General features: G+C 37.9%; 3 protein-coding genes across 12 annotated transcripts; all 3 read right to left on the bottom strand.

Moving 5' to 3' along the window:
* Window positions 1-14248: 14248 nt before the first annotated feature.
* On the bottom strand, window positions 14249-31827 carry LOC107709843 (dual specificity testis-specific protein kinase 2-like). Of its 10 annotated transcripts, none has more exons than XM_016514474.1 (11): window positions 31759-31827; window positions 31170-31415; window positions 30615-30720; window positions 22182-22375; window positions 20979-21100; window positions 19797-19845; window positions 18810-18959; window positions 15850-16017; window positions 15657-15740; window positions 15446-15532; window positions 14249-15312 (listed from the first exon to the last, which is right to left on the bottom strand). In XM_016514474.1, the coding sequence occupies exons 3-11, from the start codon at window positions 30643-30645 to the stop codon at window positions 15211-15213; spliced, it is 987 nt and encodes a 328-aa protein (XP_016369960.1). In that variant the 5' UTR covers window positions 30646-30720; window positions 31170-31415; window positions 31759-31827; the 3' UTR covers window positions 14249-15210. The 10 variants fall into 10 exon arrangements, with proteins under 10 accessions (XP_016369960.1, XP_016369961.1, XP_016369959.1 ...); XM_016514475.1 differs by lacking the exon at window positions 31759-31827 and adding an exon at window positions 30987-31021 and having other exon boundaries at window positions 31170-31637; XM_016514473.1 differs by lacking the exon at window positions 31759-31827 and adding an exon at window positions 31503-31637.
* Window positions 31828-32459: 632 nt separating this feature from the next.
* LOC107709844 (beta-1,3-galactosyltransferase 1-like) lies at window positions 32460-34548 on the bottom strand. Its single transcript, XM_016514482.1, has one exon. The coding sequence runs from the start codon at window positions 34273-34275 to the stop codon at window positions 33295-33297; it is 981 nt and encodes a 326-aa protein (XP_016369968.1). The 5' UTR covers window positions 34276-34548; the 3' UTR covers window positions 32460-33294.
* A 450-nt stretch (window positions 34549-34998) lies between these two features.
* On the bottom strand, window positions 34999-69650 carry LOC107709842 (tenascin-like). Its single transcript, XM_016514470.1, has 24 exons — window positions 69424-69650; window positions 60666-61217; window positions 58658-59110; window positions 55128-55871; window positions 54450-54848; window positions 53420-53683; window positions 53216-53331; window positions 52380-52533; window positions 50321-50587; window positions 49953-50138; window positions 48650-48739; window positions 47588-47851; window positions 45095-45370; window positions 42279-42401; window positions 41219-41362; window positions 40253-40372; window positions 40014-40157; window positions 38962-39092; window positions 38667-38799; window positions 38418-38569; window positions 38086-38182; window positions 37802-37963; window positions 36414-36577; window positions 34999-36327 (listed from the first exon to the last, which is right to left on the bottom strand). The coding sequence occupies exons 2-24, from the start codon at window positions 61138-61140 to the stop codon at window positions 36217-36219; spliced, it is 5169 nt and encodes a 1722-aa protein (XP_016369956.1). The 5' UTR covers window positions 61141-61217; window positions 69424-69650; the 3' UTR covers window positions 34999-36216.
* Between the last annotated feature and the right edge of the window lie 2439 nt (window positions 69651-72089).

Below are 72089 nucleotides of genomic sequence, written 5' to 3'. Positions count from 1 at the left end.
CAGTAGGTGGCATCATTGAATAATTGAATCAAGAATTTATCCAATCCTATAAAAAACACTGATTCATTCAAGAACAAAACAATACTGTCTATGAAGGAGTCATTAGCTGTGTCTTATTTCGAAAGGCTGTGCCCTCTGGAGGTTGCATTCGTCAACTGCATGTCATCAAGGCAGTCTCATTTCAAAAAAGCAACACAACAAGTGACTTTCTTTATGAGTGACTCATTGAATCATTTACCCGACTGATTTGTTCACACTGCTGTTGCTTGAGGATGAAATTTAAAGCTGAGTTAAAGGATGTTCACCTAAAAATTCTATCATTAATTACATTAATTATCATGTCGTTCCAAACCTGTAAGACCTTAGTTCATCTTCAGAACACAAATTAAGATATTTTGATGAAATCCAAAAGATTTCTGACCCTACATAGACAGCAACACAACTACCACGTTCAAGGCCCAGAAAGGTAGTAAAAGACATTGTTAAAATAGTTAATGTGACATCAGTGGTTCAGCCTTAAAGGTCACATATTTTACACCTTTCTGGAGTTTTATTTTAAGTCTTGATGTCCTTAAGAATATATATTTGCGATATAAGTACCAAAAACCATCTCAATATATTTTTACAGCTCCTCTCTCAGGAGCTCTGCTGAGAACAGGTCGATTTTGGCCTGTCTAATTAATATTCATGAGCCTCTCTTCTGATTGGCCTGTTGTTTTCTGAGTGACGCACGGCCAGGCCAACCACAGGTAACTAGGGTCAGCCGACGTCACAGCGCTAGCTGGAGGCAGCAAAACAAAGAGGAAACTGGAGGTGGCCCATTCAAACCAGCGCAGATTCGGCTACATAAGGAGCTTAAAATATCATCTTGTGATGTTGGGTGCCAGAATCGACGTAATACAGCCTCAAATTAGAAATTTGATCGCATATCTGCTGCCACTGCCAGACAAAAAACCAACGACAGCTGTGGTTAAACGCGATAAAACGAGCAGACTGGACAGAAACGATCGTCAAAAATGCTCGCGTTTGCAGCGCACACTTCTTATCAGAAAAGGTTCAATAAAGTATTGTCTTTTGTTGTTATGGGCGCGTCTACAGATTTCTTGCCATATGTCTATGCATCTCACGACTATGTCGTGTATGAAATAATGTCTGTGTGCATGTGTGTAAAACAACAAACTGACGATTTATATATAATCATTTGTAATTGTATATACATTGCGGTGATTAATTGTGGCTGGAGCAATAATGTAGCTGTAAAAATAGTTGCCTGCTGAAACTGAAATGTATATACTTCTTCATCATGACTAGATAGACACGGTGAGTTTGTCTTTACTATACATGTTAGATGTGATCCACCTCATAGTAACAATCCTGTCAGATCGTCCATCCTTTGAGTGAGAGTGTAATGTTACAGGTCGGCTGATCTGGTTTGTGGTTGAAGTTAACCTTTTCGATATGTTTCCGTGTTGTTGTTGCTCAGCAATGTCTTGGACGCAATGTTATCTGGGGGTTTGGCAAAAGAAGAGTGGGACGGTGGGCAGTGCTCGGGGTGGTGACTGAAGCGGTGACTGTGTAGTTCTGACGTCAACTTTTTACGGAAGTCACAACGGTTCGTGAAAAATCACAGCTACTTTATGCAGGCTGTGTGCATTTTACTGTGGACTGACTGTTTTGAAACTTATATGGTAGTTAAATAGCCCCTAGACCTCAGTTATTGTGAAAAAAGCCAGGAAATTTCAGTTTTGACAATATGGGAACTTTAAATTTATGAAGATATGAGAATACTTTTTGTTGACACTGGCAAACACTAAAACAGCCAAGTTGTAAAATGAGCATACTTTGTTTTCAGTCGCGTCAGATTAAATAGACCAGTCTATGGATTATACACACGTTGATTACCAAAAATAATTTCAAGTCGTACCTCAGTTTAACTCGTACCAATGTGCTTGCACTTGCAATTGTATGGGGCAATATTTTCACCACAGTCTTCCTTTGAAAGTACATTATTGAAAGCAGTGTAAATGATTTGGCTCCTAGTGGCAGCAAAAGAAATTGCAAAACCAGTGACGTTTTCCGACAGGCTACCCCAAATGTATACCATCTTTTTTTTGACTGACAAACAATCACACGTAGGCTGCTGTCAGATTCTTTTATGCTGTTTACAGACTCAGGAGCTTCGGGCTGTCACCGAGACGGAGTGTTATTTCTCAGGACATCTGTGTCAATGATATTTGTCAGGTTGTAGTGACATTTTATGCATGATATTCTAAAATAATCACAGCTTCAGTGTTTTATCCCAAACACCATTTGTATTATTTGAGATGTCTGCATAAACAATTGTTTTGTTGTTGTTTTACTAATATGGATTGCACAGCAAGTGGTTCAGTTATTAACCTAGTTAATCAGAAAAATAGCAAATCAGACTTCTATTTGACTCGCCCTCCTAAGGTTTGCTGGTTTATCCATGATGCACTTCTTTTTCGTCATCAACTGATGCTATCATGCTACTGATTGGCCTAATTTAGCTAATCAGACTACAGTAATTGCTCTCAATTTCAAGAGGCTGTCTTCTCATTTATTTGTGGATGGCGTCTCAACATTAAAAAGTCTCCTCAGCATGTTGTGTTCCTCTGAGCATTAACCATTTCAAATGTAGGTCTACAAACTCCACAATAAATGTGTTGTCAAGGCCTGCTGCTTACTAGAGGTGAAAATATGTGCTGATGGCAACTATAGGAGTGAATCATTAATGGATGAGAACTGCTGAATAGAAGCACACCTGTGGCATCTGCACGGTATGTTACATAAGTGGCATTTGAACTAAATAACACAGGTTGTACTATTTTGTGTTCCCGCAGCGCATGTAGTTGTTTTTAAAACGGTCGTTCAGCTAGTTGAGTAACACGTTTTTTGACGTGGCCTCATGCTAAAACACGTGTATCAGCCTGAGGGAGAACACTGAAACACTAGGCTTGACCAGCAGGGACATCAGGTTTATTGTCATCGCTTTACACTCTTGCGTTTGTCTCAGTGGGAGAGCCACGTCTCTCCACATCAGGCCCTGAGCGAGTGTGAGCGACCCAGACGGAGGGATGGCAAATGCTGAGAGTGTTTTATTGTAGTTTTATAGCTGAGAATGGCTATGTCAGTAGCTGACTGTCTAAAAATGAAAGTTTACTAAAACTCTAATGATTTGAAAGAGTGTCGGGCAGTTTTTAGTAGAAGGCTGAAAATCTATTATTTAGATATGGACATGTTCCAAGAAAACTTTACTAGCGAAGCTAAGCTTCGTTAGCTTTGGTTATTCAGGAATAAAAAATGGCCTTCTCATTCAAAGCCATTTTAGCCACTTAAACACTGTATTGTTTGGCCTTATTGATTTTCTTACACTAATATAACAGTAAAAAGATCAAAATCTGAAGGTGTATACAATATAAACATAATTTTAAGTACAGTTTTCAACTGTGTATTTATAAGAAATAATATGTGTAAACATTTTTCTGACAAAGGTCTTTTAAAAGTCTGTGGTCAGGAATTTTTTTTTTTTTTTAATGAAAACAATTAATACTTTTCATTAAGCAAGGATGCATTAAAACACGCCATAATTGGTCCATTATGTACAATGCTTGCATGTTATTGGTCAAACTACTTTTCGATCATTACCTTCAGCAAGCATGAAAACAAAGCCAAAACAAATCCTGGCCAGGACCCGTCCTGGGAAAATGGCACGTATGGTCACCCTACATTAAACCAAAAATCTAAAGAAACAGTAAAGACATTTATAATGTAAAAAAGATTATATTTTCTTTTGAACTTTCTATTCATCAAAGAGTCCTGAAAAAAGTCAGTTTCCACAAAAATAATAAGAATGACTGTTTTCTACAATGATATTAAGAATATTTTTTCTTGGCATGTTAAAATGATTTGAATAGAATAGCTGATGGAAAGTCAGATTTGTCATCACAGGAATAAATTAAATTTAAATTTTAGGGAAGAGAGGGGCGGGGTCAGCAGAGCTCATTAGCATTTAAAGCAACATGGACTAGAACGGCTTGCTGAAAACGGAGCTGATTTTGACAGGGTAAAAAAGGTGTTTTTTACACTACCATTGAGAAATTTTAACCAAATTATGTTATAGACTTTTCATTAAGACCCTAAAGAATCATATCAACTTGTGGAAAATGGGCATCCGATGACCCCTTTAACATAGAAAACTGGTATTTAAAATTGTAATAATGTTTCACAATATTGCTGTTTTTTTAATAAGTTTAGCCTGAGCATAAGAGACTTGTTTCAAAATTAAAAAAAAAAAATCTTACAACCCCAAACTTTTGAACAGTAAGATACAGTATTAAACAAATGCTCAGTTTCTTTTAAAAAATGCTTTACTACTGGCGTCCTTTATCCATAAAATGACTAATAGTACTAAAATTTAAGAATTCAATACAATATGTATTAAATTAATTCAAAATCTCTCTTGAGAGATTCAAGTAGTGCAGCCAACCCACTTTTTAGTATACACATTGCCTTTGTGTCTGAAAGTGTAGCTGACTTTGTCACAGTTGCGTTTGCTAGTGGCAGGCGTTTCTCTGAATGTCAAGATGAGAGAGGCCTGGAGATCTCGACCCAGACATGCCCTGTCAAAAAGGGTGAAAGCCTGCACCCGTCTGTACGAATACAAGTCCAATATTCACCCAGACAGCGTGCCCTTTCTCAAAAGGTAGGTCTATTCTTTCTATCTCTTTCTGTCTCTCACTCCTTCCTGCTCTCTAGTTTCTCATGTCTTATCAACATAATCTGCGCAGTGGACCTCTGTGGTGTTGATAAGACTTTTAAGCAATTAGAAGATGATCCATCTTAGTCCATCAAAGCTGTCCAGCAGTAATGAATGCTTGTTCATTAGTGCAATCAGATTTTTCCCCCCTCATAATATCATAGATGAAGGGTAAACTGATATCAGGCTCAAAGTGCTTCAGATTTGCATTTACATTAAATGGGTTGTGGCGTAATAGAAGACCTAATTTTTGTTTTTGACAGTCTACATGAACACTCTGCTTCTCAAAGAACCTAATTTGAGTCCTCAAGGAACGATGGCATCAGGAGAGAAGACGCAGCGTGTGCTCACATCTGTAGCAGCAGATTTCTTTTCTAGCCACAGGTGACTGCAACTACTGCCTGAGCTGGATTGTCAAACTTGGTGCTTTAATTAGCAGATAGGAAGATGAGGTGTTTGGTGCTGCCATAAAATCTATAGGGTTCTATAGTGATTCTTTATAGTAGGGTTCTATAAAATCTATAGTGTATGTTTTTTCATATTAGGACATTAATAAAGCATGAGAGTGACTGTGGTTATTTCAAAGATAATAGGACCCCGGGACAGAAACTCTCCCGCTTTTCTGCTGAAAGGTCAATGCACAGCATCGTAAAGACATTATGAAAAGGATGTCTGCACTTTATTGGCTGGCTGAGCTTCATGAGTCATTCGGTTTGTGACGCATTGTTTCATTCCTTGGAGGACTCTGAGCTTTTGGTGGCAGCTGGTATTTTATTTCAGAGATTTCATTTGAAGTGTAATGGAACCTCATCGATTTCAGGGTTACTTTCTCATGACGTAGTTCACTGAAGCTGTTTATTAGAGCACATGTATTCTTCACGGTTATGTGTCTGCTAATATACTCCATTCTGAGCTTTCTCATTCAGTCCTATCGGTCTCTTTTGATATTGCTCAGTATTTTGTCCTGTCTTTAAAGCAACTGTCTGTAGTTTTGTGTATTTCTGCTACTTTGGAGTCCTCTACAGTTATAATTGTCGGAATTACAGTGGATAGCTGTACATGTACATTTGATGCTGCTGTAAAACAATCCGCCATTTTTGTGGAATTTCACCAACCTTCACAATTTTATTTCTCATTTTATTTTTTATTTTATTTTATTTTAGTGCTGTCAAACGATTAATCGCGATTAATCGCATCCGAAATAAAAGCTTTTGTTTACAAAATATATGTTTGTGTATTGTGTATATTTTATTATGTATATATGCACACACATACAGCATATATTTTGAAAATATTTACATGTATATATCTATATTTATATCATATATTTAATATATAAACGTAACATATTTTTCTTAAATATATACATGCATGTGTGTGTATTTATATATACATAATATATTTGTGTGTACTGTATATATTTATTATGTAAACAAAAATTTTTATTTTGGATGTGATTAATTGTTTGACAGCACTACTTTATTTTATTTTATTTTATTGTTTTATTTCATTTGTTTTCTTTTTTAATTGATTTAATTTTGTCATTTTATTTTATTTTATTAGATTTTTAATTTAATTAAATTTGTTGTTTTATTTCATTTTTTTTATCAGGAGCTACCATCCATTATATTCCCCATGTCTTTGTTTTCTCTTGGCCTCTGTTTCTGTGTTGTTGCTTGTGTTTTATATTTCAGTCTCCTTGCTGATGAAAGGCTCTCATATCTGTTCTGCTTTACAGCTCATTTATCTCTAAACACACACATTCACTCCAGCAAATACGGCCACTATTAATTCCACCTCCCTTTCTCTATCCACCTCATTGCCCATCAGTCTGTGTGCATGAGAGCTGAACGTATAGCTCATGTTACCTCAATCTTGTCTTTAATTTATCATCTTTGCATTGTTCTCATCTTCTCACATTCACTCCTTTTGCCATCCTTCACTTCATCTCACCCTTCTCCTGATCTTCTGCCCTGAGGTTGAGTTTCTTCATCATCGCTTTTGTCGTTTACACCACTCCCTTCTATTTTCATTATCCATCCCACCTTGCTCACTTTCTGCTCACCTAGAAGCAACAAAATTACTCACAAGCACACAGTATATAGATACAGTCCTCAGTATAGAGCAGACACTGCCATATTAGAAGTATTCTCCTTTATGCAGCTGGTTTAATTGCCTACGTTATTCTTTATCTGATTCCATTAGTTTTCGCTTTTTGCGATCACAATAAAACACAACATGAAGAATAACACTATATATTATGGGAATGTGCATAAGTGCAAACCGCTGCAACTGAATCATCAAAAATACTTTTCATGTTTGGTGAACATTAAGAATTTGACATTAAACAGATCATTGGGCATTACACATTATTAATATTATGCATAATTACATAAAACGGAACATTAAATATTAATGATGTTAATCAAAAATGCCACCTTCACTTCCTTTTACAGCCATCAGAGTTGACCTACTTAGTGATGAACGTATACTGTCTTACCCAATGTCAGACAATCTTGATTTTTTCATTCTTTCTCTCTCTCTCTCTCTTTTTTTTTTGGTATATAATATACTCTGCAATACAAAGAGGTTCAATCCATTAACATTAATTAATGTAGTAATCAACATTATTAAAAGCTTTAAAAATTGTTCATTGTTAATTCATTAATGTTCATTTCTACATTTAGTAATACGTCATTAATATTTTAAATTTGTGAATGAACATGACTTAAGATGACAATAATTTATATAACTAGGGTAATAACACACACACACATATATATAATTATATAATTTCACAATATTACTGTGTATTCTGTTACTCTATTTTTGATCATATAAATGGTATGAGACAACTTTCAAAATCATTGTAAAAATTGACCTCACAGTTAAACGGTAATGTTAGTGTATATTAAGAAGGAAAGAAAAATGTGTAACTAATCTAAAAAATAAATGTAATTATTTAAAAAGATTTTGGTGTTAGAAGCGTGACTGCAACAATGTTAGCCTTATCAGTGCTCTCCTGTGAGGCTTAGACTATCAATGTTAAGACAGATTACTGTCCCACTCTCTCTGGAGGGCAGTGCTTATTTTAGCACCAGCCTTGGCCTAATGCATCCTCACCCTATAAACAAGAGCATTCAGTCAAAGAGTCTTGATTCTGTGTCGATCTATTTCTGCGTCCTTCCTCCAACCCTCCTTCATCTTGACCTGGCAGGTTTTCTTTGCATAAACGCCAGCGCTCCGCTCCGTTCCTGCATCTCTGTCTATTTCCTTATCATTGACCCAGATTCCTGCTCTCTTTCTCCTCACACTGTTAGATTAGTATTGATCACAGGGCTACAAATAACTGCATGCTTGCTTGTTCAAAGCTTTTCTGGGACAAGGTTGCATTGCATAATTAGTGTTTATGCATGTTGGGATGTCATTAAAAAGATGTATGTTTATATGAAATTTGTGTAGTGTGGAGTATATAATAATAATAAAGGCAAATTTTTTCAAGATCCGACACCAGTTTCTCCCTAAATCATTACGAAGTACTAAACCACTTTGTTCATGTTTTATTTCAAGTCCAGTCCAGTTACCTGTAGTCATCAGATAACAACTGGCCTTATCATTGAGACCAGCATATTATGCTGTGACTTGCCAGCTTTCATCGTGCTATTGGCAAATCTGTAAATCGTCTGTCATTTCAGCACTTCAATTGCAGAAAACAACAATAATGCACAGCACCATTTACACCCACATAAAGCGCCAACCCTTCCCGGAAAACAAATTACTGTTCGCTGAGGTCCAGTGATGCACCGAAACCTTCACTTTAAAATGTGGTCAGCAAATTAGAGGTCAATTTTAAGTGAACAAATTAATCTTTTCCCAGGGGCTTGAGAATACAAATTGCACAATTTGTTAAGTAGGGATGATGTTTTCTGAACAGAAGACCATTGGAAAGCAAAATGTATTCCTAATGGAAATGGAAACTGGGTTATACTGATGCTAGTCTCGCTCGCCAGGCTTCTGACTACAGAATGAGATCTCATCCATATGCAGCTTATTCTGGCCAGTGTTCGCCCTCTTAGACAGGAAGAGAGACTTCTGTTCTGATTAACATGTTAAGCGACCAACCATGTTTTTTTTTTGTTTTGTTTTTTACATGTGTTGTGTTTAAGGACAGGTTTATTTTAAACAGGTGTGTCATAATCAACATGGAATACATGGGGAAAATGTCAAAAATGTGTAATTAATAATTATATTAACTAATATAAAAAAATAAGATGTTGCAGAGTGAACAGATCTTCAGAATTTTTTTTACAACAAATAGTTTTTTTTTCTTTTTAATCCAGTTATTTGTTAACTTTTAAACACTGAAAACATTGGTTTTCAGGTAAAATGGTAAAAAAAAAAAAATAGTATGACTCCTGAACATTGCTTTTTTTCTGTGAAATATGCCTTGTAATATGTGACACTGGACCACAAAACCAGTCATAAGTAGCACGGGTATATTTGTAGCAATAGCCAACAATACATTGTATGGGTCAAAATTATAAATTTTTCTTTTATGTAGTGTAAAAAACACCTTTTTTACCCTGTCAAAATCAGCTCTGTTTTCAGCAAGCCATTTCTAGTCCATGTTGCTTTAAATGCTAATGTGCTCTGCTCACCCCGCCCCTCTCTCCCGTGGGGTGACGAGCAGAGTCAGCAGACTGTGTAAACTTCAGTCGCGAAACTGGCTAACTAATGCTGGGTACACACTAAAAGATTTTTAAAATCTCATTTTCGTGTCAATCCATGTTCATATTTACCGCAAACAATGCGGTAAAGTTACTTTAATTCAGCGTTTGCAGCACAGCAAAAATAGACTCGGTGTGGAAACAATCTCTGCACTGCTGCAGACACACCGCTCCTGGAACGCACTGCCAGACCGCAACCATGTGCAGTGTGCACGATTTATTAATCCGTTAATTTTCCGAGCGCTGAAAAAATACGCACCACATTTGCACTGCAAACGGAGTAATGTGAACCTGGCATTATGTGTGTGCGCTGCGAGTGTGCATGAGCGCACGGTCTCCAGGAGAGCGCGCATGGAGCGTAGCGATAGTTCTGGCAGGCCATGTTAGTCAAGCTCGCATCAGCTGACACTCATAAGGTCCCTTCAGTCATTATTCAGCAGCTATCGCTTCGCTCAGGAACTAATCACCCACCTCCATCCCCAGCTCCTCCTCTCGTCCAGTCAGGATTTGGCAGTGAATATATATCATTGAGTCAGACCACTGAATCATGTTGATAAAATAATCACGTAGAACACTAATGGTATCTGCTACATTTATCATTGATGTTGGTTCTGTTCTGTGACGACTGCTATATTCATTATTACATCCAACAACAAAACACCTCAATCGCTTAATCAGAGACATTCTTGTCTTCCCCTGCACCGGATTGACACAATGGCGGACTGATGACAGCTCACTCAGGGCGGGTCTACGATGGATGTGTACACACACTTCCAACACACATTTATGTTCAAACAACTTGTAAAGTGAATTTCGCATCGCAATGTTTTGATTTTTTTTGCACCCTCAGATTCCAGATTTTCAAATAGCTGTATCTCATCCAAATATAGCCAAATATTATACATCATTTCAGATGATGTATAAATCTCAATTTCGAAAAATTGACCCTTATGCCTGGTTTTGTGGTCCAGGGTCACATCAATGATTTGCAGCCATTGATGATGTATAAATCTCAATTTCAAAAAATTGACCCTTATGCCTGGTTTCATTAAAATTTAGATTTCATTAAAATTTTAAATAACTCTTTTAATATATATTATATGTAAGTTATTCCTATGATGGCAAAGATTTTCAGCAGCCATAGATGATGTATAAATCTCAATTTCCAAAAATTGACCCTTATGCCTGGTTTTGTGGACCAGGGTCACATCAATGATTTGATGTTTACTACACTTTATAGCTGCTGTAAACATGTCTCATCATGATAAAAATGGATTTAGAAAACCTTTTTATTTCATGTTCTTATTAGCCTAATGGATTACACTTACTTAAAATAAATATTTAGCAAAATATTTTTTAATCCAAAATTGCTATCAAATTAAAGCCATATGTCTAAATAAGATATGTTCCAAATCTGAAGGTGATATAAAAAATTGAGGTTCCTGTGAGATTTTATTTAGGGCGTTATACCACAAAAACAGCCACCGGGTGCCAGTCAAACTCCATTGAATTTTTTTAATGCATTTTTCTGTCACAAATGTCTAATTTTCTCTGTCAATGTTACGCGCATCACAAAATTTCCAACGATATGTATTTTGTCAAGATTATAAAAAGTTTTGATTCTAAAAGACCATAATACATTTTGTAATATGACACTTGACACCGCCTACTAAGGGGGAGGAGACTGCCAAAAGATTTTAAAGCACCATTTCCATGGTAAAGCAATGTCCGGTTTAACAATGGTTTTCACAGTATGAATTTTGAGGTTTTAAGCTTTCAAATGATATATAATTTCTGATGCTTACTAAAATATGTGATGGGGAAAAAAGACCACAAAAAAAGAGCCCCAATGGGCCCACAGGTGGGCCAGTGACACTTAAGTGGTTTTAAACATTTATTTATTTATTGCTCACCAAAAAAGATCTGTGACTCAAAACCTTGATCTGAGCCATGAGTTTTGTGATCCGTTGCACCCCTACTCTCTTGACTTGTTATTTGAAGAAAAAATACAATCACTGAGGTTTTCAATCATGCTGATTTGTTCACTGTGAAGTTCAGCCGATATCTTTTTTATTCTGGCTAATTAATTCATTTTGGTTGACCAAACTCTGAAGAATGCCTGCCCGAAAGGCTACCAGGGATCTTGAAATCTTGCGAGCCCTTATGCACAAACTGTTATTGTTAATAATAATAGTTGAATTGGTGCGAGATCTGTGCTGTTAACACAGTTTTCTGTCTCAGGTAAAGGTGAACCAGTAACCAGAGCGTTACATTGATCATACTCCTGCTTCCAGTGTATTCAGCCCCACAGAGACTCTACCGGAAATTAATGTACTGTAGCTGTGGATGAAAAGAGTCTGCTAGACCAGGTGTTTTCAAACCGGGCTCCTGGGGACGAGACGGTTCTATTTTACAGTAAGAAAATAGTATAGTCCAAAATATAAAGCAAATCGAGCAAGGCTATACTCTGATCCATGTACACTACCTATCAAAGTTTTTTTTCTTTTCTTTTTTTTGAAAGAAGTCTCTTATGTTCATCAAGACTAAAAATTAAACAAGATTAAAAATACAGTAGAAACAGTAAATTTGTAAAATGTCATTCAAATTTAAAAATAACTATTTTAATACAGTATATATTAGATGTAAGTTATTCCTATGATGGCAAAGATTTTCAGCAGCCATTCTTTAGTGTCACATGATCATTCAGAATTTTTTTTTTTTTTGACTATTTCAATATTGTTTATATTTTTGCAGAAAGCATAATTTTTTCAGGATTGTTTGATTAATTGTTCAAAAGAACCGCATTTATTTATTTATTTTAATGAAAGAAAAAAAAATATTCTGTGCCACTAAAACGAGTTTTAACACCGCAATACAATGGTAACCTGCTGTATTTCAGTGCAGGTAAGTGTAAATCATACAAGACACTGCCATCTAATGGACAGATTGCGTCACTACTGTTTTCGGCAATAAGGTTGCAGAGCCTGATTTATAAATATGTCTGCAGTTTTGAACAAATTTAGCATTTTTTCATCTCTTTCTTCTTCTTTTTTATGGAGCCTCATAAGTGTCTGATTTGGAACACTCTACAATGGTAGCAAAATTGTGTGCCGCACAAATAGTGCTTTAAATAGCTTGAATTAATTTTTTCCCCCACAGAGCTTGTTGCAGTGCATTATGGGATTGTGTTCTGTGTAAAAGGAACAGTATGCAATATGCATCTCTTTATCTAGACTCACTGTTTTCTGGATGATGTTGTTTTTGTTCAGGATGGTTCTGTGTGTAATGGTCACATAGTAGTAGATTCAGCCAACAGCTTGGCAGAAAAACAGGCAGAGTTTTTTATATATATATATATATATATATATATATATATATATATATATATAAAAGAAATTGACTTCATCCAAATCTAATCTTATATTGTTAATATTAATATTCCAGTTACCTATTACCATACGCTATGTTAAAAACATTAAATTGTGGACTTTTGCTCTCTTACTGCTATAAAGCTTGATAAAACGTGAAGCTAATAATACATCAGCTGCTCAACAGGTGCCTTTGATCTGTACAGTAACAGACTTGCTTTGCAAAGCTCACCGCCAGAAACCAGAAGAAAAGCCAGTGTTTAATTATTCATTCACATCTACTCAGTGTTTTGGTACAGCTGGAAACAAACAGGCCGTTGTATAAACACTAAGAGCACCAGTTAAATTGTTCCATTTTGTTTTCCAGGTCAAGCAAAGACAAATCAAGGGGTGTATAAAATCGATCCCTGAGGGAAAACAAGCAATGATACGACATTCAAACAGTGATTTCTAAAAGAACTTAAGAATGTGTTTGAAGCCATTTCCATTATAAAGTCTGTTCAGACTCTAAGGTTTGTTTAATCTGATGTAGATAAAGTCCAGGGCAGTTTTAAACGTGTCACCTTTCGCCTGAGTTATTAATTCAATAGCCCAGGATCACATAAAGAGAATAATCCCATGATACACTGTTTGTCATTCATGATTATTCAAATAATTTGCATTGAGTGGTTTGATAGCAGGTGCCACAAAGAAGCCCGACTCTTAAGAGTCCACACAGTAGACAAAGTTGCCAGGTAACCAGACATGAAAGTAAGCGCATTTTGATATGATAGTTACACAAATGTTTCTTATCATACGTCAACTTCTATCACGCAGAAGCAGTTTATAAAATCCTGATGCTAATGGTGCAGTTCCTGTACAAAGAACAGTAGATTTTCGATGGCTTTATTTGAAAAATACACACCATTCACTTCGCTTCCTTTTCTCTATTTATATCATGATGTACTGTATTACAAAAACACTACAAACCACAGGAGGATTCAGACTACACAGACATCAGGCTTGTTTCAGAGATATGAGGTTAGCGTGACATAGTTCTCACCAAAAGATTCCCAAGAACTCAAGCGTCCTCTTTGAGGCACAGAATGTAGATGAGTTAACTTGAACGATGTTCAACATGCAATTCACTAGAGCCTAACGAAACTGAAATAACATCTAAGCAGAACTTACATATAAATATTAAAAACAAATACAAATCAATAGTGCCAAGTTACGCATTTGAAATTAGAGAGGAATATTGATTTCAGTATTACAGAGTGTTCGTTTTTGCTCAAGTTGCACACATTTTCAGAATACTACAGCAGGATGGTCTTAAACATTTAATCTCACATTTCTTATTCAGTTACAGCCAATAATATGTCCAGAGAAACTGTTTGGTGTCACTGTTTATTGGAGTCGGACTGGTGCCATCTGGCGCTTCTGATACATAGTGAGTACTGAAATTCACAACACATGGCAAACAAGTAAACTAAAATGGACAAAAAGTGTTAAAACATGAAACATTTAAGCGTTTGAATGCTGAAAAGAAGAACTGTTTTCACAAACACTCGGCACAATCCACAATGGGAACACTGCAGAAGCAACATCGAGGCCATTGCAGGCAGGAAACGGGCCTCATCCTGCGGTGGTCTTATGGAGAATTTCCAAAGATCAGCAGCTCAGCTCAGTGGAGGCAAAACCACAAGTGATGAGTTGAGTGCTTGCTCCTGTATAAATTGCTTTTCAAATAACGAAAAGTACACTCATTTTTCAAATATGTGGCTTTTCAAAAAAGTCAGCAATACAAATGCACTTTTTTCCTATTTGGGCAGTTGGTACCAAAATAAATTAATTTCTCTTGTACAAATGTAATCAAGTTATCGATATACTGAAGCCTATGAAAATATTATTTGGTTATTTAAAACTTGTGACCCCCAAGTTAGTCCTTTTCTCAATGGTTATCTGAAGCCTCAAAACCTATTTTAGGGTTGTTTTTCCAATATAAAATGATTCATATACAAAACAAGAATAACAATAGGTTTGAAAATCTGTAGCTTTGAAATAATGACAACAGCTAAACACTTTAGCTGGAACCTGATACAATATTTATCTTGGCATACTATTACTATATATTGCACAGTATATATTATGTACAGCTGTGCGGAGTTGAACTGTAGGCCATCTAGTTACTTCATAATAAATAGCGACCTTTTCCTTGATTTGCTCTTTCAATGCAAACAGCCCAGAGAGAAATCTGCAGTTCTGCTGCATTTGTCAGTGTGCTTAAGTCTATGTACAGAACTCCAGCTGCTTGTGTCCATTCGCAGGGCTGATGGGATACCAGAGGATGTGCCGCAGATCAGCCTGTGGTGAGATCATTATGAGGGGCCTCCAAAGTCTCAGCGATTTCACCCAACTCGTCTTGAAGCTCTGAGAAAGAGGGTCTTCGGAAAGCCTCTATCTGCATGAGAAGCAACAACAGTCAATGGTAACACTTTACTTCCTTTTTCAAAGGATTTGTTAGTTTTTAGGCATAACTGACAGAGGAAATGTGTGTCCATTTGATATACACGAAAGGTAACAAGGTCACTTACCAGACAGCAGCTGGCTGCCAACTCTAAAAGACGCTGAGGACACTCACTGACCATTTTCCCAAATGCTGAAACGTCCAGGCCGTAGTCCTGCAACACACACAATCATAAATGTGTAGGTGGACAGTAGGTTTTTTTTGTTTTGTAAAAAATTGATACTGGATGTAATATTTTCTGGCATTTCCAAAGCGTCAATAATTCTATTTCTGATCACCTGTGTTCTTGGAAGGATTTCTGGGTCTGCTGGGATCCTAGCCAGAATTTCACACAAAACAATTCCAAAAGAGAACACATCCACCTAGCGTTAAATAAAGCAAAATCTGAAGGTGAGAACTAGAAAATGCTTTAGAACATCACGTACATAAGACCAACATTTCACATCTTGCTCTGTATTTTTGAGCCATTACCTTGCGGTCGTAGGGCTCCCCGCGCAGCATCTCAGGGGCCATCCAGAAAGCAGAGCCTACAAGTGAAAGCTTTCTGTCCTTTGCAGGAAGTTCAACCACCTCTCGAGCCAAACCAAAATCAGTAACCAGAGCTTCTCTGCCTCTCGCTGTCACCCTTATTAGACAATTCTTTTGGAGACACAAACACACAAAGATGTTTTGATGCAAAATGAGTATTTTTAGTCTCTTTGTACTATTACTAGTGGTTTATTCTCACTCTTGGGACTATAAAATATAATGCAGTAAAATATAATAAAGTAAAAAAGTAATATTGTGAAATATTATTCCAGCCATTACTCCATTCTTCAGTGTCACATGATCTTTCAGAAATCATTCCAATATGCTTATTTGCAGCTCAAAAATATTTCTAATTTATTAAAGTATTAATTTATTTTTAAAAAAAATCTAATTGATCTCAAAACTTTTAAACTGTACTGTATATACGCTTCATTTTCGCTAATAAATAATTGCATGTTATGAATTAATCTTTCTTTCTTTTTAAATAATGTCATATAATTCATTAAAAATATACCAGATACAGACATGCAAAAAAACCACTACTTGTGCCTTGGGTTACAAAATTATTTGAAGTGAATGTGCTGTCCTCTGCCAAATGGCGGCGCCAAAAACCAGCAGAACGTTTCTAAACTCATTATAATCTCCCACAAAAACTCTTACATAGCATTTCCGAAATCTGAACTTGTCTAGTACCAAATAACCTTCATATGGCAGACATTAATATTACAGTTTCCAAATGAACACAAACCAAATTCAAAGTTTGAAGCTGTGCGGACTGACTTGTTTGTGGACTTTTTGTGTGAATGTAAACTGGAATTAATAAGCATCTAAATGCAATACAGATAAAGAAAAATACAATACAAGCATAAATAAGATGCATGTTTGCAGTTTTGTGGTTTAGTATCTGTAGCATGTCTGTAATGTTCTTCTGAGACGATGTGCCTGGCGGCTGAAGCAGAACACCCAGGCTCAAATGAAAGACGTTTTTCATCATCACCGTCTCCATTTAATGAATTATTCAGCTGACCCTGTACCTTGCCAAAGGGTCCGGACCGCCTACAATTCCTCTCCTCCATCTCTAGCACTCCAGGGGTACCAATATGCAATGTTATACCTCGCTTCCAGTTTGAATGTCTCTAGTGATGATGTGTCATGGCTAAAAACATTACCATGTAGTCTGAAAACTCAGTTTAAAGGAAAATGATTGACGGTGTAATAAAAATGGCCTGTTATTTTAGAAGAAAGGCAAATGAGGAAACATTGAGGCTGACCAGAGCAGGGGGAATCCAGGTACAACCGAGACGTTACATAAGACCAGTGGGACTCTTGGAGCAGAAAGTGCTGATGGATACAACAGTGAGTTCTGCATCTGGACTGAATTAGAAACCTCAGCTAAGCCTCCATCCCAAAAACTGACCTATGATTATAGGACTAAGAAACTCTAAGCACAGCCCCGAGTCTAGAAGTCTCCAAATTTAGAACTTAGTAACTCATGCATATGCCAAGTGTTGCAACACCCTCTGGCTATGCAGCTAATGGGTGGGTTTGAAAGAAAGGCACTGAGGTTGTTTGATTCAACATAAAATCAACAACAAAAAACCATACAATTATAATAATTTAATTCTAGTAATTATATATAATTATTATAATGATAAGGAAATATTGTGTAAAAAAAATAAAATAAAATAAATTGTTAAAAAATCAAGTGCTTGGATAAAAATACGATACTGGTATATGTTCATAATTTTGCACTTAGAAAAGTTAGAGCTGCTGTTGTCCAGGGTTATGATAGTTAAATAAAACTAAAATCTAATTAAAACCATAAACAACATTTTCATTACTTAATTAGTAAAATATGTATTTGTTTGCCAAAGCACCATTGTACTAAAATACTGAAATAAAAATTTACAAGAACACTAAAACTAAAATTAAAATAAAAACAAAAAATAAAAAAATGATTCAAAATATTAACAAAACTTATAATAGTATCTCAATGACACTAAAATAATACTGTTGTTGAAAAAAAAATTTTTTTTTAATATATATATATGAATCTTTTTTTTTTCATATAGAACATTTTTAGACAGTTGATTTCATATAGATAAACATACAATAAATGTTTTAATCGGACCATAGAAGATCATATTTAGATCTTGTAGTTCTGTGACATTTTATGCTATTCAGCATGTGAACCCTTTCACCCCCTCTTAATTAATGTTCCAAATGCAAGTACTTAAAAACACCAGTTTCAGGGAACCAGTCTTGTGGGCTAATTTTCATTTTTGGGTGAACTAACCCTTTAATAGCTTCTATTTTCTGACACAACTTCCCATAGTCATACCAACTTCTGCCAACTTGCAGTGCAGTGGAAACCAATCGATGGTCCTACTAACCAAAGTGCTAGACGTCACGATTGTGTACATTGTGTGGCTGGCATTTTTGTTTGGCCATTGTTCATATCTGAATGGCTGACAAATAGGCAGTGGCACAGAGACGAGGCCTGGCTAAAAACTAAAAGGGGGGGTATAGGATCTGCGAGCCTATACACTGTTTGTGCATTTTCAAATGAGATGGGAAGGGTTAGGGAGAGTGTGTGTATGTGACAGAGAGAGAAAGACTGAGTGGGAGAGTTTATTACCATTACAATGGACTAGCCTTGTTGCCTCGCCCCTCACCCCAGGTTTGGTGAGCACTTGTGTGAATCCTGGCAACCAATGACACTCTCACGCAAACATCTATGGCTGTATTTCTCAGGGGAGAATTCCATGTAAAGACTAGACAGCCATTCTCTAATATCTGATGATTACTCAGAGGAACTGTATATAAACCATTTCACACTGCACTTCTCAAAGCATCACTCAGTTGGTCACTAAAGACGTGTGTTATTGAGAGTCCTGCTGTACCTTAGAGTTCAGATCTCTGTGGTAGATGTTCTTGTAGTGGAGGTAAATCATCCCTCTGGTGATGTCAGAGGCCAGCTCTACTTTCTCTCTCCAGCATAGAGGCACATCTTTCCTGGCCAACAGCTCCTCTAAACATCCTCCACTAACATACTGTACAGACAAACAGTCCGTAAGGGAATGAAACAAATATACACTTTTATTGCTCTTGATATGTGCAGGGCTCAGCAATAAGGATCTCTCTGGGGCAAATATAACAACATAAAAAACACTTTACAATAAGGTCCCATTTGTTAACATTAGTAAATGCGTTCATGTATATTAAAGAATTTATGAATCTTTGTTAATGCTACTAAAAAAACTGCTCATTGTTTGTTCAAGTTAGTTCATAGTGTATTAACTAATGTTAGCTACAACTTTTGATTTAGGCTAATATTAATAAATTCTGTAGAAGTTTTATTTATTGTTAGTTAATGTTAACAAATGAAACCTTACTGTAAAATAAAATAAAATAAATAATAATAATAATCCTGGTAAAGGCTCATAATTGTTCGCTCCATGGCAGATGAAACACAGAGCTGTTGTTGGCAACATTTTTAAATGTATTACTCATTTCTGCTACTGATTTTAGGGAGCTGATTTCTTATATAATGTTGTATTATGTAACTAATATACATGAAAATACAGCATATGTTTCAATTTAATTTCATTGTGTATGTCTTTATAAAATGTGCACATGTAATTATTTATTGGTAGTAAATTTTTTATCTTTTGCTAAATATAAAATATATTTTCTGACACATAAAACATTTTAAAAGAAAAGCAGAAAAATTCTTATTGTTGAGCCCATCAAGTGTACAGTTTCAAAGCATCACATCTATATGATATTTCAAAAATCTAACTGTACAATTGTACAGTCTAATGCATAAAATAAACTCAAACTGCGAAACAAACTTTTTAGTTTTGAGGCTGAGAAAACAGAGATCTCACCTCCAGAATTGGGTACAACTTGTCCTCTTTGACACAAATACCCAGATACCTGGAAAAAGAGATGTGGGAGGTTATGAGCCGTTCCCTAAATCTGCCTTGTCAAGTAGGTTCAGCCTAAATACAGTCCAAAGCCCCTGTCATTTGTCAAATGCCCAACAATTGAGCAGAAACTGAAAATTAGGTCAATTTGATGTTAAAACGATGTTCAGGTTTTCACTTGATGTTTTTAGTAACATATTAGAAAACCATGAATTAGTTAAGCAGTAAATGTAATATGTCAGTGTGTCATGGTGACCTCATGCGGTTTCCGTCACATTCAGCAGTTCTGTTCATGGGTTAACATGACTGTCATCTGTACTGAGGTGATGACAGCTGGCAGTAACTGGAAAGCTGTGTTAAATTAACACTGCACAGGCAGTTTTGAATATGGCTTTGTCCTTCCGCAACGCACTGGAAAAAGCCATTCTGAGATTGCTAAGACAAACACGCGTCATAGTGCAAGATTAACAGCAGTTTAAGAGCGCTGTGCTGGACAGAGCTTAGTGTGACTTGTAACCTGTACAAACAGTCTTGTATGTATCTAGCATGTACATCTCTACAGGGGTTTGGAAACACCTACTACTCATTCTTCATTATTACTGTTTAACTGTTTTAGAATACTAACAAGGGCAAAAACCTCTAAAATAACACAAAAGGAAGTTTGGAAATGACCAAAAAAACAATTAAAACCATCTTATATTTTAGCTTCTTCAAAGAAGCCTCTATTTGTCTAGATTGCAGCACTGCACACTCTTCATGAGCTTCATGAGGTGCATCCTGGGATACATTTTAAACACCAGCAGACAATTCTGTGATCAAATTCATTAATTTGATCAAAACAAAACAAAAAACTCATTGCAAAACTTAAAGCAAAATGCCGCCGATTAAAAGGTTTTGAAGATAACAAAAAATCAGTCTGGTGTATCCAAACATTTGACTGGTGGTGTAACTACATAGCATACTGTACAAATAAACCTTCATGAGAATGGAAAGTGTAAATAATAGGCCTGAACATCTATTAGGCATTTAGATAATGGAGTTACATGAGAAACGTATTAAATAATAAACATATATGATGAATAAAAAATAAATAAGAGTTACAGTTTATGACGAGTTATTAATTAACATTAATAAGTGGCTTACCTCACTATGTTGGGGTGTGAGAGTTTTTGCAGAAGGCTGATTTCTCGTACAATGCTGTCTTGATCAACATCATTCTTATAGATCTTTACTACCATCACCTTCCGTGTGGTATTGTGTATTACCTGAAAATAAATGAAATAAAATGAAAAACAGAATAGGGAATGAATCTTCAAGTGGTATTAAAACATTTGGTCATACTTTATTTTAAGGTCCAGTTCTCGCTATTAACAAACCATTAACAATAAACACCCAATTTGCTGCTGCTTATTAATAGTTAGTAAGGTAGCTGTTAAATTAAGGTATTAGGTAGGATTAGGGATGTAGAATATTGTCATGTAGAATATGTGCTTTGTAATATTTGAAAATCTGGAATCTGAGGGTGCAAAAAAAAATCTAAATATTGAGAAAATCGCCTTTAAAGTTGTCCAAATGAAGTTCTTAGCAATGCATATTACCAATCAAAAATTAAGTTTTGATATATTTACAGTAAGAAATGTACAAAATATCTTCATGGAACATGATCTTTACTTAATATCCTAATGATTTTTGGCATAAAAGAAAAATCTATAATTTTGACCCATACAATGTATTTTTGGCTATTGCTACAAATATACCCCAGCGACTTAAGACTGGTTTTGTGGTCCAGGGTCACATATGTTAATAACAGGCATGCTAATAACCAACTAGTTAATAGTGAGAATTGGTTCTTATTCTAAAGTGGTGCCAAACATTCCTTTCTCTCTCTAAAGTACAATCACAGCGAAAAACACTTCCATGTTAATATACAGGAAGGGACAGAACTGCTGGGACGGTTGAGCTGTGCAATCATCGGTTATGTAATTTACACAGCAGGGACTCATCAGGAACCCATTAATGGCTATAGTGTACTCCGGCACGGGGGCCACCTCAAACTGGGCTTAGCTGTAAAATATGTCCTAATTAGTAGGACTACAATACCGCACTGTATGAGTGCCATTAAGATACACACACACATACAACACACACTGAGAGACTTTCATTTACTTTCATTTTACACTGCTTTATTTGTTGTGGGAACATTTTTCAACAGCCAATGTGTTAAAGCACCAAGGAGACAAATCTGTCAAAAATTTCTTAGCACTTACTGTACATATATTATTTACTGCATATTTAGATATCACTTACAGATTCATGTCATCAGATTCAAGATATTTTAACTGTTACCTTGTAAACCTTTGAGAAGAAGCCACTGCCAATCAGCTCATGTGTGAAGTTCTCCCAGAATTCTAGCTTGCGGACGGCTGTGCGTAGCTTCTGCCAGCGGTCCACATGGCAGTATGTATCAGAAGACTCTCGATACAGCGTCGGGCTGGTGGGCTCAGACGAAACGTCCACCTCACACATCCTGGAGATCTCTGCTGAGAACCCACCACACAAACACAGTGTTGAGAAAAGCACCAAAGCTTTCCCGAGAAGTGTTTTCAAACAACTCCGAGGGAGAATGGGATGTTAAAAAGTTTTACAATTACAGAAAAACACTTTCATAATCTTTTAAATCAAATAATTCTTTGTAAAAACCCTCAGAAATTATTTAGCCAGCACAAAGCTTTAAAAATTAGTAGCTGGTTTCTGAAGGCAGCAGCGTTTATAGATGAAAGTGAAGCTCGGGTTTGAAGCTCACAAGTACTCGATTAGCTCAATGAGTAGGAAGGCTCTCGTCTGCCACGGCAGGGTATAAAAGATGTCTTAAAATAGTCGTGGACAGCATGCAGAGGAGGACAGATTCAACTGTTCTTGATCGAAACAGAAATGAGACATCAACAACTTACAAACAATTAAGACAAAAGGTGAAGACTGCAGTTTACTGTTGGGTTTATTGAGACATATTGTACAGATGCATTTAAAAAGGTAGTTTGTGGAAAAAGTTAAATTCTGTCATTATTTGCCTTCACGTCATTCCAAACTTCAAAGAATCCTGAAAAATATAACAATTTCCACAAAAATATTAAGCAGCACAACTGTATTTTTTCAGCACTGATAATAATAGATAATAATATTCATATTTAAATATTTACTACTCTTTATGTAAATATTTATGTTTATCTTTTGATCCAAGATGTACTATTTGTATTGCTACTGGTGTTTTGTTAGATACTGGACATATTTCAACTACTGCCCGAGTGCTAATGTTTCTCAGAATTAGTCAGTAACACTACGAGATGTTCTTTTCTAGACACTGTGTTTTTGTAATTTAAGATGTGATATTTCAATATTGAAAACCACACATCTATATTTAACTGCAACATTTGACAGGTCACGATGACCTAGCCTGATCTGCCCTATAGTCATTAGAAGAACAACATATGACATAATGGAATAAAGTCTATTTGAATGTATATATGCAAGGAAACAGGAACAGCAAAATAATATATATATATATATATATATATATTTCCTTGTGCTTATTTCTTTACTCTTTCTTCTCCTTTTTGCTTCTTTTGCAGTTCGGTTTGCTTTCGGTACAGCAGGGGGGAAAAACTAAACATAAAATTGCTTCTTTTTAAAAAAAAAATAAGCAGTGGTTTACTGAGCAAATAGCTCTTTCTTTAAATAAATTAAATAATAATTAAAAATTAACTAGGGATAAAAATCTACCCCAGCTTATGCTCTAAACTATAGTGAGCCCCTTTACATTACTATAGGGTTACAATTAACAACAGAGCCCAAACTTAAATTTAATTACTATGTATTTTTAAATATAATAATCAACACTCAACTTAAAAATTGTATGCAATCATGTAAATTGCACATAATGCAGTTTTTAAATTAACTTCTAAATTACTAAATTTCTATTTGTTGTTGAAATATATTCATTTTCACAGTGGCTGTCATAACTTGTTTCATAACAGATTTATTTAAACACATCAAATAATTAAGACATCACTAACAGGTAAAGTAAAATATAATAAGTATATAGTCTAATATTTCACAAAATGCTCTTCTCTAGACTTAATTTCTGTAGCCAATTAATGAGCTGTGGACACTGATGACTTGCCTGATGTAAATAAATGCTACGCGATTTTTGTTTTTGCATTTTTTTTTGCGGTTGCATTTTGTTTTGACATCTTTCCGTGGTTGAAACACTGATTGTGTGATTACATGAGGCATGATGAGATGTTTATTCATGTTTATTTGTGCAGCCGTTTAAGCTGAGGCGTTTAGCGATCTGTCACGCCTCACCAAAGAGCGTCAAAACGGCATTTATTGTTTGAATTTCCTGAAAAAAACTGACATAATTTGAAAGATGAGACTTTGTTTCTTATCAAAAGTAACAATATGTGGAAGTTTCCAATGAAGCTCAATTTGTGCAGTGGTTAAAACAATGCTGTATCTGTTCATTACACATGCGAACATTTTCGGTACGAATACATAGGCCTATACCGTTACAAAATGCAGCCGTTACCCCGGAAACCCTGTAAACAAAGCAGCTGCACTACTTTCTGTCGTGTTTAAATGATTTAAACAGCCATTCAGATTTGTGTATTTGCTATGATGTTCATCACAGCGCCAATTTTATTTATTACAGTATAAAATTTCAAAATCTGTAATTTTTTAACTAAATTGCAATATCGTGATAATACCGAATACCGTGCTAAAAGCATTAGCAATTAATCGCAACATGAAAATTTGATACCGGCATATCCCTACACACCACTATAAAATAGATCTTAATTTTGTTTAGAGTTTAATTCTTTTATTGTATTAATAACTTTTATTTAACACATTTGTTATTCCTTCTTCTAAAATTGATCTCTGACATAGTAATTTACTCGACTGCCTGGATCTTACTGCATCTTTTCCTGAGGACCAAAACAGCATACAGTAGGCCTATTAGAATGAATTCTGAAGTGTCTTGTGACACTGCAAATGAATCAATTTCATTTAAATTGTAATATTTCATATTATTCAAGTTTTTTACTGTATTTTTAAGCATATAAGCATTTGAAAAGCCTCTAAGTGCCGTTTGGAATTTTCTTCTAAAATGAGCGTTTTTATCAGGCTCCTATATTTATGTTCAGTTATTTCACATTAATTGCATAGAAAAGGACATATACATTGCCATTAGAGTAAAATAACTGAACCTAAACATAGGAGCCTGATTTTACAGTATATGAAAATTTCAGATGGCACTTAAGAGGCTTTTGCATCTGAACTCTTCATTTATATTTTTAAGCAAACAAATTGAGCCTTGATGAGCACGAGACTTCTTTCAAAAACATTTAAAAATCTTACCAACCACAAACTTTTGAACAGTAGTGTGCTTGTGTATATGGTGGGCGTCTGAAATCTAAACCCAGACAGGATATTTGCAACATGGAATCAACATGGTCACACATCACTGTGGTTTTCTTGTGAGGCTGAGCAGTAAGTTGAAAAACTGCACAAATTCAGCCTCTGGAGAAAAAAAAACAGACCTTACAGCAAAGTAAAACAGTAATCTTTAACTTTACGTGTTGTGTGTCATCACGGTGTAATATCTGATAACACACACAATCTATTGTGAGTCAGTTTACACTTTGTGCATGTAGGATTTGCAGTCTAGACCTGTGTTTACAACTTAATGCATCAGTATTTCCATGTTGGGGAGACACTGAGAATAAAGTAGGGCGTTGAAGTCAATGGGGATTGTCATCACAGGCCAATGTTGCTGCTGGGGAACAGCACAGAGTGGCACGCTTACACAACCCTCGGGAATCATCTAGCAGTATTCATCATGAGTAGAGCGCACACATGTGGTCTTTGTGTTTCCAGCAGCAGATGCACAATCACAGCCCTTTCAGTTTTACAAACTCACTAAAAAGCAAAACGCTTAGAGTGTAATCCTGACAGGTCTCTGTCTGTTTCACTCAAAGTCTTTTTCATCTAGTGTTTTCTGTATTTATTTCCAGAACGATAAAAAAAATGTAATTTCAGTAAATCTGGACTTTTTTGTGCAAGCTTACATGAATAACAGCATTCAAAACAACATTTGACCTCCGGTGAAGCTTGAGTATATGATATATTCTGAAAACAATAATAAAAAATAACAAAAACTAGTGCGGTCAAATGATTAATCGTGATTAATTGCATCCAAAATAAAAGTTTTTGTTTACTATATGTATGTGTACTGATTTATTATGTATATATAAATAAATACACACACATACAGTATATATTTTGAAAGTATGCGAGAAAAAAAAAAAGAGAGAAAAAACACACTATAGATCAAGCATGCAAACTGATTTAGTTTTAGCCAAAAACCACAAGTTAACACTGCAGTGATAAAATTCACCAATGAAAGTGGACTCAACCTCACACTTACTCTCAGAGGAAACATCTAATCATCTAAGTTGCAGCTGACGTCTGGCACTGTAGAGGAGACTCAGGGTTTGTGAAATATGCGGGTCAAAGGGAGACACTGACTTAAAGTTTACACAGTGCGCAGCACGTCAGAGAATGCCGTCACAAGGCTGCAACCCGACTTCACATGCACACGAGAGGAAATCAACCCTCAACTTTTACAGGAAGACTGATGCTTCAGCACGCAGAGCTAATAAGTAGAAGCTATGAATTACATTAAAACTCCGAAATACTACACGTAGATTTTTTTAAAAATAAAAAATTATAATTTATAACTCTTATAAAACAATAAACCAAAAAAAATTTAAAACTAGTTGTTTAATGTTTTATAATGTTTTTATAAAATTATATTTATTTTAAAAAAATCTACGTGTGGTATTTCAGAGTTTTAATGTAATTCATAGCTTCTACTTATTGTTAATAAACTACAAAACCACAGCTTCAGGTCTTGTATAAGCACAAATCTGAGAATTATTTTGATCTATTTTGATCTTTTTTATCATGATAATGCAGCAGGCAGCAACATGGAGTTCATTAGCATTATTTATTAGTCTAATGACTCTCCTCTGCAAGGGTCACAGATCTGCTCTTTGCATCACATAAACACTCCATATTTGATGTGATTCACTGATTAACATCAGAACAGGAAGCATGTGGCATGTTTACAACCTTCAAAGGGCAGAAATGTGAAAAGCATGTCCAAATTTAGATATTAGTTTAAATTAGATTTTAGATTTGTGACTTATCCAGTGTTATTTTATTATTATTATTATTATTTCCCTTTAATTTCAGTTATTATATATACATTCTATTTAGCTTTCTTTTTCTTTTGTTTTTAGTTATTTTAATACTTAAATGGATTTTATTTTTGTTAGTCGCCAAGACAAAATTTCTAATTTTCATTTAAGTTTCATCTAATATTTATATTTTATTTTTTTCAACTAACAATAACAACACTGACCTAATTTTTTATTTGAGTATAGAATATGTTGTAAAGGTCAGAACCCTTTGCTACCCTTTTGCTATATGGTTTCTTTTACAAACTGATAAGAGAAAAACATTTTTGTATATAGGTGCAGATCTACCAGAGCCCTATACTATTACATGTACAGTATGACTGTATGTCAGTATGACTGTACCATGCAGTAAACAATTGTGGAGGAATATAACAGCAGAAGCTATTCTTCTTAAGGAGGCAGTAGCAAGAGAAGTAGCATGACACAAAGTCCTGAACTTGCTCACGTCCAGACCAGAACAGAAATGAGACAGTGATAAGAACGTGTGAGTAGATCACATGTTCAAGTCATGAAATTCACACTACTCACACTATAATAAGCATGTACGCACAACATGCCATGCATTTGTTTTTTTGCATTCTTTTGTCCACATCATGACAAGTTCTCTCTCTCTCTCCACACACGGTTTCTCATGTGGCTGCTGGGATTGGTGTGAACTGCAGGGGCAGAAGCTCTAGTCTGTTCCAGACTGGTTCTGTTGGAGAAGAGAGAGCTTTGGCATCACTCCAGACGTCCAGAGATCTCCCCCTCACATTCTCTCCCACTCTCTTTCTCTACACAAAACAACATTCAGCACAGTGGCATACCAAACATCAAAAATGTCAGAAGTCTTGCTGATGCCTTTCTCTTTTCCATCTCTTGTCTGTCTTTTCTTAGAGTTTTGGGAGCACTGGTTCCTGCACGTCCAAACGCAGCATATGGAACTGATCAAACTCACATGCGTGCATGCACAAACTCAATTTTTTAAGCAATTTAGGTGTGATGGCTAGTTGTAATGAGTTTGTTAAGACCGGAGCCCACCTGTCTGGGAAAAATCGATCAAAGGAACAGCAGGAGAAATCTAGTTTCCTAACAATAACTGAATAAAGACTGCTTTGTCACAACGATGTGCTGCTTAATAGGCTGCAGTTGCAAACAGTGACAATATAACTGTGATCCATCATAAGAATGTATTTTTGCTGAACTCATATGTCAGTGATATATCATGTCAAAGCTAAAGCATGGAAAGACTTAGCTTCTGTGAGAGTAAAAATAAACATGATGTGGGAAGAATAATTTTGCTTCTTTGCAAAACAGACACTAAAATATACTAAAGCTAACTAACTAGATATCAGATTTTCTGAATCCTGATAACTACATTAAGTATATCAACCAGCACTGAAATATTATATATACCCTTTTTTAACAATTTGGAGCTGACAAAACAAAAGTTTAAATATTTTTTTTAATAAGTCTTTTATTCTCATTAAGCTTGCATTTTTTAATCAGAAACAGCAATATTTGGAAATATTACAATTTAACATAGCTGTTTTCTATTTGAATACATTTTAAAATTTAATTTATTCCTATGAAGAAAGCAAAATTTTCAGATCCTTCAGAAATCATTCTCATATGCTGATCTGGTGCTCATGAATAATTTCTTATTATTAAAGTTGAAAACAGTTTTGCTGATTAATGTTTTTGAGGAAACCATTATACTTTCTTCAAGATTCTCCAATGAATAGAAAGTTCAAAAGAACAGCATTTAATGCACCCTTGCTGAACAAAACAAACAAAAAAAATTACTGATCCTAAACATTTGAACGACAATATATAATATATATATGTAATTGCTGCTGTGGCATTTTAGAATCAACCATAGCATATCCAGTTGTATGCAAGCACTGTTTTTATTTTATTAGAAGATATCAGTCACTGTCATGCATGCAACTGGACTCCAAGCACATCTCAAGGTTTGATCAACATAAACATCAGGCACTTCCTCAAATCATCTTATCTTCTAAGGTTTGCTTCTTTTTTAATCTACCCTCAACTTTGACTTATTAAATTTTTGTGTTTCACAAGTCTGTGCTCAACATGCATCAACATATTTAGAAAGACAAACAAGACAGTATATGTGGAATGAAGAAGTACTTTTGAGGCTATTATTTTTAGAATTTCTCTAAGTCCTGTGGTGTTTTATATGAGAGAGACAGAACTGGGCAGTGTACTTTTGGAAGTAGATGGAGGAGGAAAACTATGTTTTCCTGTCTCACACCAAAGGGCAGGGAGGATTTCAGCTACGTCAACACAAGGGCACAGACTGAACGATATACACCCTCATGAACAAAAAATAGTGGACTAATATCCATCAAAAGCAAAGACAGCACAATACCAGAAACAATAATAATATTTTTAACTATGGACTCTATGGAAAAACACTGTATGGGACGGACTAAAAACTACTTCTATATTTTTATACATGGAAATATACAACAGCCTTGTCTGAGACAACATCAAAACACTGATTAATGAGACCCTGACCATGGCCACAAGATCAAGAGTGTTAGAGCAAATCTGAACATCTATTCTCCATGCTTCTCTTCAAGGCATTCTCAATGTGAATCCACTAACTTATTCCCAGCCATACTGAGATGAGAAATGCCAAGTGCAGATTATAAAACCCCTCTAATGAGTTAGACATCTCAGTCAATTCATTAAAGGGGTCATATGATGTTGCTAAAAAGAACATTATTTTGTGTATTTCATGTAATGAAATGTGTTTATGCGGTTTAAGGTTAAAAAAACACATTATTTTCCACATACTGTACATTATTGTTTCTCCTCTATGCCCCGCCTTTCTGAAACGAGTCGATTTTTACAAAGCTCATCGGTCTGAAAAGCGAGGTGTGCTCTGATTGGCCAGCTATCCAGTGCGTTGTGATTGGCCAAATACCTCAAGTGTGTGACGGAAATGTTACGCCCCTTACCATATTGTGATGCCTTGTCCCGGCACGACGAGACAAAAACATTAAAAGCCATTATAAACGAGGCATTTGTTGCATCCAGTGGGGACATAATTAGGGATTATAATGAATTAATTATACTGTCTTTTTACGTGTTGCATTGCATCGTTTGGGCGGCTTTATGCAAATCTTCCCACATCGTGATGTAGGTATGTGGGGGCGTGTTAGAACGAGCCGTTTTAGGTAGGCGTGGCTGACTCTTCACTTTTATAAAGAATATCTCTTTGGATTTGAGACTTTAGTCTTTGCAACTTTACAGATCTTCTTTATGCACCAAGAGCTTGTAACACTCCAAAGAGAAAGGAAAAATTTAAATCGCATCATATGACCCCTTTAAGCATTCCATGCATTAAGCAGAGCAAATTAATGCACATGCAGCAGCATGTCTTTATGGAAAGCTAGCTGTTTCATGTAGTCACAAAAACATTGATTAATTCCTAAGCATTCTTACTTACTGCACTGGTTTAATAAACTATTCATGTGCATCTTGAGGTGGGTGGAGGGGCGGTCCGCCTGAGCACACAACACAGACAAAGCTGGGAAGAGCCTGTATGACAGAAGCTATGAGGAAAAAGGACACACATAGAAGCAACCATGAACAGAGACACAAGCACAGAACTGTAACACAAACACTTAAAAACAACACACTGAACCGACATGACATTTTATAAAACAACAAATTAAATTAAATTAAATTACATTGCACACTGAGAGAGAGAGAGAGAGAGAGAACGAGAGAGAGAGAGAGAGCGGTCTGAAATAGTTTATATCTGTAGCACAGCATATTATCAGTCAAAATTGTAAATGAGAACATGAAAATGACAGACGGATGAGTGGGTGGACGGATGGATGGAGCGAGATGCTGTTAGTAAGCAGAAATGTTTTAAACATTACATTTGCACGTGTAGTTTACAATTACTTCAAACACACACAAAACTATTAGAAATTCATCAAGATGCATAACAACCTAGTAACCGATAAAAAAAATAAAAAATCAATCGCTTACTCACAGCAGAAAGCACCCCGGCGTCTTCACCTCCGCTACTACTGATTGATTGCTCACCGATCAAATAAAATCGACTACAAACCCCCAAATACGTTCTACTCGAAGACAAACCGGTGGCATCGCTTGTACCGCGCTTCTTGGAAGGACTTCATTTACCGTCACTCACTCAAACCGACAATCCTCGCGCATAACGAAACCGCCCTCTTCAGACTGACAGCTTCTCGGTAGGGTTTAAAGCAAGCGGTATAGCCTAGATGAGAAATACATGTTTAATGGGCTGTGTGTAGTGGGAGCCAGTTGCCATGACGTCATAATAGTTGAGTTCAGCCCCACCCACCTGTAGGTCTACCGTTGCAAGTGGCTGTGCTTCAAAAGCAGTGAGCTAGCTGCTTACTCAGTCAGAACTAAGTGGTGGGGATTTCGATTCAGTGACTCGATTCTTTTGAATCTTTGACCAAATAGATTCATTTAGTGGCCATTTGCCGTGTAAACAAATTTAATATGCTACAGAAAGTTTAAGGATCAAAAGCGATTCCCTTCAAATGCCAACTCTTAAGATAGACTCACCAGTCATTGTTCAGTCACCAACTCACCAGTCATTGTTCAGTGCCTCTCCGAGTCGTTTAGACACTGATTTGCTCAGAGATTCGTTCAAAGAAAGAGACCGGCGAATAATACAAATATGAATAAGCTGAATTCGTTCACTCAAAAGATTCGTTCAAAACGAACGAGACACATCTACGGCTCAGGAAAACGCCTATGCTTAATCACGCTGTGTGGCTAGGAAGCTCACTGCAACTTTGTAAGTTAACTCTGCCAATCTGCTGTTACACAACATTATGATATTGTGCAACAAACATAACCCAGCGCTTAATTATCATCCAATATAATTAAACAGCCTGAATTTACTTTTCCATGGTGTGTCAAATGCTTTGGTTATTATTATGTTTGAGCAGCCGATTTCCAGCCACAAACTGCACCACAGGCTGTAAATGCAAAAGTGATGATTGACAGCGTTGACCATTTCTGCTTCATACAAACAAACTCACAAATAGTTCTGTGCTCTAAGCAGTAAATTTAATGGACGTGACCATATAGAAAGTAGTTTGATTGTAAATAGATAAATATTAACCACTTCATCTTTAAATAAATATTTTCTTACCAGAACATAAGTGTGTACGTAGAGTGCTACGTTTCCTCCACTCGCTATTTTTAGTGAAACTGCGCCCTCTTCTGTTTAAATCACGCACCAGCATCTCAAAATGTAATACACAGAAGAAACAAGTATTTTTCGCCATCAAAAATAAATATTTTTATTGTTTAAAGTTCATACGTGGGTGGTAAATAGCTCTTTTAAAATGATATGTGCAACTTCAGTACAGAAAGAAAAGAGCTAAAGCTCTATCATGCTTTGTTCAAATAGTGCAATCCGCTTAATAAAACAAATTGCTGATATATCTGTAAGGGCAGCTACTGTATGATTTCTAAATTGAAAGTAATTACAAAAGGACAAATAAAAGAGCCAGTAAGCTGCCTTTTAATCATTGAAAACAGATTAAAGAGATTGCTATTTATACGGACTCACACTATAAAGAAAAATCCTGAACATATCACAGCAGTATCTCATCTCTTCTTAAGGACTCCAATCCTCCCTCCTCAGGTAGTATGTGACCCCTCTCACCCAATTCAAAGTGTTTTTATTTTTCTGCCATCCTCCAGAAGGCAGAAGAATAAAAACACTATGAAATAGGTGATGGATCACTTATAATTCCTGAGGTCTGTGGCCCACGGCCGGCATTAAAAATAGTCTTTGAAATAGTTTATCTAAGAAAGTGTTTTACATAACCTCTTCCACTTCCACATGCCCTTCTTCCCCCTCTATATTGTTTTTTTCTCTTAAATGTAATTATTTTCTACATACCACACCTCAACAGCTGTCTACTCCCCCTTTTTTGTAAATGTTCTTGGCCATTTCAGTAAAACAATATTTTGTTCTCCCTCGCATATGTTCCAGTGCTGGATCTCACTACTGAAGTGAACTTTGTTAAAGGAATGGTACTAGCAAATACTACACATAAGTTTAGCAGCTTCAAGGTACTTCAAATACAGTTTTAGTTACTTCAGTTGTATCAACATGTAAAATAAGACTTCTGAAAGTCATGCCAAATGCGGAGAAGATTCTGTGGGTTAAAGCCATTCACTATAATGCGCTTGGCAAAAGTGCACCTTTCATACTTAAGTCTGCGCACCTCAAAAAGATTCCTAAATCCCAGAAATGTTGTTGCATAAACTGGTTTTACACCCAGGACGTGTAGGCACAACCCCACATAGACATCTTCGAGTGGAATCGGTCGCACAAATCTAGAGGCCCAGGATATTTTTCTGGCCAGGTCAGTAGAAAAGACATATGCAGCTCCAGACACGTATGGAGGATACCAGGAGTCTGGGTAAAGATCCTCTGAGATGTACCATTTGTTGAAGCTGTCCCTGTGAGGAACAGCATCTGAGATGACTGATCCAGTGATGAAGTCTTTCCTTGAGGACTCGCTCTGGTCATGCAAGTAGTCCACCAAGTAACGTACATTGAGAAAGATATCTGCATCGATCTTCATGGCATACCAGGCCCCCTGGCAGTAAGTGGCTATCCAGTTCATAATCATCATCGTCTTGATGGTGAGATTATGGTAGCTGTCCACAAAGTCCATTTGAATGATGTCACCATATTCCTTGCTCTCCTTCTCAAGGTGCTCCTGCAGTACTGGGTCTCTTTGTGCTGGCTGACCAATGACAAACAAATGCAAAATGGTCACACCAGGAATCAAGCCATCTTGACCCCATGTCCTTCTAATAGCAGTCCTCGCCTCTGTGTCTTTGAGAGTCACTGGGATCATAAGAACCAGGAAAGGACTTCTGTTCTCACACAGTTCTGGCTGGTTCAGATTGAATTTGTATGTTGATGGTGAGATCACGTTATAGAGCTCTTTTGGTGCTGGAGTCTTCTTCGGTGGAGACGGCCGTATTGTGCTGTTAAAAACGAGGATAACTACAAATGTTATTAATCCAGCTATAGCAAAGTATTTCAAAAGTTTATATCGCGATCGTTTTCGCATATTTAAACAAAATAAAACTGCACCACAAACGCAGGTAGCCTAAAGTTACGAAACTTGAATGTCAGGTTCGCCCATATTGCCTAAGACGTACGCGTTTGTTTAGCTAAATTGCCCAACCCTTCTTGAGAGGTCTTGAATCGCTCTCATGAGGTATTTTAAACTTCAACAATTTTTAAAGCAAGTTACTATCATTTTCTATCGGATAGAAGTGGACTTTACGCTTAACATAATCCAGCTGAGCTATAAAGGTTATTTATAATATTTACAATGTACAGTATCACGGGGGAGTGTTTTATTGAGAGTTGCCAGATGACTCTGGAATATTCAAAAGCGAATGAGTGATTTAATGATTGAGTGAGGAGAAATATTAGCTTGATTTGAGTTTCACGATTAAATAATTGAATTTGTTCATTTAAAATGGTAAAGAAACCCACACGAATCAATACAAATGTCCAAATCTTCACCACGCATTTATGCGCATTTTCATCGCGCAATCTGGCAACACATGATGTTACTAGGAAAACATCTCTGTTCGTTTTGGTTGTAAACCCTCACAGCCGTTTAAGAAGTAATGACACAAGCGCATATTGCAAAACAAAAAAACGAGAGAGATTGACAAGATGGGACATTCCGGTTTTGAATAACATGTGAAAGTTGTGTTACATTACGCTCGTTTCGAGTGTCCAAATAAGCGCACTCTGCAAACGTGATTTATTAAACAAAATCCGTTTTATTGTAAGAGGGGTTACAAAGAAACACCTGTTGTACACCCATTTAATAAACAAACAAACAAACAAAAATATTCAAATACCAAATCGAGACATAATTTACACAGGTATTGTATAGGGTCAGTGGTTAAGTCGAAAACAGGGTAGGGGCAAACACAAAGACTTATTTCTGTATATTAATTCTTAATTATTTTTTGCAAACAGAACTTTCATATGAGGCTATGTTTACAATAATTCCAATCACCTGGCCATTACTTTTCCTTTTCCTGAATCTTGAACATTACACAGTATCACTTAAACAAAAGACTGAACATAGGTCCTGCCTTAACTTTTGTTTCATTAAAAAAATTTTTTTAGAGGATAACAATCAACAAATCAAGATTCTTATGCTCTGTGACTGAATGCCCATATAGTTATAGGGTACAGGAAACACGACGAAAGGTGCATATAAACACTTAGCAGTACTGTGTATGTACTGGTTGCAGAAATGCACCACTTCAGAACTGATGAATGCATGAGTTGTGGGAGAGAGAAAACAGAGAGCATGGGTACTTAGATTTGTCACAGACAGTCAAAAGAGATGAAAAAAAAATCTCTGAGCCTCCCCACTAGATATTTTTATGCAGTCCTGCATATTAAATGCTGAGTTTTTACCGTGTGCCATTAAACATCTAGCCCTAATTGAGAAGTTAAAGGATAAATAATTGTTGAGGCTAATTCACAGCCTAGCTAGGGAAGAGGCTCTGAAGCAAAAATACCACACACAAACATTCAACTCTTCCCACTGTAACTGTATGGGATATACAGAAAGAATAATATCATTATTTTTTAAACTGGAAAGCACCAAGCCAAACTCAAAATCTCCTCTCCGTAGGCATTGTATCATATAGATGTTACTGGAGTGTCTGTCTTTGGTGTGCTTAAGATGTACAGGCACAGTGTGTAATGTTAAACACTTCACTATGAGTCTATTGGTTTACTGTCAGATTGACATGCACAGAAGTGGTACACACACAACTGTGTATGGACTGTAGCTTTGAATGGGGGGTGAAAACTTTTTTGTACTTGTTCTCCATGAATAGGAGAGTGTGAAGAGCAGGCTGGGCTTCTGGCAGTGACTTTGGTAGATGAAGGGGATGAGAGGATGCAGGAGAAACAAGGGGCAAATGGTCAGCAGTGGAGGGTTGCTTGGTTCGAGTTGGAGAGCACTGGTTTACGATCGCTTTCTCCTTCCCTCAAAATTCCTGAAGTTGGTGGGCCTGAACTTCATCTCTGCGAACTCGATGGAGTGCTCATGACCCTTCCAGTGGAACCAGTTTACACCCTGGAGATAAAACAGTTTAAAACAATCTAAATCTGTCTCTACTGTGTATTGTTAGACAGGTGAGAAAGCACATATGAAATGTGTACCTTGCTATGACTGTTGTCTCCGTATCGTCCCATTATATTCACTCGATGACAGTTTTTATACCAGAAAGCTCCCTTGTAAGACAGAGCACAGTTGGTGACAGCTATATCGTGGTCATTATCGTAGGTCGAGAATGGACGGCCGTGGTGATACGTCATTGAGTCACCTTTAAAAGAGCATTACAAAATTATTACAAAGTCATATACACTACTTTTCAAAAGTTTGGGCTCAGTAAAAAAAATGTTTTTTAAAGAAATTAATACTTTTATTCAGCAAATTTTTTTTTACAAATCTATTTCAAACAAATACTGTTTCTATTTATCAAGGTAACCTGAAAAAAAAAAATCACAATTTCAACAAAAATATTAAGCAGCACAACTGCTATATTAGGGATAAATTACATTTAAAAAAATTGACAAATAAATTACATTTTAAAACATATTCACATAGAAAATAGTTATTTTACAATGTAATCATATTTCACAATATTTGACAGTATTTTTGATCAAACTATCTTATTGAACCCAAAACTTTTGAACGATAGTATAAAAATATATTAGACAAAATGTAATTAAATTTATTAATTCACATAAATACTTATTATAAAATATTAATATACAATATTACTTACTTTAATATACTAAAATATTAATATTAAACTACACATAAAACAACAGTATAATAAAATGCGTGTGTGTATATATATATTTAGTGCTATCAAACGATTAATCGCATCCAAAATAAAAGCTTTTGTTTACATAATAAAAAAATTTAATAATATTATAATGGAATAAAATAAATAATAAAAATGCAATTAAATATAAAGCTAAACGTGTTATATAAAATGGGTTAAAATGTAATATTCATGAATAAACAAATTTAATATAAAACCAAAAAAATGAATAATACAAAAAATATTTATTTAGAATTCACAATTTTATAAGTTTAACATTACATAAAATAACCTTAATATATTATATACATGTGTGTGTGTGTGTTAGTGCTGTCAAACAATTAATCGCATCCAAAATAGGTTTTTGTTTGCATAATATATGTAGGTGTGCTGTGTATATTTATTATGCACACACACACACATGCATGTATATATTTCAGAAAAATATGTTATGTTTATATATTAAATATATTTTTAAATATAAATTATATGAATATAAATACAGACATGTAAATATTTTCAAAATATATACTGTATGTGTGTGTATTTATATATACATAATAAATATACACAGAACACACATATATTATGCGAAGAAAAACTTTTATTTTGTATGTGATTAATCACGATTAATCGTTTGACAACACTAATATATATATACATATATAAACAATATGACAGCTATATGTTGCGGAACTAGAGAGAGATCTTCCAGACCTGCAGTGCCGCTGTATCCTCCAACATGCACTTTGTAACGACTGCGTGGTTCTGAGACTGAAAACTTGTCATACTGCGCATATGCAGACTCGCCCTTATCTCTGAGGTCCACACGCAGCTCATACTGCCCAGAGGAGGTGATCTTATGGAGGCTAGAGAGACCTGCAGACACACGGAATGAGATTTGTAGACCAACATGCTCAAAATTGCTCCATATCATAATACCTTGGGGCTTCCTAGGGCAATATTAGCAATTTGATATGTGTGCACAGATGTAAACATACCCAACCAGAATTCATCATTCAGGTCACCGAAGCCTGCAGTGTAGTTCTTCCAGTTTCTGAAAAACTCTACTTTACCGCTCTGCCGTCTCACAAACACCTGGAGGTACCACATTATTATAATGACCAGTGTTTTTGCTCTCTGTGTATTATGAGACTTTAATTTAACCCTGTAAAGCCCGACATTAATAATAAAATAAAAACATACAAAAGTGCTCTTACATTTACAGATACAGGTTTTCATTTTTGTGTGAACTATCACTTTAAATACCTCCTGTAGGATCAAAACAGCCAATCTTTCTATCCTGCATGTCATTTGAGGAAGAATTACTCACAATCCAGCCACCTCCATCAGTGGTCATATCACAGTAGACCTGCAGAGGCTGATTCTCATCTCCACGCAGGTAAATAGTGTACAGGCCTGAGGTTGTTTCTCCATTTAACAGAGTCTGCGAGCAGTCTTTAGGATGCTTGTATAGCACTCCAACTGTGATAAAGAGAAAAGAGTTTGACCAGAGGCTAGTTTATTTTGTTCAGAGTTTGTGATCATGTAATGAAGTTGTGCTTTCAGGTTATTGGCTCACTGGTGGTGAAGACTGTCGAGATGATTCTGCTTCTCTTTGGCCCAGCGATGGCCTGCAGTCTGACTGTGTACTCTGTGGAGGAAGTCAGCTGAGACATGCTGTAAAATGTTGCCGTGGGGCTAAGGACAACCTCCTGAGCCAAGAGAAGAAAACCAGGAACATTTCAGTACAGCACAGAATCGGCACTGGACCATGCATTTAATAATCACTGCAGACCAGAAAAATGACCAAGCTTCAGTTTTAAGGCTGTAAATGATGTTTAAAGTTTGGTTGTTCGTTCAGACGGTCCACTCACCTTGACAATGCCATCAGCGGACTCAAAGCTGAGGATGTACCCACTGATGTCTGCTCTTGGTGGCTTCCATGTCAACATGGCACTTTCTGTTTGAATATTACTGGCAGCCAGATTCTGAGGGGCATCAACATCTGCAGCAGAGAGTATTCTGTTATTAACCTTGCATTCTGAATTCTTAAGGTGAGACATTACAGGCAAAAACACTGTTTCTTTATGCACTGTTTTTTGGGCTTTTCATAAAGTCTTTTTTAGACTAGTGGAAAGAAAACATCCAAAATACACTTTTAAGTGTTTCTTTCATAGCACTTTATCTGTTTGCGTCTATAGATTTTAATTACAATACATATCTTTAATGGCCATTTTCTCAAAATGAGATTTTTCTCCTGCACTGAGCCAAATATCTCCACTTCAGTAATACATATATATACCAATCTTTAAAGTTTTATCCCTATCTACAATCTGAAGGATTTTAAAGAGGGGTTTGTTAATATATAATTTGCCAGGTTTTATAAAATATTTTATTCCTAAAAAATTTTGATTTTTTTTTTGTTCTGGCTGTTGATAGTATTTTCTGATTTATGAAGTGATAAAAGGAGATATCCAAAATCACCTCTGTAAAACCTTTTGAGTCTAATATGTCAATGAAATGAAACAATTTTTAACCTGCTGGCTTTATCTAATGTTAAGATTTTTGTTCTCTTAAGTTAAGTTTTTATTAGTTGATTCTGCAAAAAAGTGTGAAAAAATATTTAACTGAATGATTATTAAAACACATTCTTCATGATTTAAAAAAAAAACAAAGAAAAAAACAAGAAAGTTTTTATCTCTGATGCATGAAGGACCACTGACAATTTAGTAGTGGACAAATTAACCTAGTGTGAAAGTGTGAAAACATTTTATTTTTAGGTCAAAGTAGAAAGTGTATTTTTGCCCAGTAGAAACATATGTCAGAAGGCTACTCTTTTACTCTACACCAATAAATATTGCCCTTGTATGAGCGTACAGATGTCTTGTGTTGTTTGTGCTTAAGGGTGAGTGAGTGTTCACCATACCGGTGGTGAACTCTGTGGTGGTTGCAGCGCTCTTGGCTGCTTCTCTGACAGCATAAACTTTAACGGTGTATAAGGTGGCAGGTGTGAGGGAGCTCAACTCAAACTCCACAGTGTTCCCAGACACCCGTTCCATCACTGGAGCCACTGACAAAAGAACAAAACACACAACTGAGACTCACTGCTTTATTGTTTGAAACAGCCTTCCTTCAAGAATAATTAGGGACAGTCTGAGTTGTTACCACTGTCTGCGCTGTAAGTGATGACATATCCATCCACAGTAGCAATGGACGGCTGCCACAGCAGCAGAGCTTCAGTGTCAGTGATGTTGACTGCTGTCAGACCTCGAGGCTTATCCAGGGCTGTGGGCCAACAGATACAAACAGAGAGACAAAAGAGAAGCAAAATCACTGAGAGATGGCTTGGAGTCGATTACTAGGCTTCTGCAAGTCAGGAATGCAAAAGAGTCATACTTACTGCACTGAATAATAATACAGAATCTAGCTATGAATATGAGCTGCTAAAAATAAAAAATAGTTATTTATTATTTTATAATATAATATTAATTAAAATGATTAATTAATAAATATTTTATATTATTGTTCAATTTAATAATAACTATTCACTCTTGCTGATAAGCATTTTTGGTGAGCGCTTTCCTATTCCATAAACTATGAGAAGATGCAATTTGTGAGATTATAATCAATGTTGTGTAAGTTACTCAAAAATAGTAATGCACTACTAATTACTTATTACTTCTTTAAAATGTTTTAATTAAATTAATTTATTAATTACATAATTGAAAAAGCAATTACATTACTAATTTATTTTTATGTTCCTTTCAAAAAAACTTTTCCTCTCAACAAACTGAAATTAGTGTCTCTGTGTCCTGCTGGTTCATCAGTGTGTATAAGTCATGCATTCAGCACCTTACATTTCTGCATCAGATAATGCACTGTATAATAGATCTTGCACATGACAGGTGTATAATTCATGCTTTAAAAGTACCTTACTTAATTAAATTGATTTAAAATGCTAAAAAGTAACTAAAATGTAACTAAAGGTCATTTATTAGTAATGAGATTACAGAATCAAAAATGTAATCAAGTTACACTACTTTTTGACTGAAAAGTAATTATTTTACATTAACTAATTACCTTGTATTTGCATTACTCCCAACACTGATTATATTCTAAATATAGTTGTACCTGTCGTGACTCTATCAGATCCTGGTTCACTCTCCTCCAAACCCTTCACAGCGATGACAGTGACCTGGTAGGTCACTCCAGGGGTCAGATTAGGCAGCATGGCTTGAGACTCTCCTCCATCTACTCTCAGTGTCATAGGGCTGCCTGCAGGGGGAGACAGAACACTGGAATAAATTAGATTGAGCGTTTGTCACTAGAGGGCAGCACTGTCTGTGATTAATTAGGATGGTGATATGCAAGAATGCTGTGCTGATGGATGAAACAGTGTGGTTTTATTTATGATATGCACTGATAGATTCACATAACTGAAGATGGGCCTGATCTAAAAACCTGCACTGATCACAGAGAAGCCAAAAAGGACAGTATGAGACTTTAGGGGGACATATCTTGAATTAAATCAATTTATTATGCCAAGACGGCAGTCTAAGAGAATTTCCTCCGCAACTTATGCAATATATTACATACGATATAATTTATGACAAATCATAAACTGAGAAAGTACAAATAATACTATGATTTTCCAACAGGCAACCATCCAAATGCATAGAAAACCACACGGTAAAGTCTCGCTTTCTTAAGATGGACTATGTGCCAACTTGGAGGGAAGGCGGCTTTGCTTTCATTTCCAGAACAAAAGATCCAAATGTGCTATAAATAGTACTAATATATGTGCACTTCCATTCAAACGTTTGGTGTATGAAAGTTCTTTTTTCAAAATAAATTAATACCTTTATTCAGAAAGGACACATTGAATTGATCAAATAATAAAGACATTTATTATGGTTCTATTTCATATAAATGCTGTTGTTTGAACTTTCTATTCATTAAATAAAAAAAATTAAAAAAAAAATTAAAAAAAATAAATATATATATATATATAAAGTTTATATATAAATATGACAGGTTTTCAACATTTATAATAATAAAAAAAAAATCTTGGGCACCAGATCATAAATTACATTTTAAAATACATCAAAATGTAAAAGTAATTTTAATTTGTAATAATATATAATAAAATACTATTTGTAATAATATATAATAAAATGACCACATCACTTACCACCCTGAATGGGCACATAGGTGACCCGGTAGCTGTCTACATGGGTACGGGGCAAAGTCCAGTGAACAGTGGCCGATGTATCGGTCACATCAGAAAAGCGTATCTCCTTGGGTGTTCCCAGACCTTGGTAAGAATGACACACAGAGAAGAAACGAATAAAAATATACTGTTAAAAATGTGTGTTCTAGCATTTGACAAATAGGAGTTAAAAACCTGTCCCCAGAAACAAGTCATTTCAGACTGTAAAAGAAACAAAAATACAGTTGGTGTCAAGAAACTTCTTGAACTACCCCATTTATTGTGCTGCAACAAATAGATGCATCAAAGTAAACATTCAGGACATGAGGATGACCAACTGTGCGACTACAGAGAAAGGACACGCAGACAAAGGCCCTGGCCTTAAAGTTATTTCTCAGTGCTGGACCTCTGAATCTCGCGTGACAGTTGCAAGAAGATTAACTTGCCCCCAAGTACAGAGGCACAATAGTGTGACATGCCAACATCAGACACAAGTGGAAAGTGAAGTTCACTAACATAAAGGAAGATTGCCAGAGACAAGCACGCAATCAGGACAAATACACAAAATAGTTGGTCCTGCTTTGTAAATAAAACCCTCAATCACACAGCAGATAGAGACGGAGAAAATAAAACTGGTGAGAGAAGACTTGGATGCAACCGTTGTTGTTAATGAGAGACTCTTGAGCTACTCTGTGGACACAGTAAGGAAAAAGAAAACAATGAGTGATGTTGTAATATTGTTAAAAAATGGGAAAGAAGGTAATGGAGGAATGAAAAAGACTTCATTTTTAATGGTATTAGTTTTGACCAAACCTGCAAGCTGACAGAAACATTAAATCATTGAAAATGAAGAAGAAGAACCAGTGAGGACAAATCCCGTGGAGCTGTCCCTCTTCATTAGCACTGTTCACTTGTTTAAGAGTGTCAGCAGTGTTTGAGGCATTTCAAGAGTACTAACATGTGCTCTCCAAGGATCACTTTCATCTGACTGGCTTCTAAGTCTCTCCGGTTTGACAAAGAGGCATCTGTTTGTGGAGGTGGAAAAGGCGCCAGCTAACCTACAGAAACAAGGTCTGGAAGCAGTAATTCTACAGCAGGCAGCTAAAACCTCTGAGGGGGATATCTGTGTTGACACAGTTAAATGTTGCAGCAGGGATACGCAAACCAACCAGAGCAAGAAAACTACCGAAGTTTCTGTAAACATTGTACACTTTTCTGGTTTTAAAAGCTTGTATTACTCAGGCCAGAGCGAGGCAAGAGTTCATGGGTCATGTGACATGAATAGAGAGGAGGTTAACAGAAATCCAATCAGTTCCCCTTCTCCTCTGCCTATTTGCATGCAGACTTGAGAGACTGCTACAACTGTGGCCCCTGCAGCCACTGGCTGATAAACGCCAAGAAAATGTGTGAAAGTGAGGCATAAGAATGAGAAGTAGCGCAGGGTCAGAAAACTGGGTGTGCATACTGAAAAGATCCTTCACAAGAAGCGACAAAAACTCCTCAGGATCACTTCCATGGCAGTACACCCCAGCCCAGTCACCCGCTCTATTCGCTGACTCTCTGAGGAGGGGCAAAATGTTGGTATGCGCCTAATAAATGTATGTTTGCTACAATACAACTTGGTAGACTATAAATGCCACAAACTAAATTATTTAAATTGACTCACCGACCATGTGAGTTGAATGCCGCAGTCAATTAGAATGAAAAAGGCATCATTAGTCTAACTTTGTTTTGCCTGTTAAACACAAATGTACCAGCGATGACAGGCAGAGGTCATTTACTGCACCTGGAGGCTGTGCTGGTGATTATGCAGACGTGAATGTGTGGGGAGGCATTATGATGCAGTGCAGGTGTGCTCTGAATGTCAGTTTTACTTCAACATAAAATTCAGCAGACGACAGAATCTGTCGCTGACTTGAAAGGGGCTTGGTTTGTTAGTGCTTTGCACATTTGAGAGATTATCTGTGTCTGAAATCATGTACTGTCAGTATGTACTGCATTTGATTATGAACTCACTTGTCAGGCATTAATGAAGTACTCTTTGTTTTACAAGTATGCATGTGTTGTAGTATTAATACAATTCAGACTATTCAACCATGTTGTTAACGTCATGTGAACTATGACATCAGATGAATACTAAATGATGGCCAGCGGATCATACGTTTATGAAAACTGACATAGTACATTAGACGTATTGCTTTCCGCATACTATATACAGAAATAGACTTATTCGGACACTGGGATTTATTTTGGATGCAGTCATGTTAGATGATGCTGCATTACACTACTATTTAAAATTTTTGGGTTGTAATTATTATTTTTTTTAACTCTCTTAACACCATGGCTGTATTAATTACAAAAAAAGTAATATTAATCAATGCATCAAAGCACATTTGATTAATGCATCCATTTTGAATAAAAGTATGAATTAATTGAGAATTCTTCTGAAATCAGTATTATTGGATGTGGCTGCATTATATTCATTATTTTGTTTAAAAAATGCCCAAATATTCACTTTACCTTCTATATTAATAGTGGAAAATACAAGAAATACTCGTTGGAAACTAGTTTCAGTACAAGATGATAGTAGATGAAGAAATGAATACACTATGAAGACTACAAAAACTGGTTAAATAATAATAAAAATGTGTTAGTTTTAATTCACCATGTGATGTGATGGACTGCACATTAGAAGAGAAAAGAGGTTAGTTGGTTTTGCTGCTTGAGACACAGCATTTGATCCAAAGAAAACTGGAAAAGAAGACCAAGCTGGTCCAAGATTGGGCAAGAATTGATACCTGTGATGGCTTCAGCAAAGACAGGATCTAAGAGCTCTCCCTTGTACAGCCCATACAGTATGACCCTGTAGAAAGTACTAGGGGAGAGGTCAGTGACAGCCAGGCTGAACTCCTGGCTAGATAGTGTATGGTTCTGGCCATCAGATAAGCCATCTGGGTCAGATACTTCAACCAGAAAGCCCTCAACCTCTCCTCTGTCCAGCTCCCAGGACACACTGAAGCTGTCCCAGGACACATCAGAGATGGTGATGTTGCCCACCTGAGGCTTCTCTTCATCTGGATGACAAACAAATCAGAAGATAATTAATTTGGCAAGAAAAGGTACATATAGGAGAAGAACATGGGTAATGGTGACTGAACAGGTTTGGCTGATTTCTGAAGGCATTCTCTCTTTGAGATGATGGTCGTTTTAATTGCGGAGTCGAATGAACTGAAGTCCAAACAAAAAGACCGGAAAACAAACAAGTTTCACATTATTCAAAACAATGCAAAGCATTTTCAAAATTAGAGGGAAAAATCCATGTTATGAGCAACAATAAACCTTTTAATGTGTTACTCCTAACAAATTAATCTCCATCTGTTCCAAACAGAACAGAACATCTGCCCATGCAGTGAAAAAAAAACAACAGTAATAACTGAGTAATAACTTTCAAAAAGTTGTAGTGGCAAACATACTAATTTGCAGTCTTTTCTCTTGCAACCTATTAACATCCAAGCACCAGCTTGCTGAGACAGCTTTGGTATTAATGGCCCTGAGAAAAGCCATTAATTTTTGAAGGTCCTGCCTAGCCTGCCTGAGCAGAGGTACGCTGAACACTTCAAATATGGGAGGCAGCCATGCAGCGCGGTGCATTGCAACCTATAATTGAACATCATTGTGCATTGTCAGCATTCACAGGCAAAGAGGGGGCAGATAGCTAAGAGATGCACGGTGGGCTAACCATTATCCTGTCTATGCACATTCAAGAGGGCAGAAACGTGGCGTGCAAATAGGGTGAGAGACAATGGGGATGAAGTGAATGACCTTCCCAGGCATAAGGGCCGGTTGTCGCTTTTGAAACCTGGAGATGAAACAATACGAAGCTGTCAAACAGCAAAACAACTCATTGATCATCTTGCGCCATTCATGGGAACTGAAATTTGGAGAAATTGATTCATTTTGCACACTTATCCAATAGAGTTCCCGCCACTGAAAGCGGCCCATGTATGTCTGAGGAATGGCCTTCACTGCATGCAGATGGGGATAGAAGAAAAGAATGGCTTTATCGTTGTGAGATCCTCAGGCCACAGACACCTTAAGGGTGTTTGGATAAAGCCTTTGTTGTACGCATGCACAAGCCATGAAGGTGTGGTCACATTTATCATTGCTTGTGAATTTTCGCAGGCAAATTGTAGTCATTTTAATGTGTATCCATGTGGGAATTTTGTGTGAGGCTGAATGATTTCCCCACAGCGATTTCGAAACGGGTTCAAATTGGTCACAATTGGTCCAACAGAAAGCTTCTTGGTTTGAAAGTGACTCCGGTGTAAGCTTTGCTTCATAAATAGCTATACTATTGACAATAGACCTTTTTGCCCACAAAATTTTGCTGAAAATTCACGTATGTGACCATACCTTAACACAACATAACAAAACTTTGTGCATGCATGTGACTGTTTGCTCTCTCCTTTTGGTCTGGTTGTGTCCTCATATGTTTCCTTTGAGATGGTCATCAGGTCTCCATGTTACAAGCTGAAACTCTCATATTCATGCCAGAGAAGCATTCAGTGAACAGAAAAAAGCCCAGACCTAAAGGTCTCCCTGCCCCACCCCCTTCCCATCGGGTCTGAGGGTGTTTGTGTGCCGTGTCTAAGGCCGATAATGGCTGCTGAAATAAATGCATTGGGATTATAGTGCTGGTGATTTCAGAGACAACATTTTAACAGGCGGCTCAGCATGTGTCCTATTTATCAGTCCACCCCACAGTTCATTGTGGTCAAATCACGCAAATCCAAAAGGGGAGTGGGCTCACTCTGACGATTATCACATGAATGAGCTTTCTGTGCGTGTGTGAGTGTGTGTGTGTGTGTTTGGGATCTTGAGAAACACTATATCTGTTGTCTTGCCTTGGCGACCAAAGCAAACAACTGATGTTATATATATATGGTGGCATTTTGAGATCTTTATGGAAGTTTTCTCATGATAAGGAGCTACAAAATGTTTCATTCAAATTTATAGAACAAGGACTGCAGTATCTTCAAACTCCAAAAGAAATATTGGCACTTAAGGGAGGAAAATAGTCAAGATAATAAATTCCAGAGTTGCCTTCAGATCCTCAGTGGCCTGCTGAATAAATACATTTATGGAGTGAAAAAAATATTCAAATCATATTTTTTGAAAGCTTATTTTATGATACAATCCAATATTGCTTTTGTCACTCTAGAGGTAAGAGAAACGGGGATGTGAAGATGCATTCTTTATATCTAAATGAAAATGTAATGATGCATACTAACCTGTGGATGCTGACAGAGTGGCTGGCACACTCATCTTTCTTCCTCTCTTGGCAGTCAGGCTGATGGTGTACAGCATGCCAGGATTCAGGTCAGTCAGGATGTAGGTATTGGCAGCACCAGGTACCTCCAATTCAGTTTCTGTGCCATCCGCAGATGTAAACACTAGCACATAGGTGTCGATTTTGGCGACCGGCCTTCTCCAAACCAGTGCCAATGTGGTCTCCGTGGTCTCACTTACTTCAAGGTCTTTGGGAGCATCAATATCTAAGAGGACAGGTACGTAACATTAAAAACAAAAAATGACAACTCTGTCATCATTTACTCATCATCATGTTGTCCCAACATGTATTTTCTAACACTGAATACAACAGGAGAAACTGGATGTTTTTTTCCATGCAATTACAATGAATGGGACTTGGAGCTTTTAAGCTGCAAGAAGCACCACAGACATCATAAAAACTTGACTCATTTGTTATATTCAAACTACTTTAGATAATCCAGGGGGCTTTTAATCACTGCAACCAGATCATTGAGTCAGTGAGCTGAACTTGAGAACTAAACAAATCATTTAGACCTGTTTTGTGAACTGGATCAAATGATTCATTAAAATGATTCAACTAAAAATAATTGATCATTTACAAATCCAACATGAACTAAACAAAAAGAGCTATGGTGGATGTCACTATTTTCAGTAAATCATTTACATTATTAGTCTGTTTGTCACACAAAGGCTTTAGATGATTTGGATTATGGCACAGGAGTCATATGGGCTACTTTTATGATACCTGAGCACTTTGATATGGTGCTTTTTTGTCATTTTGGTACAGTCATCATTCACTTTTGACATAAGTGTGAATTAATAGTTTTTCCTTAACTATTCCTTTCAGAATTAACATTACATACCTTCAAGTGGGTTTATTAAGACAATAGAACTCACATGCACTTTTAACTCGGCTAATAAGAGGAGAAAATGGGGAAGACAAGCACATTAAATAAAGTAAAAAAAAAAAAAAAAAAAACATAAAATACAGGTGAGTTACTGACCATTTGGTTAAGTCTTACCAGTCACAGCATTGGTCGTCGCAGGCAAACTCTCACGCTCTTCCTTGATTGACGTCACTCCCATTCCATACTCCGTCCCGGGCCTAAGGCCTAAGAAAGAGCCCAGCAAATTCAGTCCTCTCAAATCATTAGACAAAACAAAACCATTAATCTCTCACATTAGTTGTTTTTGGAGCTTCCGTGGTAGGCAATTGTTTTCATTCTTGCCACAGCGCGGTTTCGATTTCATCTGCACGCCATATCAATCTAATGCCTTTCAGTGGCTGCATCAAAGAGCTTCTCCACAGGCCAGAAACAATATTTACCATCATACAAGAGATTCTCAGATCCCCACAGCCCCCATTCATAAGAGCCCTTAGCCCAAATCCCACACTTTACCCCTCTTAATGCCTGTATTGGCTCCTGCAGAGGTCACTGTGCAGGAGTCCTCCAGCATGAAATTACGCCTAATGCAGAGGAAGCTCATTATCAATAAAATCACAGGCGTGACGGCAATTACAGATAATAACTGTGTGAAAGAGACAACTAGTGTAATGTGTGTGTGTGAGAGAGAGACTCTGCGTTATTAGCCGAACAGATCGTCCGCCTTATTTACAGGGAACAGGCCTCCCAAGGACAAAGGAGCAAACCAGACAAAGAATCTATTATCCATTTTGAATATATTTTTCTCCCAGCCATGATAATCCCTGCTTGCGGTAACACATGGTTGTAGAGAATAAGAATTAGTGCAGGAGATTGCCTCAAAGCACAAGTGTATAATAGAAGTGCTGCTGCGACGAAGAAAGCCTCCGCTTTCCCTTTTTGACTGGGATTTTCACATTGAAGCACCAGTGTTACTTCATTTAAGGCATGAATAAGGCATTACCAACAAAAGGGATAGCATCTCATTCGCTTTTAGTCATGTAAACACTTCACGTCACTAAAACAAAGGAGCTCATTTAGAAATAAAGTGCTGATAAGTACAAGTACAAAAAAAGCCACTTTGAACCTTTTTTGAATTAGCCTATTTCGATTCAGACCTACAATGGGATTCCAATTGTTTTAAATCCTTTTTGAGGATGTTTTCCGAAAATGACTTCACACTTCAACACCTGAGAACTACATTTCTCATTTCAAGAGGGCACAAATGGCTTGGATGTACAGATGGACTGAAAACTACTCTAGTGTTTGGACTGCACTGCAGCATGGCCTAATTTTATTCCAGTTTTCAAACACAGTTTTTCATCTGTATGATCTGTTTGTAATTGATGTGGTTTGTAATCTCTGGAGAGGAATTACTGTGTAATTCAAATTGGCCTCTCACCAGTGATTTTAGCCTGAGTGGTATCTTGCGGGCCGCTGGGGAAGACCAGTTCTCCATGCTCCCCTCCAGAAAGTGGGCCGTATTTGACGCGGTAATTGAGGACATCAGACATGCTGTTTTTCCACTCCAGAGTTATACTCTCATCTGTCTGTTCAACTGTCTTGAGGTTGCTGGGGGCATCAAGGTCTGAAACACGCCAACATGTGGATAAAAGAAAATACTTCCTGTAGACGTACAGTTATCCTCCAGGGCAAGACAAAGAAAATTGCTTCAAAATGCAGGTCTAAGTACAACACAATTATCAGTAGACCTGCTGAAGCAGACTGAATTTTCACTTTAAGTTCTGAAATTATTTCTAGAGTTTCTACCTGTTGTGAAGGTCTCAAAGACCGGAAAGCTGGTCATCTCTCCCCTGCGGGCCATGAGAGAGACCTCATACTCTGTGTCAGGGTACAGCTCAGCCAGATGGTACTGGGTATCCATGGAGGAAAACTCTATTGTGTTCCTGTCTATATCTGTGATTGGGCCATAGGACACAGAGATCCCGTCCACCTGAGCGACAGGCTGAAACCAGGTGATAAGGGCTGTAGTGTCTGTCACATCACGCACATCCACCTGGCTGGGAGCATCAATCACTGTGGATGAGAGAAGAGGTTTGTGACAGCTGGGGAAAAAAGCAACAAAATGGGAACATTTATGCAAGCAGATGAGTTCAAAACAGCTGCTATACAGTTTTGATGTCAAGAACCTCAAAATATGATGATCGCTCTCCTAAAATAAAATGGTAGCTATACATTTTTATTTAAAAAGACACATTTATACTATGTATTTTTCATATTGTCACTGTGCTTAATAAAAAATAAATGATTGAAATAGTAAATAGTGCATAAAATAAAACAAACATTGCAAATATTATAAATAAAATAGTTCTGATTCAATCAAGAAATATCACTGAAAATTTGGTAAATGTTCATTTTTTTCCTGAAATAGAATCGCAACACTTGAAGACTCCAGTTTGGAAAAAAAAAAAAAAACACTATTGCCATTATATGGATGCATTCATATCTATATCACTACTTTTGACAGTAAGACCAAAGAATTGTATCTGCACACCTGCTTCTCCAAGACTAAAAAGAGTACAAGTAAAATAGCTAGGTCCTTATTTTCATGGTTAAATCAGTTTGTTAGATTAGGACCTGTACTGAGAGCTCATACTCATGTGAGCGTAACATAATATAGAGGAACTGCATGCAGCTTAGAGCAGATTTGTGCATGTGAGATGCTCCAATGCGCCAGTTATCTCACGGGAGGACAGCCTCTCATGTTGCTGAGTGGTGCCTCCCACACACAGAGAGTGAGGGAGAGAACTCACTTTGAGCAATTAGTCCCCCTTTAATGCAAATCCTATGTGGCACAAGTCGAAGAAATGGAGTAGATGGAGCGTTAGAGGCATGCTGAGAGATTTTTTTTAGACATTTGTAAGACAGCAAAAACAGCCTGTCATGAAGGAGAACTCTGGTTACTTGCACTGACAGCATAAGAGGCCAATGTTATAAAGGCACATCTCTTTCCAAAATAATCTTTAGTACGTTCTAAAAGAAGGAAGTGATAAAAGTGAAAGGAGTTTTGGGAAATGTCACAACGTGGTTGGTCAAGGTTTTTCAGCAAACCAAAAGCTATTTTTGAAGTATAAAAATTTGAGGGTAAACCCTTATCCTACAATCATATCATATATAGTTGAAGAGGATGATGAGCTAGAAATGCTCTATTCTGTAGCTGTCACTCAAAATATTTGGCATAATACAAAAATGTTAGTAATATTTAGAATGTCACTTTAGTTTCATACTGATATAGGAAGGTGATAGACCCATATGAACAATATATCCCAAAAACTATCAAATTATCAAATAAACATACTGTATATTATTGAATATATCATTATTAAGACTTTAAATTGTATAAATATTGTAACTAAATGCGCTAAAGTAATATTAAGTAATATTGTGAAATATTATAACTGTTTTCTATTTTAATGTAATTTATCCCAGTTATGGCAAACGTGTATTTTCAGCATCCATTTCCCCAATCTGATCATTGATCTGTCAGAAATCTTAGAGACCCCAAACTTTAGAATAGTATTTTAGCTGGTCTGGTGTAGAAAAGCACATGGCAAGCGTTCAAGTGTTAAAGTCTTGCAAAATAAGATCTTGAGAAACTAACACTTACATATTCATTTATTCTAACTCAAAATAATAATTTGAAATGCTCAGCAACTCACTGCACTGCAAATAACTGCCAATTAACATAAACCGCTGACTGCTCTTTCTAATTTCAGGTAAGACATCATGTCTCTTTAAAAAAAAAAAAGTCCTGAAAATTAGCAGACTGGATATGGCCGCCAGTTAATTGCTGTCGACAGCTGCTTACTTGTGACAATGTTCTTGCTGGCTGGGGGTCCACGAGTGTTGTTCTTTAAGACCTCAAGTTTGACTTCATACTCTTGTCCAGGTCCAAGACCAGACTGCTCAAAGGTGGTCTCAGGAGCGGTGAGAGAGTTCAAAATCTCTCCATCCTCTTCTTTCTGCCATTCAAAAACAGATTTTTTTTGCTGAACTGAATTGGTGAATATATTAAATCTAATAACAGATCGCTGGTCAAAGGTTCTGCTGGTTAATAAAAGAGCACCACAAAGCATCAAAGAAGCAACCTCAGGAAAACAAAGTCAAGCTCCCATGAACTACGGGGTAATGAGAGGGTGTCCTGAGAGTAAACACTTTGATCTATTCGCTGATTCTACTTGGATGAGTGTTTTAATTCACAGTGAGAATTATTTTGGCATTGACATCCCTAAACTTGATGCATGAATGAGACTGCCAAGCTGTGATTTGAAAGAAGGATGTAGGGGAGGTTTGCATGTTCTAATGGTGGTGTTTTTTGGAGTTTGCATAAGCCCTTGAGAAAGAAAATAAAGCATTACAGCGACAATAAGAGTTCTGTGGCACATGGTCACGCATGCTGTTGCCAGGAGCTTCTTAGAGGGTTTTGTCTTGCAAAACCGCAGACTTCTCGACAGTAGCTTTTTGCTTAGTGGCACCACTCAGCTATTTTCCACTGGGTGCCTTTTGAGCTTCTCATTTTAAACTATTACTTGCAAACAGAACGGTCCTTTTATATTACATCTTTTAGGAGAAAATATGAGGGCAACGATACTCTTTTGGACCATAGCCACCCTAGAGACTTACGGAGGATGCCAGGACACTCACTGTGTTTCTGAAGATGAGGTTCCAGCCATCAAATGGGATGTTCAAGGGGTCCCACTTAACCTCCACTGAGGTCTCTCTAACCGATTTGAATTTCAGACCCTCAGGTTCAGGAAGATCTAATTGTAGGATATAAATCGGTTTCGCAGAATATACTCAGGACAAAATAATGAATAATTTTCCTAAGCATGATGATGGGTGACTTACGTGTGGCTATTCTGGCACTGACAGGGACACTCATCTTGCTGTTCAGGACAGCAAAGACACTGATTAGGTACTCTATGCCAGGCTCCAACTCCCTAATAGTGGCTGTCTTCTTTTCACCAGAAACTCTCATTTCCATCTCCAAACCGCCAGGAGCCGTAGGCACATAGTTGATAAGATACTCCGTCACGAGCATCTCATTGACCCAGGCAACATACACTGTTTCTGGATCGACCTCAGTCACAGTCAGGTCTCTGGGTGGGGAGACTGTGGATTGAAAAATGTCAAATTATTAAAATAATTTTAGAAGAACCTCTGAATTAAAAAGGAACAGAAAAATGTTAAGATAAATACTTCATTCAACGCCAGCAGAGACAACTAAATAAACCATTCATAGATTGATTTCCTAAAACAATGAGGCTCTGGTGTTATCAAAACATTTCCTGCCGTAGCAACACTCAACCAATAACATGATTTTAGGGAGGGACTATTGTTTAGTCTGACCAATGGCAGATGGGGAGGAGTAGTTTGGGAAACCAGTTTGAAACAGTTGTTTGAGAAATTTAGTTTGATGACATGGTGTTATCTTAGGGATATCACAATTATTAATTTTGTCTGACAGGAAATCGTCATACAAATAATTGAAAATAAGGGTTTAATTATCTGTTGTGTTTATGTCACTTACAGTGCAAATACACATACACCATGAGTGATTTATTCATAATTAATTAAGTAAATCTGATTTCTTTTCACTTTGACATATTTAAAACTTATATTTAACTTTACATTCACATCATTGTGAATATAATATAATAAAATGTATTATAATATAATATAATATAATATAATAATACATTTCTAAAATATAATACATTTTATTTAGCTGATTATTACTCGATTAGCTCATATTGGGGGTTCTATGAAAATCATAACAGATGCTTTTCCTTTGAGAAAGTATAATAGCCAAAAGAGTGCAAGTATAACCTATACATATGAGGTGTTACATATTCCAGTGTAAAATATAGTGACTTACTTTCAGAGCAGTCGTCGCCAGTGAAGCCTAAATCACATATGCACATTCCATTCAGACATTGGCCTTGATCATTGCAGTTTGCTGGGCAGGTCAGAACAGAGCAGTCCTCACCGGTGTAGCCCTCAGAACAGACACACTTTTCATCTTCACAGTAGCCACGGTCCAGGCAGTTGTTGGGACACGCCTTTGTACCACAGTCCTCCCCAGTGAACCCGCTGTTACACACACATTGGCCATTTACACAAAGTCCTCTGTTATAGCAGTCATTGGGGCAAGTCAACTCGCTGCAGTCATGGCCTGAAAAACCAGCATGACAAACGCACTTGCCATCCACACACTGTCCACGCTCATTACAGTCATTGGGACAGGTTTTGATGCTGCAGTCTTCTCCAGCAAAACCTTCATTGCAAACACACTTGCCATCTACACACTGTCCATGTCCATGGCAATGATTGGGACAGGTTTTGATGCTGCAATCTTCTCCAGCAAAACCATCATGGCAAACACACTTGCCATCCACACACTTTCCACGCTCATGACAGTCATTGGGACAGGTTTTGATGCTGCAGTCTTCTCCAGCAAAACCATCATGGCAAACACACTTGCCATTCACACACTTTCCACGCTCATGACAGTCATTGGGACAGGTTTTGATGCTGCAATCTTCTCCAGCAAAACCATCATGGCAAGCACACTTGCCATCCACACACTTTCCACGCTCATGACAGTCATTGGGACAGGTTTTGATGCTGCAATCTTCTCCAGCAAAACCATCATGGCAAATGCACTTGCCGTCCACACATTGTCCATGTCCATGGCAGTGACTGGGACAGGTTTTGATGCTGCAATCTTCTCCAGCAAAGCCATGGTGGCAAATGCACTTGCCGTCCACACACTGCCCATGTCCATGGCAGTGATGGGGACAGGTCTTGATGCCACAGTGTTCTCCAGCAAAGCCATCATGGCAAATGCATTTGCCGTCCACACACTCTCCGCGTTCATGGCAGTCATGGGGACAGGTCTTGATGCTGCAGTCTTCTCCAGCAAAGCCAACTTTGCAAATGCACTTCCCGTTGACGCATCTGCCACGATCGTGACAGTTATTGGGGCAGGAAAGCTCAGAGCAGTCGTCACCTTCATATCCATCATCACAAATACACTCACCGTTGACGCACTGTCCCCTGTCATTGCAGTTGTCAGGGCAGGAAAGAATGCTGCAGTCCTCACCCTCGAACCCAGGATCACATATGCACTTCCCATTGAAGCAGTGCCCTCTCTGATTGCAGTCATTGAGGCAGGTTAGCTTGGAGCAGTCGTCTCCGCTGTAGCCAATGTTGCAGACGCACTGTCCATTGACGCACCTGCCACGGTGATTGCAGTTTTTGGGGCAGGTAAGCTCCCCACAGTCCTCCCCAGTAAAGCCTTCTTCACAATAGCAGGTTCCATTGTCACAGCGGCCACGGTCGTAGCAGTCATTGGGACAGATGAGCTCGGAGCAGTCAAAGCCCGTCCAAGGCTCGTCACATACACATTCGTCATCCACACAGCGCCCCCTGCCTAGGCAGTTGTTTAGGCAGTTGGTCAAACTGCAGTCCTCACCAATGAAGCCCTCAGCACAGATGCAAGCCCCGTCAATGCACTCTCCATTCTCACCGCAATCCACAGGGCACAGCTCGATGCTGCAGTCCTCACCGCCGAAGCCCTCGAAGCAGACGCACTTGCCATCTTCACAGCGGCCTTGATCCTGGCAAAAGTTGGGGCATTCTGGCTCAGAGCAGTTGACTCCCTTCCAACCGGGCTCACACACACAGCTGCAGGTCACTTTCCACGCTCATGACAGTCATTGGGACAGGTTTTGATGCTGCAATCTTCTCCAGCAAAACCATCATGGCAAACACACTTGCCATCCACACACTTTCCACGCTCATGACAGTCATTGGGACAGGTTTTGATGCTGCAATCTTCTCCAGCAAAACCATCATGGCAAACACACTTGCCATCCACACACTTTCCACGCTCATGACAGTCATTGGGACAGGTTTTGATGCTGCAATCTTCTCCAGCAAAACCATCATGGCAAACACACTTGCCATCCACACACTTTCCACGCTCATGACAGTCATTGGGACAGGTTTTGATGCTGCAATCTTCTCCAGCAAAACCATCATGGCAAACACACTTGCCATCCACACACTTTCCACGCTCATGACAGTCATTGGGACAGGTTTTGATGCTGCAATCTTCTCCAGCAAAACCATCATGGCAAACACACTTGCCATCCACACACTTTCCACGCTCATGACAGTCATTGGGACAGGTTTTGATGCTGCAATCTTCTCCAGCAAAACCATCATGGCAAACACACTTGCCATCCACACACTTTCCACGCTCATGACAGTCATTGGGACAGGTTTTGATGCTGCAATCTTCTCCAGCAAAACCATCATGGCAAACACACTTGCCATCCACACACTTTCCACGCTCATGACAGTCATTGGGACAGGTTTTGATGCTGCAATCTTCTCCAGCAAAACCATCATGGCAAACACACTTGCCATCCACACACTTTCCACGCTCATGACAGTCATTGGGACAGGTTTTGATGCTGCAATCTTCTCCAGCAAAACCATCATGGCAAACACACTTGCCATCCACACACTTTCCACGCTCATGACAGTCATTGGGACAGGTTTTGATGCTGCAATCTTCTCCAGCAAAACCATCATGGCAAACACACTTGCCATCCACACACTTTCCACGCTCATGACAGTCATTGGGACAGGTTTTGATGCTGCAATCTTCTCCAGCAAAACCATCATGGCAAACACACTTGCCATCCACACACTTTCCACGCTCATGACAGTCATTGGGACAGGTTTTGATGCTGCAATCTTCTCCAGCAAAACCATCATGGCAAACACACTTGCCATCCACACACTTTCCACGCTCATGACAGTCATTGGGACAGGTTTTGATGCTGCAATCTTCTCCAGCAAAACCATCATGGCAAACACACTTGCCATCCACACACTTTCCACGCTCATGACAGTCATTGGGACAGGTTTTGATGCTGCAATCTTCTCCAGCAAAACCATCATGGCAAACACACTTGCCATCCACACACTTTCCACGCTCATGACAGTCATTGGGACAGGTTTTGATGCTGCAATCTTCTCCAGCAAAACCATCATGGCAAACACACTTGCCATCCACACACTTTCCACGCTCATGACAGTCATTGGGACAGGTTTTGATGCTGCAATCTTCTCCAGCAAAACCATCATGGCAAACACACTTGCCATCCACACACTTTCCACGCTCATGACAGTCATTGGGACAGGTTTTGATGCTGCAGTCTTCTCCAGCAAAACCATCATGGCAAACACACTTGCCATCCACACACTTTCCACGCTCATGACAGTCATTGGGACAGGTTTTGATGCTGCAGTCTTCTCCAGCAAAACCATCATGGCAAACACACTTGCCATCCACACACTTTCCACGCTCATGACAGTCATTGGGACAGGTTTTGATGCTGCAATCTTCTCCAGCAAAACCATCATGGCAAACACACTTGCCATCCACACACTTTCCACGCTCATGACAGTCATTGGGACAGGTTTTGATGCTGCAATCTTCTCCAGCAAAGCCATGGTGGCAAATGCACTTGCCGTCCACACACTGCCCATGTCCATGGCAGTGATGGGGACAGGTCTTGATGCCACAGTGTTCTCCAGCAAAGCCATTATGGCAAACGCATTTGCCGTCTACACACTCTCCGCGTCCATGGCAGTCATGGGGACAGGTCTTGATGCTGCAGTCTTCTCCAGCAAAGCCAACTTTGCAAATGCACTTCCCGTTGACGCATCTGCCACGATCGTGACAGTTATTGGGGCAGGAAAGCTCAGAGCAGTCGTCACCTTCATATCCATCATCACAAATACACTCACCGTTGACGCACTGTCCCCTGTCATTGGGGCAGGAAAGGCAGGAAAGAATGCTGCAGTCCTCACCCTCGAACCCAGGATCACATATGCACTTCCCATGCCCTCTCTGCCCTCTCTGATTGCAGTCATTGAGGCAGGTTAGCTTGGAGCAGTCGTCTCCGCTGTAGCCAATGTTGCAGACGCACTGTCCATTGACGCACCTGCCACGGTGATTGCAGTTTTTGGGGCAGGGAAGCTCCCCACAGTCCTCCCCAGTAAAGCCCTCTTCACAATAGCAGGTTCCATTGTCACAGCGGCCACGGTCGAAGCAGTCATTGGGACAGATGAGCTCGGAGCAGTCAAAGCCCGTCCAAGGCTCGTCACATACACATTCGTCATCCACACAGCGCCCCCTGCCTAGGCAGTTGTTTAGGCAGTTGGTCAAACTGCAGTCCTCACCAATGAAGCCCTCAGCACAGATGCAAGCCCCGTCAATGCACTCTCCATTCTCACCGCAATCCACAGGGCACAGCTCGATGCTGCAGTCCTCACCGCCGAAGCCCTCGAAGCAGACACACTTGCCGTCTTCACAACGGCCTTGATCCTGGCAAAAGTTTGGGCATTCTGGCTCAGAGCAGTTGACTCCCTTCCAACCGGGCTCACACACACAGCTGCAGGTCTCAGTGCTGTAGTTTCCACGGCCACTGCAGTAGGGTTTGGTTGTGACTTCACCTGCTAAAGAGGTTTTTAGTCATTTTTGGCTTATGCTGAGAAACACTTTCATGCTGGTTTAGACAGAAATGGGACTTGTACAGAATTTAACGAGTCCTTAATGGTTCCATTAACATTTATTTTAGTACTTTTAAAGAATAAATACTAAAAAGCAAACATTTTCTTGGCAATTTCAATAATAAAATTTTTTTTTTTTTAAATTCAAGATGTGGGTAAATAAACGCAATCCAATAACTGCCATTTGACATGAACATCGCTAGAAATACGACACAAACAAAAAATGTGGTAACAATTCATTTAGATTTGTACAATACTACAGACAAAACACATAATGTGTGTTTTTAACTACATTGTCATATAAACAGTCCGTGAAAACTACATTGATTTGTGTCAAAGTTAGCTGAAAGCTGTATGTGTTTGATTTACTAAAATGAACCATTAAAAGAACCAGTCTTTACAGTCAATTGTAGCACACTGGTTGCGCTACATATTCATGATTCACTACAAAATTCGGATCATTTTTTTGTTTTGTTTTTTATATGAATGATACGGCTTCTAAATAAGAAGCAAAACCAATTTTGACAGGCTTGTTTCGAGATCATGGTGAAAAGCTAAGTAATGAGTCACTTGGAAGGATGAAATTAATCAAAATATCTTTATCAATGCAATAACTGTCAGACAGGGAATTTTAGGGATGGCTGATATGGAACTTAATATTGTTTGAACCAATGAAAGATTGCGGCAGGTTTGAGTTAATTTTTAGTGATAATTTAGTGACATCTTGTCCTAACCACAAGCAGGTTTGATTATGCAAGCACAAATGTGATACTAAAAGCCAATTGGCTTGGATGGTTACATCTGACAATGACTGGTTATGTATATGTCTGCATATATATGCAGAGGGGGGCAAATTTTATTTAGCCTGCTCCTTTCTCCTTTTTTTCTGCCACATTTTAGATGGAAGCAAATAGCTTTGTCATTTAGATATTCATTCTGATTGGTCAATTTAGTACTGAGCAGAGCCCTTTATGCTTTCAGCCTCTTCTAACCTTCATGTAGTGATTGAACACTGGTCTACTACATGTAAAAATAAAAATAAAAATATAAATATTTTCGATTGTATGTATCTGTGCGTTATGCGTATTAGTGGATAAAAACAAAGGTTAAAGGGATAGTTCCAAAAATGTACATTTTGTCATTGTTCACTTACCCTCACTTTGTTCCAAAACTGTTTACTTTCTTTCTTTTAAAGAAGATATTTTGAAAAATGTCTCAGTGTTTATTTTATTTTATTATTTACTTTTTGTCCATGATACAATGGAAGTCAAAGACCCAAATGTTTGGTTAACTATATTCTTTAAAATATCTTCTTGTGTTTTACATAAGAATGAAATGTATGCAGGTTTGGAACAACATGAGGATGAGTAAAGAATTTCCATTTCGGGGTCAGAGATTCCATTTCCACAACTTAGCATTGTTTTGTTTATTTAAATACATTTGTAATGAGGCTCAGCCTCCTAATGGACTACCAAAGTATCTATGCAATATTTGGCCTTACCTGTAACCTGAGCACTACAGCAGCCTGTTCCACTGGTGCACTGCTCTCTTAGACTGGATACCTCTGCCTCCAGCATTTCCAGCCTGTTCAGAAGATCCTTCAGGTCAGGCATGTGGTTATCACAACCGCAAGCTTGCTTAGGAATATTAATCCTATGCGTAAAAACAATCTGATTCTCTCCGTCCATGGTGTGTTCTATGTGTTGGTCAGACTGCAGATTGGCCGGTTTTGGCTTCACTGGTGTTGTTTCAGGTGAATCCAAGTCCACAGAGCACAGGGATCCAGAGGGAACGTTGATGTTGTATACATGGTTAAAAACCACAGGCTGATCAGGACTTGGGAGGGTCAAGTTCTCAGTGGTCGGTGACAGTGATTCTCTTCTGTGTCTAATTACTCTTTTCACCAGGCCAGCACTAGAGAGATGAACTAACAAGGCTACTGCCACACAGGCCAGTAGCAGGCCTCGCATCCCCATGATGATTTGCTCCTTGACTCTTCTTACTGGTGTGATTGTTCAAACTGTTTTAAGATACTGGAGATGTGGGTTTGATCCTGTAAAATGGAATTAGAACAGTCACTCAGATTGCTTTTACACATTTCATTCTAATGCATGTCCAGTGTGAATCCAGTCTCAAATTGCACTTACAAAATGGAAAATGAAACATACATTACATAAATAATGAAAAAATCAGTCATTAAATGAATCTTAAAAACATTTACAGATAATTCTAATACTTCAGCAATATTTCTTAAGCACAATTAAAAACAACAGACAAAATGAATGTTAATTTAAATAAATCATTGCATCTTAAATACACATTTTAAAACAATATTAAAAATAAAATAATATGAAAATATGTAATTTATTTGAATGAAAAAAAATCTAAGGTATGTAGTGTATTTGTATCATAGACTTTGCATAGCAAATCATGCTAACAGACATAAGAAAAACAAAAAGGAAATGTTTTAATCCTCGACTCGTGTTTCCTTTCCAACCAGAATGAATTATATTCTAAAATTATAACTAAAGCAAACCATATCACACTAGGGAGTGTTCATATTCAGAATAAAATTTCCAGCCAAAAAACAAAAAAACACAATTAAGCATACATGCCAGTCAGCAACACTGCAGGATAGACAGACACTAAGTACAACTCAGGTTATAGTTGCCTTGGTTTCCACAAAGATCAGCTCTGGCCAATGAAAGCAAGGCAAACTTCAGCTCAGGAGCGAGGGCTCCAGCAGTGTTTCCTATGACAGGCTGCCATGACACACAGCAGGCAACACCTGAATCTGAGGAGCGTACTCACCTCTCTGACGCTCTGCCTACAGCCCATGCTGACAGATTAATACTCGTGCAGAGGAGACCATCTGCAGCACTTCCGCTAGTGTGGGTGTTCAGAGTTCACGCTTCTCATAAAAGTTAGCATTCTTTGACCATTCTCCAGACAGCAGCAGAGTTATGCAATAAAACACAACACTTTCCTCATTAAAAAGTTAGAAGTATAGTTTTTGCAGGGCTCGGGAGGCTTGTCACCTCACCAAGTGCAATGGTCTGTTACAAATTTAATTAAAATAAAATGCCTGTAATGCCCTTTCAAGCATGTTACTGTGCTGCATTATTGGGTGTAACAGGGAGATTGAGGATGTCTGTGTTTAAAGAGTCCTGACGCGCATGTCATATGGTCACATACTTGGCAACTACAGGATTGTAGATTTAGTTTTCCATATAGCTGTTTTCCTGAATGTCATGAAAACCAAATGGGATCCATTTAAGATGGAAATAACCACCTTCTCAAAGTGCTGACACACTGACTTTTCAATACCATAAAATACCCAATATTTATGTCAAATTAAGTACATGTGTGCATTTTTCAGCCTGCACCTTGCCTAGCCATTCAAACACATTTAACCCCTTAAAATTTATTATTTTAATTAGATTTTTTAAAAGATTCTTTATATTTTACAATGCTGAATTTGACATAACAGAGATCACTCAAAATGTACAATTCTTTAAACATTTCGAAAATATTTTTAAGAATGCTTTTGTGCATTAAATGAAAGTCAGTGTGGTCAATGACAACACTGACTGGACCCCATTCACCGCAGACACAAAAAATTTTTTTTTAATTTAATTAAATTAAATAAAAGAAATTTAATTAAATAATAATAAAAAAATAAAATAAAATTAAATAAAATTAAATTAAATAAAATTAAATAAAATTAAATAAAATTAAATAAAATAAAATTAAATTAAATATCTTGCAAAATATCTTCTTTGTGTTCCACAGAAGAAAGAATGTCATACAGGTTTGGAAAGATGTGAGGGCATCTAAATGATGACAGAATTTTTTTTTTTTTTTGGTGAATTATACTTTAAGGCAAACACTCCAGTCCTTCAGTAGCAAAAGAGCAATACAAAGTGGTTACACAGATCATAATTTTGTCACGGCTGCAGGGGGCTGACCCAAAGCCACAGCTTGCAAGGTCAATAGCAGGTAATATCTTTTCAGGATCTGTTTAGTAAGTGGAGAGCTCGCTTTGACATGTGATTAACAGGACTGACAGATGAGCTCCAGCGAGAGGGATCCCACGCTGCTGCCGCCCATCCGTGATTAGACAGACAGGGATGAGCGCTTCTGTGATGGAGCGCTTAAGTGGGGCTCGATGATGGGAGACTCCCGATCTGGACCCTCGGGGCGAAGGGGACCTACTCAGCTTCTTGTTCCTCACATCTAAACCCTAGGATTAAATCAGCAAAATAGGCAGAAAATTGCTTTGAGTCGCTTTGCGGTTTTAGTTCTGGATGGGTAGCTGGCTTTTTCACTTTGAAACCTGGCTTGTCGCCACAAAAATCGAAGAAAGAAAATGACTTTGAAAGACCAAGCTGGTCTTTGTGTGAGCATTTGCCCTTAACCCCTGGCGAAGGTGGACTGTAAATGAGTGAAAAATTAAATATGAAGTATAATGAGGACAGCTTGGCTTCATGGCAGCAATGATGGATATGCTAGCCTATGAAAGAATTAGCAGTTATTAACATTATATTGGAAAAGATTTCTTCTTTTTTTTTTTGCATTTTGAACAGCGAGAAATAGACAAAGCCAGTCTCTTTTATTAGAGCTCCATCAATACAGTGCTGAGCTCAGAACAGTATGCTAATGCTGCTGCTTACTGGCACTTTCAGATAAACCAGACACAAAGTGACTGCTGCTTTCTCATGCCAGGTCTAGTTTTTATACATTGTTACTTTCTCAGACTCTGGCTGGGCCAGTTGGCTTCCGTGTGTCTAATGTGAGAGGAATTTCAATGGGAGGTGAACCTGCTGGCACACATATTTAGTGCCAGTGATCTAAATTGGTCCTGCGTTGTGCTAAGTGCTGAATGCTGACTAGAGCGTTTGAAAGGCAGAATACCTCACACAGAGACCAGATGAATACTTTTGTAAGTCATAAATTATAGTGACAGTTAAAACGATTCTTCCACCACACCAATGTGCCACAAACAAATTAGCTTACTTGCTATTTGTTAAATTAGAAGTTTGCAGCTCCTCACATAATTGAGCAATTAGCACGTTAGCGGTTTGGGACCGTGGCATAATTAGCTGTGATGCATACTACATAGACATAAAACATAAAAGGAATATGGCAAAAACCAGATCACAAAGTACAAAACATATTATTATTGTAAAGTGGAGGGGAATTAGTAACACATTTTATTGAGATGACAACTGTTGAAGTGTTTGAAATAAAATAAAATAAAATCTAGGTTTTCTTCCTGACTTTAGAGGACTGATGAGGTGGTAAATTATCTGTTAAATAGCCGGTTATTGAACTGTACAAAATGCTGTGGTTGCATTAACAGTTCATTGTTCAGTTTCATATTCAATGATTAGAGATGACATTCATCCACAGTCTGTTGAACAGAGGGGAAGCACAACTCTTCCACAGTTTATTCCTATGAAATCATCAAGCAGACTCAGTTTTGTAGGTCACCCATGACAGAAAGCACTTGCCTTCACTGGGACGCAGCCTTAATATGGGTCGCTCGCAGTAGTGCATGAATTGGTATTGTCTAGACTCTATTCACCTTAATAGATGTCATAAAATGCCCTGACAGGTTGTTTAATACTGGGAAGGAGTCAATGATGAAAAAAATATTTCTCCCAGAGGTATGCCATACACACTGTATCATTCCTCCACCGGTGCAGGTCAAACTTAATTAAAAATCAATATGATGAAATTGAGTAAATACTTCTTAATCCAGTCAGCAAAGCAGTAAACCTGCTGAAAGGTGTCTGATCTGTGGCGAAAACCCCAAAAATGCTGATAAATCCTTATTAAAAACATTACAAATATGAGTATGGTGTCATTGAGAAGTGGATGCTTATCGATGGCATGGTTTTCCAAGGTCATAATCAGACAGAGGTCTGCTGAAACCAGCACCATGAAGCAGCTCATAATCATCCAACACAGAGATGGATTTCCAGACCAGCTCAATGGTGTGTGCTCTCAGATCGATGGCAAGGCATAAAGCCACTGTTATTGTTTCATAAATGGATTTGTAAGTCATCGCCTTCCTGAGCAATGCTCATTTAGGAGGAGTAGCTCAGTTGACCATTAGACCTTTCATTTTATTCTGTTCTTTCTTTCTATAGTTCTGCAGTTCTTCTTCTTTCTTACTGATATTTTTCATCTGTCTGACATCCTGTTACTTTTAAGCTGTGATGTGAATGCAGAATGTGCATTGTGACTGTCCACTGGCCTCAAACGAGCTGATGATTGTCTATGCCTCGTTACTCTATTTTCCTTGGCTTGTCTGTGCTTCAAAAGGAAGTCAGTCATGTCTTGCAGTGGGTTCACTGAGCAGATTCAAACAAATGAATATGTCTGGCAATCATAAACACGCAGACGTGCTGTCTCACCACTGTATGTTCAATGTGAGCTTAAAGGTCTCTCAAATGCCACATAAAGTGATCTCTCACCGAACGCATTCTCTTGGCATTTCACCCACCGGTGGATTGACAGCAAGGTGTGAAACCAAAACCTAAGAACATACGCCACTGTGTATTATATTTCCAGCAATGCCATTCTCATAATAATGAGATAAAGTAATTATTAATCTTGCATCTGATTTCATTGCCAGAGTTTAAAGGTATTTCTTCTTTAATTCAATTTTAAACAGAAACCGGCATGCTGAAATTTTCTGTTTTTATTACTGATCATTCCATTCCTGTGGGCTATTTTTTATCTAGTAGAGGCATAAGATTACATGCAGACTGATAAGTGAAAGGCAATGCAGGTTGTTTTCACAATGAAAAAGCTGGGTTTCATGACAGTCGAGTCCCATTTACAGAGCTCTAATGATGCTGGCAGATCTGATTGCACCGATAGGAGGTGTGTGTGTGTGTGTGTGTGTGTGTGTAAGTGAGCGATAAGCCGGGCTGGTGTATGGGCAGAGATAGAGGTGTTTGCACTGCTCTGAATGGACCTGTGGTTCGCTGACATTGCTGCACTTTCACCAGAGAAGCATTCAAAGCGGACACGATAGAGCTAAGATGACATTGCCAAAGGTGAACTCCATCATGCTGATTAAGAAGAAATGGAAAGTTTAGGACATGTCAGTCACCATCTGAGACCAGAGACACTAGAGAAGTCTGCTGGGAATGAAGCTGAATAATTCCTGACTTCAGCTTCCATGTGTGCTTTCTTTTAAAGTCCAGATGGAAGGAATGAAGGAGGAACATTTGTTACTTGCTGTCTCATTTTACATTTTCAGCACTGGTGACCCCGTGTTTATTAGCTTAACCTCTGTTACAGCCAGAAAAGCAGCCTCATATGTTCAGACCTTAAAATTACAAACTCCTGCTATTTCTGACTCCCATTTGTCGCAACAAAATTCAAACACTATTTCTGCATCATGCAGACAGTGCCTCGCATATTGGTCTTAGAAAGATAAATTTGTTTTACAATTTTTTGTTTTCTAAAGGATATATTGTGGTCTGGCAGGAACTGCAAAGAATAAAAGACCGTATTTTAATCCAGAAGTCAATTTGCTACAGAGTAAAAAGACTTATTTGAACATGGAGGTCCTTTTTCATAGGCACAAAGCAATCCCTTCCCAAAATGGAAAGCTATTGATCATTCTTTCCTGTTCTAGAAAAAGAATAAAAGCTAGTATGTTTTTTGTTTGTGTTTAACAGGAAATTGCTTTTTCTCCAATGCCAAGAAATTTTGTGACATGATCAAGTGTGATTTAGCATGGCTGTTCTCTGAAAAAAGACCTATAAATTGCATGCTGCCAGATCCAATTACTTACACTACATACCTATAGTAATTAGCTTCATCACAGTATGATCTTCTGGGACTGAGCAACAAGCTCTTTCAACTTATTGACCCTATTGAACGTTTTTCCTCCTTCTGGAAAGAAAAATCTGTTTCCCACACTGAAATGCAAGAATATTGACTGGGAGATTAAGACATCTATTTTAACTGTTCATATTGGAGGCAGAATTGTCATCAATTCAGATACTCTGATTCTCTTTTACAACATCCCAAACTCTTCTGCTAACTTAAAACCTTCCTTATCCCGGGTTTGTAGTGATGAATGCATTCTAGCATGCAGGGTCACTGACAACTAACCAGAGTTCCTCACTTCTGAGGAAGACACGTGGGCTCATCTCTTGGCTGCCATCGATAGGGACACTGTCTGTGCTTTGAGCTCATGGTTTCCTAGCCATGTTACATTAGCATCAGACAGCCATTAAAACCATCTGGGGCTGTGACACTTTAACACACTGAAGTCTACTGAGGAAATCTTTGTTCACTGATGCCGACAAATCATTCTGAATGCCTCTGTGGCTAATTTTGAGTGTGGAAGAAAATAATCCTTCTTTACAGAGCATTTTTTCAAAGAGACTGACAGACAGACAGACAGACAGACAGACAGACTGAAAAAAAGAATGAAAAAATACCTTTTAAAAGTGAAACTTGACAAAGCATCATAAAAACATTGAGTAACTTTGTTCATTTTATTTATCTTTATTTGTCTGCCAAAATAACTTAATGAATTTTAATTATCTTCATTTGGTTGCTTTCCTTGGCAAAATATTGATAAATGTGATTAATTGTGATTAGTTAATTTGTGACTAATTAATCAGCATTTCATGTAATTAATTAAATTACAATATTTAATTGATAGACAGACCTATAATAGACAAACAAATTGATACAGAGATGGAAAGATAGACAGACAGACAGACTGACAGACAGAAAACCACAGGAGAACACAGAGGGTCCAATAGCCGCTCCAAGTGCATTGCCAGGCCAGGAGCAGAGCTGACAGCTGTTCAAACAAAGGCTAGTTTCCCACTCAGCTTTGTTCTGAGTGGCACTGTCAATGAATACACTGCACATAGCATCATAAAACATTTAAACACTACGTCTAGGCAACAACCATGTGTGGTTGGCACTTCTAATGTCTTCAAGATAATGATGGCATAGAGCGCTGAGGAGATTTGAACAACCCAGGAGGCATTGACATCACACAACAAAACAGATCAAATATTAGGGCTATTATGAAATAGGAATGTTTAATGTGTTCAGTCGCATTCGGAGAACAGTCATATCACATTTCTTTTTCTCAAAAAAGAACTTAAAGTGAAGAAAACTTAACCAAGAATCCTTTATGCAGTCATGAGTTTTGCCCCTCAATGCTAACGACTAAGTTTCCTTCATTCTCAGAAGTACCGCCCTCCCATTTAGGACCCTTGGATCCAGGGGGTCTCTGTCATTGACCCCCACCTCGTTCACTATACGCACTTATAAGGCATCTCTCAGCCCCTGCGTTTCCCAGCCTAGACCCCTCCCCCTACCGCCACACACACGCACATCTTCTCATCACCTCAGTTTCTCCATTCTCCTAAACGGATACAACCCATCAGCAAGGACAGCGCACTGATCCGAGAACCGTTCAACCCCCACCGCGGATGAGGTGAGAGAATAGAACTGGCAGCTGACAGCGGAGCAACACAAGGAGCAGCAGACTAAAGAGAGAAGCGCTAACACAAACCAGCTGCTGCTCTCCCTGGCTGGAGAGAGGACAGAGATCCTGGAAAGGGATAACACCGTCAGCCAGGTAACAGACACCGGCTGACCCACAGCTGTAGACAAGCCCACCACGTGTAGAGTTACGCCAAACTATCAGCGCTCAGAGCACATGCTACTGTATTCCCCCCTCAAGTGGAGCTGGAATAATTGCTGAGCTTAAAACAAATGTGGACCACTTCCCCTATAAACCATAATGAGCAGCCTAAAGCAAGCCAATGCATCAGCCTTAGAAGTCCCTAGCTAACAATTACACTGTCAGAAAACATGTGCAAAAACTGTACCTTTAGGGGTACAATAGCTTGTCAATGGGGCAGTACCTTTAAAGGTACATCTTTGTGCTACATTTACCCCTAAAAGGAGCATTACTACTCTAAGGTACTAATATGCACCTTTTAGGGGTAGATAAGGTGCAAAGTTGTCCTTTTAAGGGTACTGCCTCAGTGACAAACTGTTGTACACCTAAAGATAAAATTTTTGCACAGTGTACAATATGACTCTTGTAATACAACAGTATTACGAAGTGGCACAACATCCTTTAAACCATAATTCAGATTTAGCATTTAATAACACTCATGAAGAGCACAGAGTCATTTAACATGCAAATCTGTCACACTAACAGGTAGATGGAAGTGACTTGAAGCATCACAGCTTACCTTAGTGAGACCAATCCTCCTCTACAGGCTCAGAGACGTGCCTCCGTCTAGGGAACTGCGATGTGTTGCCAAACGAAAGGTTAAAAACATCAGGAACTCTTGAAGTGCTTTTTAATTTTCTTTAGACAGATGACAGTCCTGTCATTCCCTCCTGTCTCTCTGCTCTCAGTGAGAGTGCTCCATCCAGCCAGTGTATGTCTGCTGATGCTGAGAGAGGGAATGAGTGAAAGAGAGAGAGAGGGAGGGAGAAGTCCCTTTCTTTTAAACAGTAGACACTTTGCGGTCAGACCCCACTCCCACCTACCACTCTCTTATATGCACCCCCCTCCCCTTTCTCCCTCTGACTGGAAGCTGAGGAGCTGAAACGGGATGCCTCAAGGCTGAGTCGCAAACTCATACACACACACACACACACACAGAGAAGGAAGGAGGAGAAAGAGAAAAAGAGAGAGACCATTTACTATAAACTGGAGCAGCCAATGACTGGATGAAAGGGATATATCCCAAGCTGCATTAACATACATTTCAGATTAGAATTAACGGAGGATAAAGGAGGAAGGACCTTGTGTGTTTGATGACGAGCATGACACGGCGGATGATGGGATTATGTACGGTGATCAGCATAATCAACCTTTAATCCCCCAAATCTAACCTCGCCATGGAAAAAACAAAACAAAAAGAGTTGTTTTTGTCAAGGTTGGTTCTCCCTTTTTTAAACCTTAAACACCTCTCCTAAGTGGAACCATCTCTGTGCCGCAACCTCCGGCTTTTCGTGCTCCCCTGCGCTTCTGTAAATACTCGTCCTTTTCAGAGTGTCAGGTTATTCACCTTTCCATCTGCACTACCCACAATCACCTCCCCCCACGTGCACTGCAGGTAGAAGAACATCTAACCAAGCCAGCTGCAATTACCGGACTATACGGCACCCGGCGTTTTGTGCAAACGGCAGCTTTTCTTGAAATAAGCATAGAACAAAGAGCCAGCAGATCGGATTTTTCACTCCAGGCTTCCTCGTTTCAAACGAGAAACATATTTCATTAGCGATGAGATGATGTCTCTCGTCGTGTCAAAAATTGACCTTTAGTCCTCTTGGGGGGCAACACGGAGGCACCCGTGGAGACGGAACCCCCAGAGAGGAATCAAGAACGTTTTTTTCTGGTGAGAGAAAATCAACCCCCATCAGCCTGTGCTCAATAAATCATGAATCTGTGATGATATGCCCGGTCTACATGGGATTTTAATCTAGGTCTCATTTCAGAGAGAGAATCACTACATTTCAAATCAGGCCCAGGCCCAAGTTGTTGTTTTTTTCCTGTCACGAGGCAAAAATTATATCAATTTCAGGTTCGCCTTGAATGGAAAAGTACAATGCGAGGAACAGAGATGAACAGGCATAGGATATTTCCCAAGGTGAACTCCACAGAGAGATGCTCTTGGTAATGGTGTGCATGTTTGTGTTTTTCTGCAAATGTACAGTATATATGTGGTGGGTGGTGAATGGAAAAGCAGCCAGAGTGAGATGTCAAGTCCCAATCCTTTATAAGAGACTTTATGAAAGTGCATTAATATAACGCCCACCATAATGTCATATATCCAATCAGTATGTCTATCTATTTATGTCTGCCGATATGCACAGAACATAAAACAACTGAAGTGCATGAACATCAGTGAGTGAGTGTGTGTATGTGTACACATCTTTTTTTCTCAGGGTCTCTATCTTCCTGAGAACACTATAACCCCTCTCCATCTGTTCGTACTCTCACCTTTCTCTCACACTCTTTCCTTCACCGAATCACAGCGCTTCGCAGGGAATAGCAGTGGGAGCGGGAGCCCTCCAGGTTCGTCAGGCGTCCCTGTGCTGTTGACATCCACGGGAAAATGCATCCACCAACTGATTTCCCAGATGACAACGGTGTGCGCATCGTTTCCCAAACAGCCAATTTCTTCTAGCCGTAACCAGACATGCTTGTGAGAAGATGTTTAGACTCCTTGCAGTGTTTAAAAAGAGGCACATTTAGATCCTCTGAGTCAGAGGGGAAAAACAGGCAAACACTGGTGTCTGCTTGTTGGGAAATCTACTTTGAAATTGATTAACTACTCATAACTCAAACTACAGTCAAGTTACCTGCATGCAGCTCACTGAAACAGCAGCAACAGCATGAACATACATACTGCACAGACATAGACCTCCTCATCATGCACATATACAATTAACTATTATATTTTTTATAATAGCTATAGTTAGCTATACTACAAGCAACTAACAAAAGAACATTAAAGATATAAAGGGCTTATATTTCTTTAAGCTAAAAACACAGTGTTGCTTGGTAAATTTATTTTGTTTTAAGGATTTTTAGATATATTACTAAGGAAAACAAGTGAAAAAGATTAAAACACTTTAACGCTGGTGTATGCAGTTTCTGCGTTCCTAGTGTCACTTAGTGGAACTACAAAAATAAACAACCTTTGCAAACGCCCCTTTCATGTGTCATGTCTCACTCACCTTAAACAGCACAAACATAGCTCTTACAGGTCTAAGTCAAGGCATGAGTCAACAGATAAAAGTAGACTGCTTTCAATTAAAGGTCCAACATATTTGAAGTTTAGCTCACTTGTCGAGTACAAACTCTGCAAGTTTGTCGTATCGATCTTCAAATTTTGGCTTG

Source organism: Sinocyclocheilus rhinocerous, unplaced genomic scaffold (assembly GCF_001515625.1).
Source record: "Sinocyclocheilus rhinocerous isolate Xijiao unplaced genomic scaffold, SAMN03320098_v1.1 scaffold926, whole genome shotgun sequence".
Taxonomy (NCBI): domain Eukaryota; kingdom Metazoa; phylum Chordata; class Actinopteri; order Cypriniformes; family Cyprinidae; genus Sinocyclocheilus; species Sinocyclocheilus rhinocerous.
The sequence above is the reverse complement of the archived record's forward strand: the minus strand, read 5'-3'. Positions and strand labels throughout refer to the sequence as shown.

Excerpts from the sequence above, each read along its gene's own strand:
- LOC107709843 (XM_016514474.1), bottom strand. The coding sequence starts at position 30,645 with ATGCACATGAATAGTTTATTAAACCAGTGCA. Across the intron at positions 18,960-19,796 it reads AGTTGTACCCAATTCTGGAG|TATGTTAGTGGAGGATGTTT; the intron begins GTGAGATCTCTG and ends TTGTCTGTACAG. Across the intron at positions 15,533-15,656 it reads AAATCCTTCCAAGAACACAG|GACTACGGCCTGGACGTTTC; the intron begins GTGATCAGAAAT and ends TGTGTGTTGCAG.
- LOC107709844 (XM_016514482.1), bottom strand. The coding sequence starts at position 34,275 with ATGCGAAAACGATCGCGATATAAACTTTTGAAATACTTTGCTATAGCT.
- LOC107709842 (XM_016514470.1), bottom strand. The coding sequence starts at position 61,140 with ATGGGGATGCGAGGCCTGCTACTGGCCTGTGTGGCAGTAGCCTTGTTA. Across the intron at positions 37,964-38,085 it reads GAATGATGAATTCTGGTTGG|GTCTCTCTAGCCTCCATAAG; the intron begins GTATGTTTACAT and ends GTGTGTCTGCAG. Across the intron at positions 36,578-37,801 it reads AGGATACAGCGGCACTGCAG|GTGACTCAATGACGTATCAC; the intron begins GTCTGGAAGATC and ends GCTCTTTTAAAG.